Raw genomic sequence first — 65,120 nt, forward strand, 5'->3', positions numbered from 1 at the left:
ATCTAGAAGAAGGAGAAATCCCAGACAATGAAGTCTTTGCTAATGAACTTGCATATCACAATGACATCTTCCCTCCTGAAGAGTATGAAATTGCAAATCCTCAAGATATTGCTGATGTCTCTAGAGATTTTGCTGAGCTAAGGAGAGCGAGGGAGAAGTTAGAAAATCAAAGACGGATTCGTAGGGAAAGGAGACTTGCTAACTTGCATAAAGATGGAGATGAATGGGATATTGCCAGGGCTGTGTTTGATTTCCCAGAGGTCATTCAAGAAAACAATGATGATGAAGTGAAAGATATCTTTGACTCCTTTAGGAACAACTACAAGGATCTTCATGACTACCACGAGGTGTTAAATGATATCATTCCTACTGTATCAGTTGTTGTTCTTCCAAGAAGAGGATGGATGGTGAATATATCATTCGAGCTAAAGAAGGAAGGCCATGGACTCAAACATGTGTCAAGTCAATTTCTCAGAGATCTCTCTCTAACTGAGTTGTTTGTAGTAAGGAATAAGATCATCTCAACAGGCAAGAAGCATAATGAAGTATTCAGAGATATGGTGGAAGAATGGATCACTGATATTGGACTAGAAATTCATGACAAGCCTTTAGTTATCAAGTATTTCAAGGATGGTATGATTCAGAGTATTGGACTCACTGATGAAGCATTATCAACTTACTCTCCTCGTATATTGAAGTATCTGGAAGCTCAAGTCAAAGAAAAGTGCTCAAGGACAAGCAAGGGAAGACTAACTGCTGAATTGCTATATGCTTATCGTCTGAACTTTGCTGCTGTTAGAGACTTGGACTTATCAGCAATCAATCGTCAACCACCATATCCACTACCTCCACTCAACCCTGAAGTTCCTGAGAATCCCAATGCTCCTGTTGTCACTTACAATCCAACATCCATCATATTCAAAAAGAAGAAAAACTCTGAGGCCACTGCCATACCACTTACAGAGATTGGAAAATTCTCCTCTAAAAGAATTGCTCGTGCAGTTGGTGCTGTTAAGTGGTCAGTAGTAAAAGAAGACAAAGGTGTGCTCAAAGATTTGATTGATCTTCTGGAAATAAGGAAAGCTGTAGAGACTGTTCACAACAATTCAAGGGTTCGTGCTCATCCATCAAGAGTCATCATGAAAATTGAAGGAATGGAGCTGAATATCACATTCAAGAAACTGAAGAATATGGTCCATCTACAAACTTTAGAAAAGATGAAGAAAAATCTGGAGCAACCACCACCTGAGAATACACTGGAGCAAGTGGCACTGAGTACCATAACAGCAAGGATTGAAGAGATTGAGAATAAACTCACTCAGAAGAGAGAAGAGGAAGCTGCAAAGAGGAGAGCTGAGCTCAATCTGATTAATGCAAGAGCCAAGAAACCAAGGAAAGATTAGTTCAGGCTAGAGGAACAATGGCTGCTTGTATTTACTTTTGAATTCTGTAAAATGTAAGATATAATCCAGACTGTACTTATTATTTCCTGTTTAAATTAGTGTGCTTTTTCATTGTGTCAGTTGAGTTATCCTCTTAAAGGATTTGCTTGTCGAACTCTAACAAACAAATCGGGGGGAGATTGTAAAGCATAATGTCACGTAAATGTAATTCTGATAACTCAACACAACAAAAGACAGGAAACAATACGTAAGTATAATACAGGAATCTACAGGTTGGAGATTCGATACGAACAGACAAAGACAATCAAGATATCTGAGACGAGCATCAGTCCACTGGAAGAAGTTCATTTATATGTTCAAGCCTCAGTGAAGAATAAAGCACAATCAGTTTCTGTTATCAAGATTGCCTGAAGATCAAGTATCAAAGATCAGAAGATTCCAGTATATTTATTTTGATTATTTATAATCAAATTTATCGAAGCAACATCTAACCCGGAATGACTGATCAAGCATGTTATCAAGCAAAAGGATTCAAGGAATTATTTCAGTTCGAGTCGTTCATGAACCAGACCAGTGCACAGGACGTCTGGACATTCGAAAGTATTCAGTGGATTCGATCAACGAATTATTGATCAAGTCAATTAAAAGGATCAAAAGAAGTCATCAAGGGATTTAAGTGATATATATATATATATATATATATATACACACACATATATTATTAATTGTGAATTACTTGAATACAAATAAATTCAAGTAATTAACTTAACACAATTAATCATATATATATATATATATATATGCATATATGAGGCGCAAGTATAACTCTTATGAAATTCTCTAAGTCATATAGAGCATCACTGTGTCAAAGGCGCAACCTTTGACTTGTCAAACTTGGTGCTAACAATTCACTTGAATTGTTTTTCTAAGTAAAAAACTCCACAGGGCACAGAAGGAGGTCTCCTGGAGCGCAAACTTTGACTAAGTCAAAGTTTGCGCCTCCAAATCATTATCTCTAGGCGCAACTTTGAATGGCTGAGTATTCTCCAAGGAAATCATCTCTATACTCAAGTGGAAGGCGCAACTTCACTTGGAGCGCAATCTTTGACCAAGTCAAAGATTGCGACTCCAAGCCAATCTCTCAGTAGTTTAGAATTTAACTTAGAATTAATTCTAAGTGATACATACACTACTGTGAAGCAAGTCTAGCGCAACCTTTGACTGAGAAACCTAAGCGCAGACTTTGACTTTCAAAGATGGCACAACAAATGACTTATCACTCTCCAAGCGCAACTTTGGAGTTAGATTTATTTTGATAAATCAAATCCGTCCCGAACGAACTCAAGTCGTCCAGGACGAACTCGTTAACCATGGTTAGATTTTGAAAGCCTATAAATAGAGCTTTGTAGTTTCATTTGAAACTAACTACACACTTTGTAAGTGCACACACTATACACATTCTCGAGAGTTAAATTAGAATATCGTTTTTATCGAGAGTTTGTATTAGAGTGATTGTAGTCTCTGCAGCCGACACTTGTGTTGGAATTTGTAGCACCCGAGGATTATTTCTAATACAAAGAATATTCCCCGACTTGCTGGAGTTGTTTATTTACGATTGATTTAACATGGACTGAAATAGAATTATCCGCAATTAAATTAAATCGAAGAAATTGGTATAGACGTATTCAACCCCCCCCCCCCTCTACGTCTGATTGGACCTAACAAAATGGAGTGCGGTTAGCAATTATGGAGTGCTCATAGTAAAAATGGGAGTGTACTTAGTGGTTTTTAGGTTTTTAGACTAACTTGGTTTGTATTAGAATAAGACCATATATGTGTGTGTGTGTGTGTGTGTCTATATATATATATATATATATATATATATATATATATATATATATATGAATAAGAGATATGTTATATATAAGATATTGATTTTGATGTACAAAGGGGTGATTCCTGTGGTGAAAAATAGTGATTAAAAATTGTTTTAGGACCGATTTGTAGTTTGTAGCATAATTTGGTTGTAAGCAGAGCCGGAGTCAGTGAATAGCAGGTTCAAACAGCCCCTCAGCACAGGGTCTTGAAATTTGAAGAACCCCAATTTTCAAGCCCATAATAATATAATCCTTATAGTTGGCCGATTTCTCGCGGTATTATCACTATATACAAACTAATATTATATAATTTTATGTTTGAGTTTTATTTTAAATTTAATTATTATTCATAATATATTTTTTGTGCCTTATGTAATAATTCACTATATATTATTAGTGGATAATTAATATATAATTTTTATTTTTTGATCTCAGTTATAGATTATAATTATTATTTATATTTTATATATTATAAATATTAATGTAATTAAAATTAATTATTTAATTTTGCACAGGGCCTACCAAATTATTGATCTAGGCTTGGTTGTAAGACTCCATATATATAACATACAATACAACTAACAAATTTGTAGATAAATGTAAGTAAATATAAATATTTAATATGTATTGATATCAAGATATCAAAATATAAATGAAGTAACACGAAAAGTACACGATACGTTTCAAAATGGATATGAATTTGATATTATGTACATGAATTCTTAACAGATGGGATACGGTATGACCTTCAAATATTCGATACACGAAAATAGACGACACGATTGACAGGCCACATGATCATTAAATTCAAAATGAATATGAATTTGATATTATGTAAATGAATTCTTAACAAATAGGATACGGTATGACCTTCAAATATACGATACACGAAAATAGAACGACGTGATTGACAACCAGCAGGATCATTAAATTGTATGATCATTTAAATAATTATTGCATAAGTTTATTTAAAATAATTTAAAAAATAATAAATTTAAGTAAAAAGTCAAAAATGATTCGGGTGGTACCGGGTGCCCTCTGCTCAAGTATCAGATTATATAATTTTTAGCTTATCCAAATTTGGGTCCGGGATCATTTTATTCAGATATAAATCGATCCGGGTATTTGAGGTCCGGATCTGAACCGAATATGATCTAGTATCGTATTTTCTATGTTTAATCGGATAGCTTATGATCCACCGAATATGAGCCGGATATGATTCAACAACATTAGATTTATTATTTCAATTATTCTAATAATTATCATTTAGTATGAATAAACATAATATTATAAAAATATAAAATTTTAAATTAAAACTTACAATTATATACGGGTATATATAATTTATAAAATATATATAAAGATAATAAGCATGATCACAATTAATAAATCATATTTTATAAAGATTAAAACCTAAATAAGATAGTAATTTTTAAGAAAATGATGACTATTTTCTTACAAATGTAATGGATTAAAAATATAATTTGTATATGAGTTTGAATCGAATATGAACCGTGGATCATATTATGAAAATTTATATGAAACCTAATGAGTGTGTATAACAGTGCTCATATCCAAGATCATATATTATTCAGCTTAATTTTTCAGTCAAATTTGGATCATTTTTAAAAGCGATATTATAAATGTATGATATTTTCGAGTCAGATAAAGTCGAGGCAGCCTTGGACCTATCCCGAAAAACGCAGGCAGTAGTACATTCATCAAACGGGTTCTGTATTGGGTCGGGTCAAAGTATAAAAAATAAAATCCCAATTGTTTATATACATTGCCTGCATTGCCTAATTCTAAACCCCTTCCCCTCCGCTCCTTTTGTTTTGCGATCGAATCCGGCTGCCGGGAATCTTATAACCGGAGGTATTGTAAGCAAGAGGTTGTGATAATCCCATATTTCTCAAATTTTCTCGTGGTTATATATTTATATGTGTGTGATTGCAGTTCGCAAATTTTAAGATATTATGTTGTCATTTTATGAATCTTTGTGTTATAGGTTAACATAACTTGGAGGTAATCTTTGGCATTATTGCCTAGTTGCCTGTGTTTCTCTATATATAATTTATGTGAGGTGAAACTTCAACTAGTTTTTTGCAAGCAAATGACTTTTCCGCAGGAGCTTATTGTTTGCATTTTATTGAAAATGTATCATGGTTGGGCTGTTAGATACTTACGATTATGCTGATATTATGTTATTAGTTACAAGGGTCCAAATCTTTCCATGTAGCTAGTCACTCAGAGTCGAGTTTGTTATATGATTAGGAAATATCTGATGTGTATAGAATTGATGCTAGTATCAGTACAAGATACAGCTATTAACTAAACAATTCTACTGTAAATTTCCTAGGCATAACTTTCCGCCATTTTAATGCTATTCTCCACCTGATTTCGTCAAACTTATTGTGGAATCCTATCTACCTGCTTTTACTTAATCGTTGCTGGAAGCTTCTTAAACCATCATCATAAAGAAAGAGCGTGTTGAGCTTGTATTCTTTTTACTTTAAGCGGGGGGCACTAGAGAGAGTGAGGGAAATCTGGAATATGTTGATTGAAGTCTCATAGAGCCGCCTTCTTATTGCCCCCACAGTTGCAAATATTGGAATTCAATCAGAAAGAATACGTGCCACCAAAAGATACCCACAAGTTCCAGGGAAGATATTAGGGAAGATACCCACAAGTATCTTGGGAGGGGTCTATTTGGTTTCAGATTTTAGAGTTCGTTTTTGTTTTGCGGAAATTGATGAGATGAGTGAAGTTTTGAGTATACTCAATTCTGTTAGTCCTAATCAATGCTCTTTTTCTTCCTTTTCCAATCACTGATAACTTTAGTGCCTAAAATATCTCTGATATTTGACACTGTTTACTTTTTATAATGTAAATCAGTCGAGGGATGCAAAATAAGGTTTGTTTTCAATGCAAGTTACCAAGTTGCTGGGTTTTATAGGTGGTCTACAGAATATATTTTGTGATATGTTGGGGATGCCAACTGTAATCTACTCCTAATGTTTGTAGATTGGATTTTTTTAGTAATAAGCAGTACAGGGATTCCTGGTATCATACTGTATTACAAGTCCTTTCATCTGTGTTGACCATTTCGTAAGATTGTTATTGACATTATTCCCGAGTAAACAGTCGATAATAATGTTCTGTCTGAAGTGCATTCTGATTATTAGTCTGACACCCTTCTGTCATGTGTTCTGTAGATCTTTCTTGGAATAATCTATCAATTTCATGTCCCGAACCCGCAATATTGTTGTTGCCTCGAGCTTGTTGGTATTTGCAGGTGGTGGTTTAGCATTTCCCTTTTATATGGCGTAAGTAAATTTTTCTAGGTGTAGTAGTGCTTTTTATTCAAGTAAATGAGTAATTCATGTGATAATGACAATTTCTGTAATTGCTTTACTTGCAGAACCAGGTCATCAAAGACCCCTGTGATTGACTCATCAAAACCACTACCTCCTCAGGCAACTTTTCGAGGACCTTATATCAACACTGGATCACGTGATGTTGGACCTGATCATCAAACTTATTCGAAAAAGTAGTTTTACAATCCTCCCTGCAGTAGAAGGCAAGCAAACTTCTGTAATGAAGATCTATGACAGACATCTGATGCCAAATCTAAACTAAAAATAATTTGCAGCTCAAGTTTTTGAAATTCATCTTGAATATAAATGTTGAATTGCGTGGTTCTATAGCTCTTGTGTTCATGAAAAGAGCACATTGATGCTAGGTAGTTTGATTGTATGGCAGTTTACAACACAAGGAAGCTTTTGTTGCAACTTTATTATGAGAAAGTTTATATTTTGAGTATGCTGGTTGCTTACTTTTATGGTTCTTCTGTGTCTCTCGATATGAAACAGTATGTAAGCTTGATACAAAAATCAACAGATTGACAAACATGTATATACAGAATCAGGTTTTTTTGCCGATGCTAATATATATACATGTGTGTGTGTTTTGTTTGTGATATATAAATATTTGATAATATTAAATTGATTCCGATTAATGGTCCGAGTATTAATCATTCCGATTAATCGCTGATTATCTGGTTAATCCCTTGGCAGTGCTTCCACCGACTAAATTCGATTTTCGCTTTTTATAACATTGACTACAACAGAACTCCAACATATGAAGAGCTGGAGTGTGTATATTTCGACTTTTTATTATTACTAGCCTCAAAAACATGGGCTAATTTGGTTTGTATTGGAGCCTACAAACTAAACAACCAATTTCTTATCACTACTTTTAACCGAAGAAATCAGTATTTCATACATCACAGATCAATATTTTGTATATAACATATCTCTCAAATATAATATATAGATACTAAATAGAAACCAATGTGATTAAGTAAAATGATGCGAATTTTGGGACCGTGGATGGACCCCGAGATGTGCTTAGACGGGGTTTAAGTGGGGCCTAATAAGGCCGGGTCGGGGCCTAGTGAGATCATGGTGGGGTCAAGGTTTGGCTCTTTAAGACTGTCTGGAGCTTATCCAGGGCCCAGGGTGGATTGAGTGGGGGTGAGGGTGGGCCCTAGGTGGGTGATGACATATAGGGGTGGGTGATGACATATAGGGGGTGGGTGAGGTCATTTAGGTATAGTTTCTCTTGGTTTCCATTTTATTTTCCATTCTAGTGGTTTCTATTTGAGCAATTGCTATATATATATATATATATATATATATATATATATATATATATATATATATATATATATATATATATATATATATATATATATAGAGAGAGAGAGAGAGAGAGACACACACATACATATATATGCAACGTATATGATCATCATCTTCACCCGAACCGTAATAATGGACCTCTTATGACTATTACCAATCGTTTTCATGACTTGCCACCATCACCTATCATCATCATCAATAGTCACGGACACAAGACACTTGCCATCATAAGTTACGAAGTAACTACTGACTACTTACCACCATCATACACTCTTACGGCTTGTTACTGTCAAGAACCTTCCTAAGATTAAAATTCATCATTTATAACCAATCATCAATAGTTTTGGTAAATAGATTTTCTCAATTTTGAATAATAAAAATAATTGTTTAGATACAGTATAAAATAGTGATCAGTACAATATAAATTAGTGATACCATTAGTTATAAATAGTGGTAAGGAAACTGGTTTTAGTTTGTATTTAAGAGTTGGTTTGTATTTGATCTCTTGTCAAGATATATATGCCATTGTTGCTTGGAGAACCATCTTACATAGAGTCCCATGGAGAGCCATTTGATTCTACTTTAAACTATCATTAATTATTTTTAAATTAGTCATACATATAGATAAAATTTGATTCTAATGTAGAATATTAATCATATATAACATGCTCGAACAATTTCACACATACAATCTAAGCAAAAAATTAGATTTATATTTATTTTTTTTAACGTAGGAACCCGCAGCCGCTACCCTTTGGGTGCGTGGGTAAACCCACGAGCTCACACAATAGCCTGCAAACCACGTGAACCAAGGTAAACCGCACTTAAGCGACATGCTCTGGTGAGGAGTCATAACCACAAATTTTCCTCTCTTCGATATTTGAACCTGTGACCAAGAGGATATAAGTCCCTCTTTAATCACTTTTTACGAATATGATTTTACAGTAGAACAAGTTTGTATATTATAATTAATTTTCAACGTTTTTTAAGAAAAAATGACAAAATTTTATTTTGTTTGATTTAACAGTCTGTATTTTGTGTGTGTGTATAGAGGTGTTACTTTACTAGACTCTATATAAAGTGAATTTTTCCTACAAAGTGACTCGTATATATACATACATAGTCAGGTATAGTCAGGTTTCACATATAACTATATGATTTTTAGAACTTGGCCTTATTAATTACCATTAATTTAAGTAGATCTTATGGTTAAATTATGAAAATTGAGAACTGATGTATTTAACATATATGCAATAATGATAAGATAAAAATAATTCAATGTTAATATGTAATATACCCGACTAATGAATATTTCAAATTCGTAAAAATAATAATATAAATGAAAATATTTTAGCAATAAATTTAAATTTATATGTGTTTTACAATAAGCATAAGTTATTTCTTAATTGAACAACAAAGTAAGATTGCAGAAGAAAGGTTAAATACAATCTTTGAGATTTTTAATTTTTTTTCTCTTTCTAACAAAAAAAAAAGAACAAGTAGAATTTAAAATTTTGGAATCAAGAGAATGCATAACTTTAAAATAGAGATGGTTCGATCCTCTTATTTTGATTTCTCGAACCAAGAGATCCACGAATCAGGATCCTGATGCATATAGATACAAATGGTCCAACGGGAGCAATAATCTCAAGGAACATTTGGACCATTTCATTTCTGAGCGGGAGAGCCGCTTTCGAGTAGTGTTTGATCGATTACATATTAATCAATATTCGATTAATTGGTCTGAGGTTATCGCAAGCAGACATAATTTCATTGTCTAATTGGGGTTAGGATTTAGAATTTTGCAATCAAGAGAATGTATAACTTTAAAATCTAGTGAGTATTGTTTTTCCAACCGAGATAATATCTATTAAAAGAATATGTTATATATTTACAAATACACAGCTGCATATTTTTTAGCACTATTTGCTTTCAAGAAATCTAAAAATACTAGAATTTTAAAAAATTGTCACAACTTGATTATGTACTCCAAGTTTTACCTAACCTCCTAGAAAATAAAATATTATTATTTTTCTAGGTCTAATATCTTGTTTCTTCATTTATGATCTTATACAAGTCTTGTATATTGTGTTTATCTTTGACTGAGTTCTTTATTTTGATCCGATCTATTTACATAAAATTAAAGTGTTTTATTTTTTTAAATTTCAAAATCGACTTCCATATCCAAAAATATATAATAAACTCATTTGATTTGTTAGTTATTATGTTAAACTTATAATGAATAAGTTAAACATATAAACCTGCTGTCGGGTCGTTAATCTCCATCATAATTATTATGTTCATTTTGATTTTCGAGTAATCAAATTGACCAATTTTTGACTAAACATTACAAATTATCTATTTATTATTTTTTAAATCTGAAAGTTGCATATTAAAATAGACAAAATATAATTTCCAATGATATAATTTTTAATATATTTTTTTAATTATATGATACATGTAAATTTGAGTCGACCGGGTAAAAGCTAAAATGTACAAGAGGACCGTAGGAGCATAAGGGGTGGCAGTTTCGGGTAACGGGTCGTGTTCGTGTCAGCAATCGGGTCAATTTCGAGTCGATTTCGGGTTAAGCTAAAATCACTTAAAATTGAATAAAACTGAAAATTGAAGTTAATAAAAACGAAATTAAAATTTCGGGTCATGTCGGGTCCGTTTCGTGTCAAAACGGATGATTTTCGGGTTACTTTCGGGTTTTGTCTCAGTAAATCGGATTATGGATTTGGGTCGGGTTCGGGTCGTATCTGATATTGCCAAATTTTGGGAAAAACGTGTTATTTAACGACAAAGATTCAGAAGCATACGTGGCAAAACACAGGGGGTCCGAAATAGGCGATGCTTCCACACTGACCAATAAATCAGCTAAAGACTTGCACGCAACCTACAATCGATATGTATACACAGCTACCCTGAGCTATACAGACTCTCAACTCATTCATGGCATCATCACCATTGTCGATATCATCACTCTTCTCAACCCCATCTTCCTCTTCAATCTCCCAGCCAAATCCCTCTTGTCTGCCAACTTTCTCGAACAAAAAGGCTCAAACAAAATCCATCTCCACCCCACTTAGAGTAGCTTCTCCTACAACATCTTCATCTTCGTCTTCATCAACAACAAATCCCCCCCAAGACACTAAAGAAGAAGCTCAAACAGCTGATACTAAATTTTCCTGGAGAGATCATTGGTACCCTGTTTCACTCATTGAAGATCTAGATCCTTCTAGAGCTACCCCTTTTCAGCTGCTCAACCGTGATCTTGTTATTTGGTTTGATAATTCGGCTTCTCAGTGGGTTGTTTTCGATGACAAGTGTCCTCATCGCCTTGCCCCTTTATCTGTATGTTGCAATTTTTACTAAAATTCAATCTTACAATATATATATATATTTTATATTTTATATTTAAGTGTATTTCCTCAAAGTTAATTGATGGTCTTGCAAGTTTAAGTAAAGATTCAATCTTGTATCCACTGCAGAGTCATGTTTATATTGCTTATGGGATTTGATTTGTTTCCGTAATTTTGGGGTATTGTGTAGGAAGGAAGGATAGATGAGAATGGTGATCTGCAATGTTCATACCATGGTTGGTCTTTTAATGGTTCCGGGTCTTGTACGAGGATCCCTCAGGCATCTTCTGAGGGACCGGAAGCTCGAGCTGTTGGGTCACCCAAGGCTTGTGCCACCAGGTTTCCAACCATGGTATCTCAAGGTTTGCTCTTTGTGTGGCCTGATGAAAAAGGGTGGGAAAGAGCTAATGCCACCAAACCTCCATTGTAAGCATTCTAGTGATTTTTGTTTTGTATTTTATTCAATAATGATATGTTTGGTTAAAGTATGGTATACTGCATTTTATTCATGTGCTGTTGGCTGCATTGGAATTGTTTATTAGGTTGCCTGCTGACTTTGATAAACCAGAGTTCTCAACTGTCACAATCCAGCGTGATTTGTTTTATGGCTATGATACCCTCATGGAGAATGTTTCAGATCCTTCCCACATCGATTTTGCTCATCACAAGGTCAACAAATTATATGATTCTATTTTCAAGTGTGAATATACTTGTTGAGAGATCAGATTTATTTAATATTATTACATTAATGCATGGAGAGTGGGGACAAATATGCATTACTTAATTGGTGTTATGCTTTAACTTGAATAGTTTAAAGCAAGTAATGAATAAAAACATAAATCATAACTGTCAAACAGGTAACTATCTCTTCACTATTATTATATGATATGCACCCACCCAGTAACCAGATATTAGAGAATGGACTTTTAGTTCACATGCATTAATTATTTGCAATATTCACAATTACACTCTCAAAACATGATGGCAAGTGTTGTATTGTTGTGTGTGCCATTCACACATAATAATGCCTATATACTGATAGCAGACAGCCTAATACTGAGGTCCCTCTGTTCATGTAGTAGAGCTTAATTAATTAAATTTTTATACAGGTTTAGTTTTAGGTGTTGGAGATCCTTGAAACCATACCAAATGCACTAAAATACATGTTTGTGCCTTAACTTGACCTATAAGTTATAGCAATCAGGTTTTGGGGCATATAAATTGTTATCTAATTTCTTTAACTGGGAGTGCTTCATTAACCTGCGTATATCAACATCATATCATAGAAAGTCACTGGCCATAGTAGGACAAAGTAAAAAGTAGGCTATTTTCTTGAAATTTTGTTTGGTGAGCCAAATTAGTGATAAATGATACCTTTAAATCACAATGAGGAGGAAAGTTTAGTGTAAATTCGCAGGGTGAACAAGTATTCTGGTGCTTTTTGTATATCCTGTTTTAGGAAACTTCTATGGGGTCTCTGAAGTATTGCACCTCTGTTATGTGCATCCATGCAAACTTTGATAATAATTTCTTGTAATGTCCTGGTAAATGCTGTAAAAGATAAATGCCTATATGTACTTAAACTTGGCTGTGTATCTTACTTATTACTTGCTGCATCCAACATTCTTACTTGTATACTAGTTTCATGATTTGACTTGAGTTGAGAAAACTCAGGTAAGCATGATCTCAGTGAAAGTTCTATATGTGCTACCCTGTTTTACATTTTGTTGTATGATTATTCCATCATTTCTAATTCATACACCTTCCTTTTGATAAATTGAATCCAATCTAATTTTGTATTTTACACCTAGGAAAAGAATGCAGTACAAGACTGAATGTACCTGTGTGGATACTTTTACCCTATAAATAAAATGAACTTTATGTTATATCAGTTTGAGGTTTTTGAAAGCTCATAATTCAGAGGTTAACTCGAGGCAATTATGGTATATACCACAATGTACCTCCCATACGAGCAAAATTTATATTCTAATGGAATTGATTAATGATTTGTTTTGTTGAATTGCTGTTGAAAGGCTTTTGCTATGCCAAGTATTTAAAAGATCTCTTTTATTGACAACAGGTTACGGGAAGGAGGGATAGAGCCAAACCATTGCCATTTAAAATGGATTCCTCTGGTCACTGGGGCTTTGCCGGAGCAAATGATGGGAATCCACGAATCAGTGCGGAATTTATCGCCCCTTGTTATTATATAAATAAGTATGCTCTTATCTTTTTAGTACTTCAACCTTTGTAGATTTTAGTCTTCTTCCAGATAAATTATATTTCACGGTTACTAGTGTACTTCATTAAGCATCTGATGGGGTAGTTATCACTGTTTTCCAGATGCATTTGATAGCATGCCCATTTGGCTTACCTTAAAAAATTTAATTCTTACTTAAATTTGTTTTGTAATTCACAAGAGTAATTCTTTTTAGGTATACGCCATTATCTGTCACGGTATTTTACTTGACAATATTGATAGATAACTGTCGGATAATGTTTGTGTACGCTTCTTTAATTTGTGCGAACATGAAGTTAATTATTATTCACTAAATCAGAGCCTCATTCTAAACATTTTTTTCTTATAGAATTGAGATCGACACTAAACTTCCTATTGTTGGTGATCAAAAATGGGTAATATGGATTTGCTCCTTCAATGTACCAATGGCGCCTGGGAAGACCCGTTCCATAGTGTGCAGTGCTCGAAACTTCTTTCAGTTAACAATGCCCGGGCCTGCCTGGTGGCAGGTACAGTATCTTTCTTCTTTATCCATATCTCGAGCTAAATTTTATATATATTCCATTGGGATGTACCTGGCATATTGCATGTTATAAGTTGCTAGTTTGGATGAAGTTTTTAGGGAAAAAGAATATATAAAGTACTGGAGAAAGGGACATCAATATATTCAACACCTAAGCAACAAGATCATATAAAATAAGATGAACTTGTTTTTTGTAATTTATACTTTTTTTGTTTTATGGCTTGAAACCAGTGAACTCCTAATAATAATTCAAAAGTGGGATGACAAACTCACAAAGTTTAACTGGGGTCAATTATTTAATTGCTGAACTTGGTAATCCAGACATCCATTAATAGCTATTAGATAAATGATGCCTGATGAAAGTACATGACTACGCCTCAATTTCAGGAGGACAAACTAGATACCGCATGGACATTACAAGACATTTACACCTGGAAAATTTTCACATTAAAATCCATAAAAGAAGCCCTCTTTTCTTATATTTCACATTCCTAATGTAGACATACATTTGTTTTTTAAATTAATCTCTGAAACCTTACTTTGATCAGCCTTTAGTTTGTTAGAGCTTGTTTGACTGAGTTTAAAAGTGTAACTAATGACTTAACCTGACTTCATGTGATAAGCTGGGAGCTTAAAATGTCTGTTTGGGTAATTTTGACTTATTAATGACTTATGAGTTATTAAAAATTAAAAATATATATTCTGGAAAAATAAATAAATTAAAAATATAGTAATAAAAATAAGAGTGGTTTAATGGGTAACTTATAACTTATGGATAATTTTTATCAAAAATAATATAAAATAACTCACTGAAAAAAGTACCTCAAACTAACTTCTCGCTTTAAGTCAGTTTCTGGCTTATTTCTAACTTTAAGCCAACTTTTGGCTTATTACACAATTATATCGAGTTAGGTTTAGGAGTTGGCATCTATCTCCCCCACCCTCCAAACAGTATGGGAACCCGACTCTAAAAACCTGTGGAAAACACTGCACTTTAGTCGTAGGGGCACAGTCAGGTAGTTGTAACGATTTTTAGAAGCTTAATGGTAACACAAAAATAGAAGTGGAAATTGGTAATGTGAAAGAAACCAAGAAACTCGTTATTAATAATTTAGGGTAAGATGAGGCTTTAATATATTCCTGTAGGAGCAAACCAACAGAACTACATTGCCGAGTTGTAGCTTCATCATGAAAATGTTATAAACAGAACATGTAAGTGTCAATTTTAAATACCTACACTATACAAATAAACAAAGCATCAAATAGATGTGAACATTCCACCTATATCACATAAATAATTTTGTTCAATATATAGCTCACAGAAAATGAAAAATATATCACCAGAGATGTGAGAGAAGCATGATGGTGCTATACAATATTTTATCAAAATTAAAGATGTATTAATAGTTGACCTTTTAGCAGTCATTCATCTAATGTCAAGTATATCCTTCCACGGGTTACAGGGTTGAAAATCTAGGCAAGTGAAATCAGATGAATATTTGGGATTATGTTATACGAACGAGATCTCTAGACTATTCGGCATCATGCTTTATTCGTAAAGAAAATTAAGGAACCTTACAGATTATAGAACTTAAGCTAACAATATTAACATTTTTTCACATTTAATAGGTTGTTCCTAGATGGCATGAGCATTGGACATCGAACAAGGTATACGACGGGGACATGATTGTGCTTCAGGGTCAAGAGAAAGTGTTCCTTTCAAAGTCAATGGAGAGTTCTACTGATGTCAACAAGGAGTACACAAGTATTACTTTTACACCAACGCAAGCTGATCGTTTGGTCCTGGCATTCAGAAATTGGCTTAGACGGCATGGCAACAGCCAACCCGAATGGTTTGGTGTTCCCAATCTTCAGTCCTTGCCATCTACAGTTTTGTCCAAACGACAGGTACTACATCTAAATTATTTGACATGGGTTAAACTTGATTTCTTGAGCACTTAGAAGCACAAACTTGTTGCTTTTATGTGGACTTTAAAAGTACAAGGATTTGTAATCAAAACAAAGAGAAGAAGAAAAACTGATGTGCGTGTGACTTGGTTGAGATCAGCATGAATGTGTGGAAGGGAGGGAAGGGTACGATAGATGAGCATGAATGTGTGTGTGACTTGGTTGAGATGAGTATTAGGAATTTAGGAATCTGTTTAGCCACCAGGGATACTTGATATTTATTATCTAATGATTTGTGTTCATCCTATGGGAGAGCCAGTAAAATTTTGAACTATGCCTTGTACAGAAATGTTTGCTTAATCTATCAATGTATTTGTGTTTTACAGATGTTGGATAGGTTGGAGCAGCACACATTGAAATGTGAATCATGTAGAAAAGCATACACAAGTTTCCAGACACTGCAGAAGTTCCTAATTGGTGCATCTGTCGCCTTTGCTGCCACTGCGGGTGTTCCATCAGACATGAAGTTCCGAATCATATTGGCTGGAAGTGCGATTATCAGCACCATTCTAGCTTACATAATAAATGATCTCCAAAAGAATTTTGTATATGTGGACTACGTCCACGCTGAAATTGATTGAATCTGAGAAGGGTGGCAGTAAGAGAGAGTATATATCTGGCAGCTTTAGAATACAGCAACTAGAAGACAGATATCACAAGGGTTCTGTAACTTGACATCTTGCATGCTAACCAAACACAAAGCAGAAACTTGTATATGTACCATATAGGAATTCTATTTATTATTTGTATACAGTTGGCAGATAGTTGCATCCGTTGATAATAATATTTACTCAAGGAACCAAAAATCTAAAGTAGAAACTTCAATCCATACAATAGTCTGATTTATTAAATAAGATTGTTATAAGATGCTGAGGCAAGGCTGATTGCTTAACTTGAATATATATATATAGAGTTTTACTCCAATAGAAACCTCCCTATCCTAGAAACTAAAAACCAATCTGAAATATCACTAAATCCTAAAGCGCATACCACTAAATTCTTAAACAACCCCATCTCCACCTCCATCTTCACCAAACCCACCTCCATCTTCACCAACCCCACCTCCACTACCACCACCTCCGTCGTCGCCTCCTTCATGACCACTACCATCTCTATGCCGCCCGCCCCCTCCATAACCACCACCTCCATCTCCACCTCCACCTCCATTATTTCTCTAACAACACAACCTCCACACCTCCATCTTCACCAGCCCCATCTTAATCGCTGCTTCAACCTCCTTCAACCACGTTCATACATCTTTCTCCACTCGACTCAACTTCAAACGCGGAGCCGCCACTATTCCGGCAATGCTCCAACCCCCACTTCAAGCCGCTCAAACCTCCGCTACAATCATCCTTCCTCCATCTCCACCTTCACCTCCACCATCTCCACCACTATCACCACCATCTGAATCGAAAATATGAACAGATCTAAAGATTTTAAGCTGGAACATATCTGGAGATTAAATTTTCACTAATTCCTGCAACACAGATCACTAAATCCTAAAGAGAATATCACTAAATTGCACTGAGAGTATCACTAACTTGTATTGTGTTGGGTCCTATAAACTCACTATATAAGTTGATATAGTGATCACAATCAATAACACAGTATGACAATATAAGAGATTGAAAGCAGTAAACTCTTATTCACAAAGCTTGAATGGTTACAAAAACTCTCTCAGTGATTTATATATTATCACTAAGAGCTGCTAGGGTTCTGTAAAATATACTCGATAACTCGACTCCTATAGAGTAACCCTAATCTGTGTTTATATAGACACAGTTACAAAATCAATCTCTGATTTGATATCCTATAAATCAGCTATGTATTCTATCAATCAAAGATTGCTACTGTTTTCTGTTTAGTTTCCATAGTCAGCAAATCACTCCTCCGCTTCTATCCTTCCTTGAAGTATATCCGCTTCTGAGCTCTTTCCACGTGTAAACTCTGACGAGTCTTGACTATGTAAACTCTGATCAGACTTTATCAAACTCTGATCAGACTCCAGCTTAAACTCTGATCACTCCTGTTCTAAAACAAACTTTAAGAACATTAGTAATCATCAATTATATCTAACAATCTCCCCCAACTTGTGCATAAATATGTTATGTGCAAGTTAACAGATAATTGATGATGTCAAAACAAATAAGTCAAATGCAACAAAGTTTAGCTACATAACAGAAAACTTTTAAACCTTACAGATAGTTTTACTCCTTAGCTTCATAGACACCATTGGCTGTCTTTAAGTACTCTCTGAGGAGTTCCCTTTCAGCTTCTGTAAGTGCTGTGATCATCTGTCTCTTGATCTCCCTTAGTTCTGGATCTGAAACTCCAGTTTGATAAATTGCAGCTCTGAGATCATAGATCTTGTTTCTTCTCATGTCTTTATCCAGCCTGATGTAATAACCTTTATCAGACTCTTCATTGAAACTCAGAGTACTGATTCCAGCTATTGTTTCTATTTTTGCTGAATTCTTCTTCATCTCAACTAGCTGTCCTTGATGATTGAAGTACTTAGGAACAAAAGGTCCAGCATTCTTGTTTCCTGTTATACCCATCTTTCTTCTGATTTGATCTTTGAGCAGATTTGAGATGTGTTGACATGACTTGTTCTTCACTGGAAATATGTGTGAGACATATCTCAATTCCTCCCAGTGTTTAGCATAGAGATCAGCTTCAATAACCCTAAACACTGTTCCATCAGACATGAAGTAGATAAGAATGTTATCACCTCTGTCATTTTTCACCAGTTGGACTGAATCCAGTTTGTCCATTCTTTCTTGCAATGCTCCAGTCTTGGGTGCACAGAGAGATGAGGGGTCTGTTGACATTGATCCTATACTCTGATCAAATTTTTCATATTTAGATCCTAGTCCTCCTTTATCTCTTCCTGCTTTTCGATGAGAGATTGGTTGAATTGAGCCCTTGTCAAAATTTATCTCAGTCATCAGACTTGGTTTTGCAAATCCTGGCAATGGAGTTGTTGTTGGTTTGAACACAGCTTGAGCCTTGTCAGATGTTGTGTCTTTCTTTGTTTCCTTATTAACTTGAGCTGTGTCAGAGGTTAATTTTTCTTGTTGTGATTCTGCAACATGAGCTTTGTCAGAGATTGCAGCTTCTGATTTCTTTCCCTTTACAACTTGATCTTTGTCAGAGGTTGTAGGCTTCTTCTGAGTCAACCCTTTTTCTAGGTGTTCATCTACTTTGCTTTTTCCCTTGGATGTATACTCATCTTCAGAGTATATCTTTTTGACTGGTAAACTCTGATCAGCAACAGTAGCTTCCTTGATCAGTATCCCTTTTTCCTTTGGTCTGGCAGTTGATTTTGCAGGTTTCTGGATTTTTCCTGAGGTTATAGCTTCAACATGTTCTTTCTTCAGTTCTGCTTCCTCTGCAGCAATCAACTCCAAATCCAATTTGGCTTCTGGATTTTCTTGTTCAAATAACAATCTAGCATACTCTTCATCAGTCATTGGTTTATCTGATCCAGCCACTGGTCTTTGCTTTGATCCAGATGTGACATTGTGAGTTGGAACTGGAGCAGACTTTGAGCTTTGCTTAGACTATTTTTGACTGTCAGAGTTTGAAACTCTTCCACCAGTGGCAGCTTGAAATCTTTTGTTCTTTGTGAAGTCATCCACATCATCATCATCATCATTTTTCTTTCTCTTCAGAGTTTGAGAAGTAGTCTTGCATTTGACATTAGCTACTCTCTCCCCCTTTTTGACATCATCCTTATCAGGAATCAGTATTGAAGTTATCAGAGAAAGTGAAGATTGGATGGCTTCAAGCTGTTTGGACATTGCCTCTTGAGTAGACTCCATGTTTGACATCCTCTGTTCCAGAGATTGATTGGCAGACACCAGCTTCTTCATGTCTTCCTTCAGAGGTAGCAAGTGCCTTTTCTTGTCCATATTCTGAGTTTCTTTAAAATTGGCTACCTCTGTTCTGAGACCATCTACTGACTTAGATGTCTGAGCATGAGCAGTATGAAATGTCTTTAGATATAGAACTGTAGCTTTGAGGCTTGACATAACATCAGAGTTTGTAATCTTATTCTCTGCCATGGATAAGAATTCTTCAGCCTTTGCTGGCTCCAGAGAATGCTGGTGGCTCAGCCAGAGTTTATCCCATACTTCATTTGGTGGATCAACCTGAAGATCCCTGGGAAGAGGCTCAGAGTTTGGCTTCAGAGTTTGCAGCCTGGCATTATATTGGCTGGTAGACTCCCATTTCTGTTGTTGAAGAGACATGGGGACTTCATCCTCATTGTCATCATCATCACTTTCATCATCCTCATCATCATCAGATGCAGGATCAACAGCATTTTTAACAAAATCTGGAACAGATTTTTCTTGATCTTCAGATTTTGATTTGCTAGGCTCTTCACCATCCTTAGCTAGGGACTGCAATGCTTCCAATGCTACTTTGTCAGATTCTTCAATTACAGCATCTGACTTGTAGTTTTCTGGAGCTGTATCATGAATAATGGCACCCTCAGGAAACTTCAATGGAGAGTGAGGAATTGGAGTGGAGGGTCCATGATCAGATATTGGAATGTGAGAATCAGACACTGCTGTCTCAGCTTCAGCTGTAGCTTGTTCCTTGCAAATTATTTCCTCATCTACTTCAGATGAAGTAGAAGATGCTGTAGCAGTTGAGAGTGGAACAGCTTGAAGAGGATGCACCATCAGAGCTTGAGATAGATCAGTAAGTGAAGTGGATGGTGCTTGCTCTTCCTCAAGAGTGAAATATGTGATTTCAGTAATTGGAACCTTTGCCCTCTTAGGCTTGTTTGCCCTTGCTTTAAATCTGACTGTTTTGGACTTTGGGCTAGCCTGAATAGGTTCAGAGTTTGTTGCAGGAGAGGGTTCAAGATCATCATATTCATAAGCTGCAACAAGTCTCCTTCTTTTCTGCTTTGGTGGAGAAGCAGCTTCAGTGTTTAAAGTCTTAGAGACTGTCTCAGAGTTTACAGTAGGAACTGTATCAGAGTTTGTTGGCCTATCAGAGTTTGTTGACTTTGTCTTCAGAACTTGTGTAGCAACAGAGGTTCTGGTCTTCATAGTAGAAGGGGCTGCATCAGACTTTGTAGCCCTTGATGTTTTTGGTGTTGATGATCTGGGTTGTCTGGTGGCTGTAGGAGAGACTGGATGTTGTGGTTGGGGTAGATTCAGCCTAGCTCTTAATGGAGCTGGAATTTGTAGAGGCCTGAGAACTGGTCTCTTCTCATCTTTAGATATGAGATCTTTGAAAACCCTTTTATGAAGTTTAAAAGGTTTGATCTCATCTGCAGCATCAAAAGCCACTTCTCCAACAGTGGCATTAAACAGCAATTGGCAAAAGCGTGAAAAATATATAATCTGACGATTTTCATACATTCTTTCACCAATATTTCTAATAACTAATCTACCAAAATCGAAATTAGTACAATAGATCAGAGAATACCCAATTTGCAGCATATCCATGGGTATGGCATCCCAGTTGGTGCTTTTCTTCTGGAAAGCCCTGGTAATGCAGTCGAAGAAAAAGCTCCACTCCTTCCTGAGTCCTGGACGCTTTAATTGACCCAATTTATCAAGAGAATCGTAGTAGCCCAAATCAGTCATCATGGTTCTGAGGTTGGCATCTCCATTTGTAATGTAAGCAGCACTCTCTGGGAGGTTGAGTGCTGCTCGGACGGTGGCTGGAGTGACAGCATATTCCGCTCCATCATATTCAAATACAATGGATGGTGATCCAGATGCACCACCATTGTCATAATGCCCTGTTCTCCAGAAAGTGATGATTTGGCTTCCAGAGAGTCTGGCAGGAGCTGTAAGGGCAGTGGCCAGGGCACTCTGTGCCAAGAATTGCTGGATGGGATGATAGTCCCTTGGAACATCAGTGGTGTCAAGAATGGCTGCGTGGTTGTTTGGTACAAATTCCACACCTGCATAGGTAAACGCTGTAGTGGCCATTAGAGCAGAGTTTGTGAAGGAAGGTGTTTGAGAAGGTGTGTAAGAGAAGATTTGAATTGCAGAGAGAAAAGCGTAAGAGTTTGTTGAGAGAGTATGTGTAAAGATGAAGTGTATAAGTGAATAATAAGCAATAAAATCTGATGTGATAAACTCTTCAGATTTTGTTTAGCTGTACACGCTTGGGCTTTTTGTTCAGCTGGATACCTGTCAGATTTTAACTGGTAGATGAATGTTAGTGGCATGGAGAAAAGAAAATAGTAATCATGAGCGCAGTAAAACTTGTGCAGTTATAAATGCTGATTACACGTTCTCCTATTAAAATGTTTTTCATGTAAACCCACTAACAATGCAGCCGTTTGGTACACTCTCTTCACATTCTCTGAATATTTAACTCCTGAAATGTACAAGATTTTAACAATCAAGATCAAATCCCTCGAATTTTAAAGTCTGAGATTTAAAAGAAAGAAAATAAATTTCTAAGTACCTCAGAATAAGACATAATGTTTAGAAAATTCATCAAAAAATCAGAGTTTGTCATAAAATCCATAGCTCAATAATGTGCTTGTGAAATAATGTGTGTGATTTAACATATTAAATCAGAGACTAAAGAATTTCACAATTTCGTAATTATAAGGTAGACAAAAATAATTTATTTAAACTCTCAAGATATAGACAACAGACATACTCTGATGAAGAAATATATAAAATAAACTAAACCCCCTCTGATTTTAAATATTCAGAGAGTCCTTTAAATAATCAGAGACATCCTGCTGTATAAGTCTCTGATTTTTTTTTTTTTTTTTCAGCAGGACGCTTTTCAGTGTAAATGAATCACGACCTTTAAATATAATTTTGCAACAGTATTTCTCCAGTAATCAGAGATTGTGACTGGTCACCATAGATTATAAAATCTTAGCAATTACTTAATACCAGCAAATGTTTGGGTCTTCCCAGTCACTGTCATATAGACATCTAAGATCTCAAAGGAGTACCATGCTTATTTTCAGGGGTGTGTATAGCATCAGAGTTTATAATCACTGTCTAATTTACTGAGAGAAAATGCAAATTAATCAGTCTCACTTATAATTAAGATATGTGAAGTAATAGAGTCTCAATGATGTCAACATGCATATAGTGTAAAATAGTAGCACAAAATTGAGATCAAGATTAAGGAACTTAACTGAGATTCATGATTACTGATTCATATCATGCTTCATAGTATCTTCACAGGTTATTTGTCTCAGAGAAATAAAATGAGATTATTTATCAAGATTCAGAGTTTACAAACATCAGAGAATATTGTCAGAGAATGACAATCAGAGTATAACAAACAGAGTATATCATCAAAGAATGTCATCAGAGTTTAACAATCAGAGTTTATCATGGCAAGTTTGTGAGCAATTCATATGGTAATATGACAATTTAAACTTGAAAGATCTGACCATTATGTTTACTCAGTTCCTGATATCATTCCTAGCTCATTCACCAGCCTAGTAAAGGTTGATTCACTTAGTGGTTTGGTGAATATGTCTGCTAGCTGCTGTTCTGTGGGAAAAAGTGAAGTTCAATGGTTCCTTCCAGCACATGCTCCCTTATAAAATGATATCTTATACTGATGTGCTTTGTCAGAGAATGTTGAACTGGGTTTCCTGTCATAGCAATAGCACTTTGGTTATCACAATAAATAGGAATTTTAGAAAAGGATAACCCATAGTCCAACAATTGATTTTTCATCCAAAGAATTTGAGCACAGCAGCTGCCTGCAGCTATATACTCTGACTCTGCTGTTGATGTTGAAATTGACTTTTGCTTCTTGCTGTACCAAGAAACAAGTCTTCCACCCAGAAATTGACAACTCCCACTTGTGCTTTTCCTGTCAATTTTGCAACCTGCAAAATCTGCATCAGAGTATCCAATTAGACTAAAATCTGATTCTCTAGGATACCATAATCCCAATGATGTGGTTCCAATGAGATATCTGAATATCCTCTTTACTGCAATCAGATGAGGCTCTCTTGGATCTGCCTGAAATCTTGCACATAGACATGTGGCATACATTATGTCTGGTCTACTTGCAGTCAGATAAAGCAAAGATCCAATCATTCCTCTATAGTTTGTGATATCCACTGATGCACCAGCATCTTTGTCTAGCTTGGTTGCAGTTGCCATAGGAGTAGTTGCAGCTGAACTGTCTTGCATACCAAATTTCTTCAAGAGATTTCTGGTATACTTGGCTTGATTGATAAAGATCCCATCTTCAGTCTGTTTAACTTGTAAACCCAGAAAATAACTGAGTTCCCCCATCATGCTCATTTGGTACCTAGACTGCATGAGCTTGGCAAATCTTTGACAGAGTTTAGCATTAGTGGAACCAAAAATGATATCATCAACATAGATTTGAACTAAAAGCAGATTATTACCATGATTCAAATAAAACAGGGTTTTATCTATGGTACCTCTAGTAAATCCACTTTCAAGAAGAAATTGAGCCAGAGTTTCATACCATGCCCTTGGAGCCTGCTTTAGTCCATAAAGTGCTTTGTCCAATCTATAAACATAGTCTGGATGCTTTGGATCCACAAAGCCTGGAGGTTGTTCAACATATACCTCTTCATCCAGTTTCCCATTAAGAAAAGCACTTTTGACATCCATCTGAAATACCTTGAATTTCTTGTGTGCAGCATAGGCTAGGAAGATTCTAATTGCCTCCAATCTTGCAACTGGAGCAAATGTCTCATCATAATCAATACCTTCCTGTTGTGAGTACCCTTTTGCCACAAGTCTTGCTTTATTCCTTGTAATGACACCTTCACTATCTGTTTTGTTTCTGAAAACCCATTTTGTACCAACTATGGATCTATCTTTTGGTCTTGGTACTAGGGTCCAGACTTTATTTCTCTCAAACTCATTTAGTTCTTCTTGCATTGCTTGAATCCAGTCAGCATCTTGAAGAGCTTCCTCCACCTTTTTAGGTTCTGTTTGTGACAGAAAGCAATGATGTAAACACTCATTTGCTGTAGCTGTCCTTGTTTGCACACCTGCTTCTGGATTTCCAATTATCAAATCAGGTGTATGAGATTTTGTCCACTTCCTAGCATGTGGAAGTTGGCCATTTTCATCATTGGATCCTCCCCCTTGATCCATGCTCTCTTGATTCTGTTGATCATTCTCTGTAGCTCCCCCTAAATTTGTGCTATCAGAGTTTGAAGCAGTATTCTCTGATGAGTTTGAGTCAGCATTCTCTGATGAGTTTGAGTCTTGGGTAGAGTCTGAAACATTCTGTTGCTCCCCCTCAACATTTGCTTCATCATTATGAACTTGTAAATTTTCACCAGAGTTTGCAGTATTTTGCTCACAGTCAGAGTTTGACTGTTCATCAGAGTTTGTCGAATCAGAGAATATTTCTTCATTTTCAAAATGCAGTTCTTCATGATCATCCATGTCTGCTAAACCCATAATTCTCTTGTCATCAAATGACACATGTATGGATTCCATGATCACTTTGGTTCTTAGATTATAAACTCTGAAGGCCTTTGTTGTCAGAGGATAACCTACAAAAATGCCTTCATCAGCTTTTAAATCAAACTTGGTAAGCTGTTCTGGATGAGTCTTCAATACAAAGCATTTGCACCCAAATATATGGAAGTACTTCAGATTTGGCTTCTTTTTCTTCACCATCTCATATGGGGTTTTGCCATGCTTATTAATCAGTTTTGCATTTTGAGTGAAACAAGCTGTTTGAACAGCTTCTGCCCAGAAATAAGTAGGTAATTTATCCTCATCAAGCATAGTTCTGGCAGCTTCTACTAGAGTCCTGTTTTTCCTTTCAACTACACCATTTTGCTGTGGTGTTCCAGGTGCAGAAAATTGTTGCACTACACCTCTTTCTTTGAAGAACTCTTCCATTGTTGAATTTCTGAACTCAGTTCCATTATCACTTCTAATGATCTTTACTTTGTCTTCAGATCCATGGTCCAGTTGCTTCACATGATCCATTAGATGCAAAGCTGTTTCATCTTTGGAGTGAAGAAAATATACCCAAGTGTATCTGGTATACTCATCAACAATGACAAGAGCATATTTCTTCCTTGCAATGGATGGTACATTAACTGGTCCAAATAGATCAACATGTAGAAGATAATATTGCTTCTTTATTGAGAATTCAGTCTTACTCTTGAAGGATGTTTTTCTCTGCTTGGCCTTTTGACATGAATCACATAGACCATCTGAAGTGAGTAGTGATTCAGGGAGTCCTCTCACAAGCTTTTTCTTTATAAGCTCATTTATGGAGTTGAAATTGAGATGTGAGAGCTTCTTATGCCACTTCCAACTTTCTTCTGCAGAGATTCTTGTAGATAAGCAAATTGCTTTTCCTTCAGAGTTTGTAGGCAAATTGATTTCATAAATGTTTCCATGTCTGTGAGCAACCACTGCCACCTTGCCTGTTGACTTGCTTAATATCTCACTGTGTTCTTCATAGAAATCAACATGATATCCTCTGTCACAGATCTGACTGACAGAGAGTAAATTGTGTTTTAGCCCTTGAACAAGAGCTACATTTGATATGATGACATTTCCAAGATTGATGTTGCCATATCCCAGAGTCCTTCCTATGTTGCCATCTCCATAAGAAACACTTGGGCCAGCTTTCTCCACAAACTCTGACAGGAGGGCCTTATTTCCAGTCATGTGTCCTGAACATCCACTGTCTAAGACTAGGATATTCTTCCTGTTGCCCTGCAATCACAAAGACCACTAATTGTTAGTTTTAAGGACCCAGACTTGCTTGGATCCCTTGGCCTTATTAAGTTTGTTAGCTTTTGCAGCGGAATTATTATTATCAGAGTTTGAGCTAACAGACTTTGGAACAGAGTTTGTACTAGAAACAGATTTTGTACTTGCAGAATTTTTATTAACCTTTTTCAAAGAAGGTTTCAATTGATAATAATCATAATACAAACTATGATATTCTTTGCAAGTATAAATAGAATGCCATAAACTACCACAATGAAAACATGGATCTTGTGGTTTATATCTAATACTACTTTTTCTAACTCCAGACTTTGTAGGTAAGGAGTTAATGTCCTTGTTCTTCCTGCAAAAATTAGCAAGATGATTAGTATTTCCACAGTTATGGCATGTCTTCCTAGGTGCATTTGGAATAGGCATGTAGTTATTACTCTTGTCTATTCCAACCTTGCCATTTCTATTTTTCCTAGGCTCCTTGTCTTTGTTATCAGACTTTACCTCTTTAAGCTTATGTTTAAGCTGTTTCTGAGTCATCAGTCCTATGTTAACCTGTTTGGGCTTATCAGATTTTAAATTGTTGTTAATCTCTGATTTTGGTCTACTCTGTTTAGACTTAGAGGATTCAGCAACAAATTTAACAGGTTTAACCTTAGGTTTTTGAGTTTTAACAAACTCTGTTTTTGATGACTCAGCTTCTGAGTTATCAGTGTAACCTAGTCCCTTTTTCCAGTTTCCACTACCTAAGATATCCTGAGTAGTTTTGCCTGAATTAGTCCATGTCTTAATAATGTCTCTTTCCTTAGCAAGTTCTGATTGAAGAGATGCATACCTCTTTAATAGTTCATCTTTGACAATGACAGCATCATCTCTTTCTTTCTGAACTTCTAACATCTGAACTAATTCTTTTTCTAGATAATCATTCCTTTTCTTTACACTTAGAGTTTCAGATTTTAATCTTTCATTCTCTAAAGTCTGATCTCTAAAGCTGATATGCAAAGTTTTAAGAAACAATCTTAACTCAGTTATATCTTCAGTATCAAAGGCAAGAGTAGAATGAGGTACCTTAGCAGTAGATTCAGAGTTGTTGTCAGTGTTTGCCATCAGAGCATAATTGACTTCTTCCTCTGAATCAGATGTATCTGTCCAGTTTCCTTTCTTGGTGATAAAGGCTTTTTCCTTTTCTTTCTTGGCTTTCTTGCATTCAGATGCAAAGTGACCCTTTTCACCACAGTTGAAACAGGTATACTCGTCAGCTTTTCCAGCTTTTCCTTCCTTGCCCTCATTCTTCCTGAAGTTCTTCTTATCATAAACTCTGTCAGAGTTTCTGTCTTTCCTTGAAATTTTTTTGCCTTTGTTGAACTTTTTGTAAGCCAACTTCTTGAAGCTTTTCACCATTAATGCTGCTAACTGCATCATCTCATCATCACTTTCTTCAGAGTCTGAGGGAACATCAGAGTTTGAGTCATCAGAGTTTTATGACTCAATGTCAGACTTTATGACATGAGCTTTTCCCTTGCTTTTAGCAGCTTCCTCTTGAACTTTTAGAGCAACAGACTTTGATTTGCCTCCATGACGTTTGCTCCTCTGCTCCATCTCAAGTTCATGAGTCTTCAGTCTTCCAAAAACATCATCAAGAGACATTTCTCCAAGATCAAGATTGTCTCTTATTGTAGTGACTTTCAAATCCCATTTTTCAGGAAGAGCCAGAAGGAATTTGAGGTTTGAGTCTTCAAGATCATATTCCTTGTTCACCAGAGATAAGTCATTCAAGAGTTTGACAAATCTGTCATACAGATCTGTCAAGGACTCACCAGATTTTGAGTCAAAATGCTCATACTCCTGTGTAAGGATGGTTTTTCTGTTCTTCTTGATGGCTTGAGTTCCTTGACATCTGGTTTCCAGAGCATCCCAGATTTGTTTAGCAGTTTTGCACCCAATCACCCTATTTGACATTGCATTATCAAGGGCACTGTGCAGAAGGTGTTTCACCTTTGAGTCTTTACCAATTGACAAGATATCCTCAGGGGTATAATCTTTCTTGTCTTTTGGAACCATCTTCTGAGGCTCATCTGCAATCCCAACAGAGAGCTTGGTGGGCATGTGTGGTCCATCATAGATCCTGTCAAGGTATTCTGGATCAACAGAGTCTAGAAATATAATCATTCTCTCTTTCCAGACTGGATATTCAGATGCCTTAAGGACTGGAACTCTAAAAGATGAAGCTTGTGATTTTTCAGACATGATTGTTATTAAGATCTCACTGTAGTTATCTTAACAGAGCTGGCTCTGATACCACTTGTTGGGTCCTATAAACTCACTATATAAGTTGATATAGTGATCACAATCAATAACACAGTATGACAATATAAGAGATTGAAAGCAGTAAACTCTTATTCACAAAGCTTGAATGGTTACAAAAACTCTCTCAGTGATTTATATATTATCACTAAGAGCTGCTAGGGTTCTGTAAAATATACTCGATAACTCGACTCCTATATAGTAACCCTAATCTGTGTTTATATAGACACAGTTACAAAATCAATCTCTGATTTGATATCCTATGAATCATCTATGTATTCTATCAATCAAAGATTGCTACTGTTTTCTGTTTAGTTTCCATAGTTAGCAAATCACTCCTCCGCTTCTATCCTTCCTTGAAGTATATCCGCTTCTGAGCTCTTTCCACGTGTAAACTCTGACGAGTCTTGACTATGTAAACTCTGATCAGACTTTATCAAACTCTGATCAGACTTCAGCTTAAACTCTGATCACTCCTGTTCTAAAACAAACTTTAAGAACATTAGTAATCATCAATTATATCTAACATATTGGTTTCTAGTTTTTATTTTAAGATTAGTTTCTATTTGATCATGAGCCTATATATATATATATATATATATATATATATATATATATATATATAGGTAGCACTCCATAGCATACCCTCTTATATGGAGTTACGTAGCACACCATTATAAATATATTAATAATATATATTTTATTATATTTTTTATGAAATATAATTACAAATTTTGATTATTAAACCGAAAACGAAGTTATACAATTTTTTTTATTCCAAAGATCATCTAAAATTATGCAATATCTCAACATGATTCTATAACAGAATAATAATCATCCAGAATTATTCTGTTGTAGAATCAGTTTCAAAAATATACTTTTTTTGATCAAATTTTAAGTGTTAAATTACTTAAAATAGATTTATTTTATAGTATTCTACATTAGAATCACGTTTTATATGTATTCTATAACAGAATTTATAATAAATTTGATGATTTATAGTGGCGCATTATGTAACTCCATATAAGGAGTCCCTCTCTAGAATGTTGACCTATATATATATATATACTAGCTTATAACCAGTGCAAAGCACAGGCGGGTATAATATTTGTTATTTTATCGTATATATTTTAAATTTAATTTATTGTGAAAATAAAATTATGATAAAATAATGTGGTTAAATAAATTTTTCATTTAACGGCTGAATGAATTTTTAATAGTTTTTTTTTGGCAAATTGAATTCTTAATAGTTAGGTTCGTCAAATGACTAATTAACAATTAGTTCGAACATTTATATTTAATGAAAATGTTAAAAATTAATAATTTAATATAAAATATTTTGTAAGTTAAAGAGACACGTATATCCAAATACCGACACATTGTACTAACCTAATTTTTAATGGTTTGGTTTGATAGATAATGAGAAGTATATCGTAACATGTTATAAATTAAGGAGGTCTGTGGGTCGAATATCAACCGGATCACCAAACTCGATCGAGCTTTAATAGTATAATAATAATATACAGTATAGTATAGATTTATAATATTACTTTTAAACTGAGACCATTAGAGTATCACCGGTTTATTATTAATTATATATAATAATATTATATTTTTATAAACATGTCGTCCGCTCTGTTTAAAAACTCGGTGATTAATAACGATTAATCATCGATTAATCCTTATTCCGTAGCTCGCCGAACTGATTAAATATCTGATTATTCTATTAATTCCCGATCAATAAAATTAATCCTCGATTAATCCTTGTTCGGTGTATTTACCGATTAAATCTGATTCCCACTTTTTACAACACTGGTCACCCGTGTTAATTGTATAAGATCGGTTTTTTTAGTTTGAAAATCTAAAAGATATAGTGTGTTGTAGTTAAAAAGGTAATTATTATGTTGCTTGATGTTATTTCACAAGATTGAGTTTTTTAGTATAAAACATAAAAGAGAAAGTATATTTTAGTTAAAAAGAATAATTAGTTATATAGATAGGCACATATTTAGGCCCAATACCGAGCGATAAAATTTCTGATTTCCGACTTTAATAGTATAATATAAATTATAATTATTTTTTTTACATGTATGTTGCATGTGTTATTTTTAAGAAAATCGGTTTTTTAATTAAATATCTGAAAAAGATAACGTGTTTTAGTTAAAAAAGGTAGTTGCTATGCTGTCTAATATTATTTTTAGAATTTTTAAGTTTTTTTAGTTAGAAATTATAAAAAAGATAATTGTTTTAGTTAAAAAGGATAATGGATTATATAAAAAAGCTCATAATTCGGCCCAAGTACCGACTCACCAAACTTTAAATATCTCGGCTTTAATAGTATTCGTTTTTTTAGTTAGAACTCTGAAAGAGATAACATGTTTTAGCTAAAAAGGATAGGTGTTATGTTGTCCAATGTTATTTTTTACATTTTGAATTTTTTAATTGAAAAATATAAAAAAGATAATAATTTTAGTTAAAAAAGATAATTGATTATATAAAAAGCCCATAATTCGGCCCAAGTACCGACCGACCAAACTTTTAATAATTGATTATATAAAAGGCCCACCTCAGCCAAGTATCGACCGACCAAACTTTTAATATTTCGGCTTTAATAGTATAGTGTGTGTGTGTATATATATATATATATATATATATATATATATATATATATATATATATATATATATATATATATATATATAAATAGGGGGTGTTTCAATGGGTAACTCATTTATATGAGTAACCGGGTAACTCATGCTCAACCCTACGATTATTGATGAGATAATGCAGTATACTCTATACAAGTACTTGGGCATAAACTCTGTGTTTATTTAATTTTAGTTATTTGTTTTTTCAAGGGATAATTTTTAAAATTTTATGTTTATACGTTATTTTAATTTTACTCAATGCAATATAATTTTTCATGTATAATTATATATCTAAGATCATTTTCGTACAGTAAATTTATTATATTATGTTTTGTATTTTGTGTAATATTAGTCTTGTTTGGTATTTTTATTATATTATGTAAACTTACTCTATATATTTATGATTATGTTTTTTAATTAAAATAAAAGTATGTATTTATTATAATTTTATGAAAAGGTGGGAATCTTTAATGTTCATGTTCTTTATTTTTATAACTAAGTTTTATATAATTTAATATATTTTGAAGATTATTTGCTATAATTTTATTAAAATATTATGTCTAGATGTTCTGTATTTATATAATTATGTTCAATATTAATTTAAGCATGTTCTGTATTTAATATATATATATATATATATATATGTATGTATGTATATATAAAATGTACTGTAATTCTATATTAAGATTATGTCCTGTAATTCTGTATGTTCTGTATTTTTACAATTAAGTTCTGGAAATTATATATGTTATGTATTTTTCTAAATATATTCTATAATTCAACTATGTACTGTAGTAAAAATAAAAATATATGTATATGTTCTGTAATTAAAAATAATATATATCTAAACAATGTAACACCTATTCATATACAAAACATATGATATTAAAAAAATTTCTGAACATATTTTCTAGTTTAAATATATAAAATTGTTTCACGATTTTTTTTATTAATATCAATTTTATAAAATACATAATATATTTGTAGAATACATAACATTAAAATACCCTCTTTACAAAATACATAACATATTTATATTTGAGTTAAGTTCCATGTAGTCCACATATTTACTGTAGTAACGTAGACCATGTATGTTCTGCAACTATAGAATGATATAAAAACATTGCAAAATATATGAAACTTGTTATTTTGTGAAATACATTCTATAAATATCACTATTTCATGAAAAAATATTGAAAATCATTTATGTTCGACAAGTAGAACACATATGTTCTGTAATATGTAAATATGTTCTGCAAACTTAACATGTTTTGCAGAATAATGTGTTATTCACTATTTAAATTGTAGAATGTTTAGGATTGTCAAAATTTTTAACAAAATAATGATGTTTATAGAACATGATTTGCAAAATAACACATTTTGCAATGTTTTTATGCCATTCCATAGTTGCAGAATATACGTGGTCTACGGTACTACAGTAAAAATGTGGACTACATGGAACTTTGTTCTTATAAAATAATATAGTTACAAAATACATAACATGTTGATACAAAATAAACATAAACATAAACTGGATCACAATAAAATATGAAAAAACAAGTGATAATTGTGTGTGCACATGTGGAAAAAGCACATATGAAAAGCATAACTGTTATGATCCAGTACTATAGGCAACACATAACTCATGTGGATATAATAATCTAATGGTTAAAATTAGAAGTTACCTGGTTACTATTTAGGTTGGTTACCCGCTGAGAAGGCCCATATATATATATATATATATATATATATATATATATATATGGTTGCACTCCACACAGAACACTTTAAAAAAAAGAACAACACAGAACACTGTCATAACACTTCATTTTTCACAAATAATTATTTGTTAAAGTTATAACTACATAGCTAAACACTAATTAAACTTAATATATGAAATTTAACATCTAAACTCATCCAAATTATTGATATGAAATATGATAGAATCCAGAACAGAATCCATAATAGAATCCAGAATAGAATCATATAAATATATTTTTTGCACGATTATTTTACATAGAATCATATTATTTTTAATAAATATTTATTATTAAACATGGTGGATACTATTGTCATTCATAATAAAACGTTATTCAGCTTAAAATTTGAATTTAATTCAAGTTTTAGATGAGATTCTATATGTGATTCTAAAGTGTTCTGTGTTGTTCTTTTTTTAACAGTGTTCTGTTTTGAGCAATGACCTATATATATATATATATATATATATATATATATATATATATATATATATATATATATATATATATATATATATATATACGAGTTAATTGCAAAACGCACCCCTTAGGTAATCCGAAAAGGCATTTTAGACCAATACTTTAAATAATTGCACTATGCACCCCGTTGGTTAATTTGGCGCGTCACTTTGCACCCTTTCCGTTAATTTTGACCGTTAAGGTTAAAAGTCTTAGGGGTAGTTTGGGAAATTCAAATAAATTAATTTTAACTAGATCTTTATTTAATTTTTTTGACCCTCTAAATGATATTTTTTGAAAAATCTTAAAAAACGAAAGTTGTAGAGAACGAAAAGATCCTTTTAAAACAATAAAATTCAAAATTATTGAAATCTTTTTTGTAAAATTATTTAAAATTCTCAAATTTTTGTAATTTATTAAACAATAACAAAAAGGATTTCAATAATTTTGAATTTTATTGTTTTAAAAGGATCTTCTCGTTTTCTACAACTTTCGTTTTTTAAGATTTTTCAAAAAATATCGTTTATAGGGTCAAAAAAGTTAATAAAGATCTGGTTAAAATTAATTTATTTGAATTTCCCAAACTACCTTTGAGACTTTTAACCTTAACGGTCAAAATTAACGAAAAGGGTGTAAAGTGACGCGCCAAATTAACCAACAGGATGCATAATGCAATTATTTAAAGCATTGGTCTAAAATGCATTTTCGGATATCCTGGGGGGTGCGTTTTGAAATTAACTCTCTCTCTCTCTCTCTCTCTCTCTCTCTCTCTCTCTCTCTATATATATATATATATATATATATATATATATATATATATATAGGCTCCTGATCAAATAGAAACCACTCTTAAAATAAAAATTAAAAACCAGTTTCACTATTTATAATTACGGGTATCACTAATTTATACTGCACTAATCACTGTTTTTATACAGTATGTAAACAACGATTTTTATTATCAAAATTGAGAAAATCTACTTATATAAATTATTGATAATCGATTATACATGATTAATTTCATCCGTAGGAAGGTTCTTGGTGGTAGGATGCAACAAGAGAAGTAGTATGATGATGGTAAGTAGTCGTTCATTTTGTAAGTTATGATGGAAAGTGTATGTGACTATTGGTGATAATAGACAATGGTGGCAAGTCATAGAAACGTTAGGTAATGGTGGTAAGAGGTCCATTATTACGATTTGGGTGAAGATGATGGTCATATACGTTCCATATACGTGTGTGTATATATATATATATATATATATATATATATATATATATATATATATTGATGAGATATGCTATATATAAATTAGTGATATGTTATGTACAAATTAGTGATTTCTGTGAGTGTTACAGAAATCGGGAATCGGACCTAATCGGTTGAGCTACCGATTCAAGGATTAATCGGAAATCGGGGATTAATCGGAGTTAAAATCGGGTTTATTTTAATATTAAAATATTATTTAATATTTAGTTATTATTATATTAGCTATTTAGTAACTAATATATTTACTATATTCATAAACTCTATAATTATTCATATTTAAAGTAATATAGTATTTTAATTTTAATAATTTATCACATATACTTCGATTATGAAATATATATAAGGATTAATCGGATTTCAAAAATCGGATCGGTGGCCGACCTTGCAGGGGATTAATCGGGAATTTATCGGTTAAATCGGGGATTTTTAGAACACTAATTTCTGTAGTTAAAAATAGTGATAAAAAACTGTCCGGAAACTGATTTTTAGTTTTTAGGCTAATTTGGTTTCTATTGGAGTAGGACTCTCTCTCTCTCTCTATCTATATATATATATATATATATATATATATATATATATATATATATATCCATATATATCCATATATAGGGGTGGGTTCTGGTACAAACTTACAAACTTACAAACTTTATGCGTTCAACACATATATAATCTGAGTTCAACATTTTTTTAACATATTTTGTTGAACATCGATTACAATTGTGTTGGAAAAGTACACATACTACTTTTTCAATGAGAGAACTAAGTTAAACGTATTATATAACTAATATTTATGATTCTAGAGCCTACCCAAACCCCAGAGGTATAGTTTAAGCATCTTTATAGATATATTCAACATAATGATAATTAGTGTTCAACACCCGATGTTGAACCCCAGTTACAAATGTGTTGAATGCACGATTTATTTACGCGTTTTTTTTTAAAAATTGTGATGATTTTTCAAGAATTTTCAACATGGATATATTCTATAACTAAGGATTAACACGATGAGAGAATAAAAAAAAGTTTGTAAGTTTGTAACTTAAAAAAGTTTTTATTTGATCCTATCCATATACATATATATATATATATATATATATACATATATATATATATATACATATATATATATATATATATATATATATATATAGGGGAGGGTTCTGGTACAAACTTACAAACTTTTTTTGTTCAACACATATATAACTTGAGTTCAACATTTTTTTAACATATTTTGTTGAACATCGATTAAAATAGTGGTGGAGAAGTACGTAAACCAATTTTGAAATGTAAGAACTAAGGTAAACATGTTTTATAACTAATATTTATGTTTCTAGACCCTACCCAAACCCTAGAGGTATAGTTTAAACCTCTTTTTAGATATATTCAACACAATGATAATTAGTGTTCAACACCCGATGTTGAACCCGAGTTATAAATGTGTTGAAAACGCGATTTATTTATGCGTTATTTTTAAAAATTGTGATGTTTTTTGAAGAATTTTCAACATGGATACTTTATATAACTAAGGATTAACACGATGCGAGAATAAAAAAAAGTTTGTAAGTTTGTAACTTAAAAAAGTTTTTATTTGATCCTATCCCTATATATATATATATATATATATATATATATATATATATATATATATATATATATATATATATATATATATATATAGGATCCTACTCTGACAGAAACTATTAGAATAGAAACTAAATAGGAACCAATGCGATTAAGTAGAATGATGTGGGTTTTGGGACCGGGGATGGACCCCGAGATGGGGCTAGACGGGGTCTAAGTGAAGCCTAATAGGGCCAGGTCGGGACCTAGTGGGACCATGATGAAGGTTTGGCTTTTTAAGACTGTCTAGAGCCTGTCTAGGGCCTGCGAGGAGCCTTGGCGAGGCCCTAGCGGACCCGGGGTGGATTGAGTGGGGGTGAGGGTGGGCCCTAGGTATGATGACATATAGGGGGTGGGTGAGGTCATTTAGCTGTAGTTTCTCTTGGTTTCCATTTTAGTTTCTATTTTAGTAGTTTTTATTTATATATAGGCAATTACTCAAATTAAAACCACTAAAATAGAAACTAAAATGGAAACCAAGAGAAACTATACCTAAATGACCTCACCCACCCCCTATATGTCATCACCCACCTAGGGCCCACCCTCACCCCCACTCAATCTATCCCGGGCCCGCTAGGGCCTCGCCAAGGCTCCTCACACGCCCTGGATAGGCTCCGGACAGTCTTAAAGAGCCAAACCTTGGCCCCACCAAGGTCCCACTAGGCCCCGACCCAGCCCTATTACGCCTCACTTAGAACCCGTTTAGACCCATCTCGGGGTCCAACCCCGGTCCCAGAACCCGCATCATTCTACTTAATGACATCGCTTTCTATTTAGTTTCCGTTCTAATAGTTTCTATTGGAGTAGGACCCTATATATATATATATATATATATATATATATATAATTGGGTAACACAAGAAGAAGATTTAGAACCCATTCATTTCTAGAACACTAATGAAACTACATAATATCCTTGACAAGTTAAACTAAAGAGAAGAAAGATGAGTGGCAAGGCTAGGCACTAGTGAACCTGGTGACCGCCTTGGTCCCATCAGAAACAGCATGCTTAGCCAACTCTCCAGCCAACATCAATCTCACAGCAGTCTGAATTTCCCTGGATGTAATCATCGGCTTCTTGTTATACCTTGGCCAATTTCAACGCCAATTTCTCGAATATGTCATTGATGAAACTGTTCATTATAATAAGAATGGGCACGAGGCACTTCGGGGAGTGCTATCTCCGCCCTCGATCCCCGAACCCCAAACATGGATCCTTTTCCTCCCTGATCCCCGCCTCTAACGGGGAACGGGGATCCCCACGGATATTTGGGAAATTTTATTTTTAATAAACCATGATACCATGATAGGCATGATACCGCTGAATGTATACACTGAAGGACCATATTTAGGACTTTAACAGGGATGAATACCTAGCAGAGTTCGTAGCACAAGAGGCCAAGAAGTACAAGGATCGAAAGGCTGAAAAGGCGAATGACCGAAACACGGTACGAAATACCAACGCTGGCAGTGTACGAACCATCATTGGAAGACCCTTTATGGGATGCACAGGAAGGAGTGCTATGAGGAGATACGTGGGGGAGCCCAAGGGGAACCCCTAACTAATGTGTATCCCCTGGGCCCCCAAAGATGTTCAAGGGGGAAATCATAAATATAACTTTTACAGAGGAGGATGCACGCATAGTTCACCACCTGCACAATGATGCCTTGGTGATAATAGTTGGGAACATCAATGTACATAGGCAGCATGGATAACAGGATTTCTGTTAATATTCTGGCCTATAACACGTATCAGAAGATGAAGCTTTCAAATAAGGACATGAGGGCATGCTATAACGAATTATATGGGTTCATTGAAAATTATGTTCAGAATGTTGGAACAGTGAAGCTACCTATCACCCTAGGGAAGAACCCCTAGCTACGACCCAAGTTGCGGAGTTTACGATAGTTAACGAGGACATCTTCTATAATGAGATTCTGGGCAGAACTATTCTGAAGAAAATGCAGGTTGTCACCTCAATTTATCACTTGTCCATGAAATTAACGATGCCAAAAGGGGTTGATGTGTACGTGGATGTCAGGTTGACTCCCGAGAATGCTATAGTAGAGCCTTGAATTCAGCTAAAAAGGCCTGCAGGGAAACCCAACTGATTGATGGGGATAGCATTGAAAGTTGTTACAAGCAAGTGGAACCTGAGAAGAAGCCTGAGGAGAAGCCCAAAGATCAACCCCAGGGAAGGTCACAAATAAAGTTTGTAAGAGAAACTCGTAATGCAATCAGGGTTGTGCGACACCCGAGTGAGGAACTGTATGTGGAGGCTTCTCCAGCAAATGACGGAAGGGTTACACTGTTGAATGAACCCTAGGAAGGAGAAGTCCAGACAGTTGAACCCATAGTTGAGGGGATTTTGGAAGATATCAGTGACAGTGATTCTGATGAGGCAAGGCAAGAACAACCTCAAAATGGGAGTCAAGAGGGCGTTGATGAGATGCCCTACGGTTTGAACAATGATGTGGTTACATATCAGCTGGAAGACAAGGAATAGCAGCACATCCCGAAAGTCTGGAATGTTCAACCCCAGGATTGCAATAACCGGGGGGGGGGGGGTCCAGTTGAGATTGATCAGGACCTAAGGATGCCAGAGACCCAAGTTAAAATAGAGGCAGTTGAGGACATGTTTTCCATTCTAGTGGATGAGTCTGATCCATCGAAAAAGCAACCTCAAAACGAAAATTAAGGGGGTGTCAGAAGGATGCTCTCTAGATTAATTAATGCGAGGGATACATACCAACGACTGGTCAATAAAATGTTTAAGGATCACATTAGAAAGACTCCTTATCATTAAAACTATTTGTGGGAAGGTACATATTACCTCACTGACATGGACGAAAGGCTCAAATCACAGACATGAAAAATTTCCAATTGATTTCTTATTGAGAGTTCATTTGCCAAGCAGTGCCAATCCATTCATTATAACCTGAATCTTCCTTGGCCTTCCATGATCATTTCATTTTCTTTCATTTTAAAACCACCGTAATCATCCATCAGCTGACCAAGTTTAACATTCCACAATGACTTTGATCCCCCATGATATTTCTCTAGAATGTTCCATATTGTTTGAGTAGTTGTGCATGAGGAGAGTTTATCATTTTTTGAAGTAGAGAGACATGTCATGATAGTATTCATAGCCCTGTTGTTGTAGCTGAGTTTGAGCAGTTCTGCATCAGTGAGATCATCAACATCTTTCGGCTTGCAATCATCAGTAGTGAAAGTATAAGGACCTTTATATGCTACTATCCACTCCTTTGGTTGTTAGGACAAGTGCATCTTTCTTCTTCCTTTCCACTAGTTGTAGTTGTGAGTGCCAAGCAGTAGAGGAGCTCGTGGGCAGATGAGCCACAAGGATATTCCTCATTAATGTTTTCATCCATTTTGATGGTTATTTATCCAACTACAGAAATGTTAATATACCAAATCTCCAACTATAGATTAGCCACGAGGATATTCCTCATTAAAGTTGTCAACCTTTAAAAATGTTTTAGCCAGGTTCGACCCTTAGTTTTAATGGTCTACGTCATGGTCCCTTATCAACTTGGTAAGAGAATATATTATTAATAAAAATTCAAATTTTTGTAGAATAATAATATATGTCCCCTTTCTCAGTCACTAAAAGTAGATTGATGTTATCTTAAGCTGATTGCAAATAGCTCGACACTAGCTTGCCCTTTGCAATCTGTTCCTGAACTTCCGAATTCCTTGACTTAGATTATACTATTCCTTGAACCCTATGCAACTCAAAACTAGTGTAACTAATATACCTAGTTCCCTTGTTCAGATCCAAGAAACCCCCCCTTTCATTAACTAATAAATACACTTTTTGATTAAAAGATATAAAAATATTTACAACTAAAAATATATTTTCAAAATAAATATGTAATACAGTATGAAATCAAGCTCAGTATAGAAAGTATATTTTTGAATATAGTGAGTTGTGTCTTTTTCTTGATAACCCTTTAGCCAATTATATACTAAAACATATAACGGCCCTTATGAGTTTAAACTCCATAAATATTATTCAGAACGTGTAACTCAACTTTTAGAAAGCATATTGATAGGAGACCGAGTTTTACAAACCGTTTAATATGACTACTCTTATAAATGTGGGATAAAACAGTTGATGGAAAGAATTTTAAAACGACTCGGATAAATCTTTAACATCTTCCTTATTTTTAGGAATATCCTTTTATTGTTTAAAAACATTGAGCTTGAACGTACATATAGATTCCTAACCCATGTAGAATTCGAACTGGTGAGTTTTGGATAAAGTTTTACAATTGATAGGAGTTGGTCACAGCTTGCTATTTTTGAGTAACAACTTGTAATTCTGATAATGTAAATTCCTGCAAGACTAGCTTAGTACAAATAAAGCAGCAGGCTACTATCACCAAAAATAAAAATAGTAAGCTAAAATATAAAGATAGCTTGCTGAGGTGTGATCATCAAAACTTGGGATTACCGATTTTAACGAGGCATTCAATCTTTGTAATAACTTATATTTGACAATTTAAGGAGAGTGTTATGGAGAGATGATTGTGACTATCAAATTGCGAAGTATATCTATAAACATATTTGATATTGAAACTGCTATAATAAAAGTGTACACAACTATTATGTCTTTCATACATTCTCGATACTCATTAAGAGGTTTATATGCACATTGTATCAAGTTCAAAAAAATGGCTACGAATAAAACTCTGTAACATTCAACTAGACATACAGAAAGAAAGGAGAAAATTTACTTATAATATCTTTCACATCTTTTTGTCAAGTATTTTTTGGCTTGTTAATTTTTAAACTTAAACTTTATGATAATTATTTATTTCTAGTATCTTTTTCGTTTAGAATATATGATTTTAATATCTTAAAACATGTATGACCTATGCGAATTGAGATTAGTTTTGAGTTTTATCTATTATGAAGCTTGAAAGACGTTATAATTTATTCCGAGTTAACATTAAGATTGATTAGAGCCACTACAAGAAAAGCGGCTATTTTCGACCGTCAAAAACTGGTCGAAAATGACTATTTTAGAACGTACACAAATCGAAAATAACCTTTTCCGACTACACTGATACTGTTCGAAGTTAAGCTAGTCGAAATTAGAGTTCTGGTCGAAAATATTTAAATTCGAACGCTATTTTCGACTTTCCTTTTAAACCCAAAATTTGTTTTCGTTGAAGATTTGAACTTCCCGCTCAAGTTTTAAAGAAATCCCAAAAAAATGAATTTCCCGCCACATGTATTAATTTCGACCAATAAGAGTCGAAAAATGTAGTCGAAGTTAATTGAGATTTCTTTGTTGGTGGTCGAATTTAGTATGCAATGAAATTAAAATGTCGTCGAAATTAATATATCATTTTTCGATGTGATCGAATTTAATAGGCCATAATATAAAATTTGTTGTTCTAATAGCTTCTGCTTACCTATTCAAACCCAAATACCCAACTACATTCAAAATAACCGCAAAGAAATACATAATTATTTAAAGCTAGATACCAAACTACATTCAAAATAACCATTGAAAAATACATGAATATTTAGACCAAATACCAACATAAACGAGTTGATAATTTCATCACTAATGTAATGTACAAATCCATCGACCAAAAGAGAGGTGATAATTCATTCACTGGCCTACCAACCCATTAACTAAAAATAAGTAAATTTCAAATTCACAAACACAGTTACCACTAGTACTGTTGCCTAATCTAAAGGGGGAATAAATACACATCTAGATGATAATCGTCTTCACTATGAGTTTTCCCTGCGATGGCAACCTCCTTCCCTTTCCCCGCTAGCTGCTGATGACTGACCTGAGAATGAACACAAGAATGATTGTAGGATCAAGATTCATGGTGGTGTGTGCAAAAGAGAATATGCAGGAGAAAAGAAAGGAATAAAGGAAGGTTTATCAAAATATATTAAAAATAATACTAGTATCACCAAAACTTGAGGTTTTTAAATAAGTAATCTGGTAGGAATCAATCAGTGGTCTAAGATAAACATACAAATCTTTTGTCATATCCTTAGTCCCGGGAATAAGAGGAGGCATAAACATTTATGAAACCTTCGTGCACGTAGATGGGGGAAGGTTGTAAACAACCATCACCAAAGGCCATACTGTATAATCTCTCGTGTGTGCATCACGAAAGGGATAAAGTCCATCAGTTAAAAAAACCGAGTCTCACATTTCGAATCTCTTTTGAAAATTTTGGAAACCTGCAGTCAAATTGTTTCCCCTCATCTCCATCCGGCGGGTGACTTAATTCACCTTCAACTACATTTCTAACACGATGCCATCTCATACATTTCGAGTCTTCCCAGCCATGAACTAACGTTGCAGTCTCGGGATGAGAGGAAAATAGCGGAAGACCTTCCATGGGATCTTTTTTTTTGTTAAGATCTTTTGGTTCTTTGTATCGACTTTCATTGCATATATCACAACGCTTCTTCTCGTTATTTTATTTGAAGAATAACATACAGTCATTCTCACAAGCATCAATCTTTTCATATGCCAAATTCAATCCCTTAAGCATATTTTTCACAGCATAGTAGATTTCGGGCAGTTTATGATTGTCACGCAAGATTTATCCAATGAGCTTAAGCAACTCATCAAAGTCATTGTTACTACAGTTATGTTTGTTCTTGAAATGAACTCGTTCACGAATTCAAAGGTTGTATAGTTGAAATTACTTAGATAAATTGGCTTTGAAGCACTCTGCACCATCTAGTGAAATTCTTTTGCCGCTGAATTCGGTTCATCCTCCATATTCTCACAATGCCTATTTGCCTCCCCAAAATCTCTTAACATAAGATCGGCGTCATAATACATATCATTAGGGGTGTCAAACGGATAAAACGCATACGGATTTGCCCATATCCGTATCCGTATCCGCCAACTAAAAGTCGGATCCGGATCCGCAAATTTTTGAATAAAAATAACCGATATGATATCATCATCCCTATCACCAACACTTTTAGTAATCGTCTCGATATTTTCTTCCGGCATTTTCTACCCATGTGCAGTCCATCTAGTATACCATTGCAGCATACCATACCGAAACAAATCAAGTTTAACGGCAATAGGAACCTTGTAATGCTTATTTTTACAATTTCCACACGGACACCTAATAAGCCCATCATTTCTTCCACAAAGATTTTCACAAGCAAATTTAATAAAATCATCAACACCATTTTTGTATTCGTCCGTTAAATATCTTGACTCATGACGACTAATCCAACTATGATCGGATGCCATCTACAATAAATACATACATTGAATTTATATTAGTCCATTTCAACACAAATACACTAATTAAAATATGCTACAACTATGTGTAAATATATCACAACTATAGAAACATGAAAAAAGTAATAAATCTACGGGGGCAAAAATCCTACTATTACAATAATGAACAAAGACAAGCATATATAGATTTTCAAGAGAATTACTTACTTGACGGTTTATGAAGATTTCATATGACATGCATGAGCTTGGAGAGCAAAAGAAGAGAGAAAATGGGGGTAAAAGGAGAAAGATTATTAAGGAAACAACTACTAGAGACTGAGGAGGGGCAGGCATATTTCTTTTGTGCGGCTAATTTCGACCAGAATTGGCCGAATATATTTTTTTCCAACCCGAAACGGATGAATATATTTTTTTCCGACTATATTCGGTCGAAACTACATTAGTCCATGAAAATTTAATATATTAGTCCAGAAATATTCGACAGGTAGCGGTCGAATATATATTTTCGACCAGAATCCATGAAAATTTCTAAATTCCAAAGTATGGGAAATTTCCCGCCACATAGATATTTTCAATTGGGTGTTATTTTCGACCGAGTCCATGGGAAAAACTGGATGTTTATATTCGACCGGTTTTATTTTCGACCAAAAACGGTAACTTATAATATTTTTTACCGTTTATTTTTGATCGCTTTTTATTTTCAACCATAAACGGTCGAAATTAAGCGCTAGTCAAATTAGCGGTCGAAAAATAACCGCTTTTCTTGTAGTGAGCCTTTGCGACAGAAATCTCTTATTGCCACAAATTCATAGTTTATATTTCATATATAAACACTCAGGCACCTATAAATAATACCCTTGACCAGTTCAACTCCAACTTCAATGTCGAAACTTATATCTATAAACTTGAGAATTCAAAGCTTGTAAGCTTCATTGTTTAAGGAGACATTTATATCCGGGTAACTCTTTTTTTTGCCAGCTTCTGACTTATAAGTTAGAATCAGTTTATTCGTACTATTTGTACTCTTTGTATAAAGAAATTATAAGCCCATTTTTGACTTATGAGTCATAATATGATAAGTTGAAAATCTTAAGTTTTTTAAGCCAACTTTTAACTTACCAGTCGGAAACTAAGAAGTTGATATTCCTTTTTTTTAGTGACTTATTTATTTTTGAAATTTGACTTTACAAAAATGTTTGAGAGCACTTTAAAAGATTATTTTTAAAACATTAAATATTATATTAATAATTTTTTTTATCTCTAATAAGTTGTAAATATCAAAACTGAAAGGCATATGTTCAGCCTATTTGTATTTAAAGAGGTACAACTCAACTCAGATAAGAAAGCTCAGTAAATAGCAAGTCATCGGAATCCGTACGAAGAACGTCAAATGATTTATGGGAATTATATGTCAAATAAATTCCAGGATGCTGTTGCACACCACTGAAAGAAGTTCATTAATATGTTCAAGCCTCAGTGCACAAATAATCTTTTGTGGCACGTCCAGGAGTTCAGAAGATATAAAGTTTCTGTACTTTATTTTATCATAAGATTCCATTTTTTGAAGAATTACTTACAAGACGAAGACTCGACGAACAAACCAAATTCTTATTGTTATTTTGACGAAGAATATTTGATTTGACTAGATACAGATGAACCAGACAGTACATCTGTGTATCAGTTATTCAAATTAAATATTTGAAGTCATTCAGAAGTGGTAGTTCGTTCATTCGACAAATCAAGAAGAAGTTATTAAAGTTTAAAGAAGACGGGAAGCAGTTCTACTGAAGAATGGGTGATTAAATATTTAATAGATTATTATTTCACTTCACAAATAATTATATTAATTATGTAAATTATTTATTAAATTAATTAACTCTCGAATTAATTTAATTTATGAATTTATATGATTAACTTAATTAAGTGGATAATTTTCTATTTAAAATATATGTCAAATTACATTTAAATCACCTACTCAATGGCAGCAAGACAATCTGATCTGTCTTACTAATTAGTAAAGGAATCAGCAAGACAGTCTCTTTAGATTGTCCTACCGAATGTTATGTAGCTTGCAAGACAATTGTTACAAATTGTCTTACTGGGTTCCTGAAACAACTGCCAAGACAATCTTCTGTGATTGTCTGACCGAGTGTTCTTTGCCAAGACAATATCTTTGTCTTACCGAAGGAGATGACATCTGCCAAGACAATCCTGGATTGTCTGACCGAATCAAAAATTCCTGTAAGACAATTGATTGTCTGGCCGAATGATTTCTGCCAAGACAAATAATTGTCCTACCGAAATTCTTAATGGTGGACAAGACAATCTGATTGTCTTACTGCCGTATAAATGGCTTTGTAAGACATTTAAATTGTCTTTCCTTGCTTATGAATTGTCTTGCCCTTGTTAGATTGTCTTTTCTACTTGTATTTGTCTTGTCTTTCCATTGTCTTACAAGTACCAAGCTTTGCCTATATATATGGCTTAGCATTCTTCATTTCAAGTGTTCATCACTTTGTAAATCAAAGCATTTGTAAAGCTTTCAAGTTGTTCGTAACTTGCTTGATCGTTATATCCACAGTTTTCTGTGCTTTGATAATCCGGTTGTTTTAATCACTAAATCTAGAATATACCCTGTCGAATTTATTCTATGAACTTTAGTGGACATTAAAACTGAACCATATATCGGGATATTAAACAAGGGTGTTTCTACTCGGATGAAGCTTATAATAGCCCACGAAGAGGATGGTGTGTTAATGCCTCATAAAACTGTTCTGAAAGAACTTTCTGAGTACACAGATGAAGAGAGTGAACAGATGAACCTAGATGATACTCTCCAACTGATATTAGTTGAATCCCTAGATCCTGTCATGTACAATGTTGTTGTTAATTGTACGAATGCGAAGCAAATCTGGGATACGCTAGAGATCATCAAAGAAGGCTCAGAAGAAGTAAGAGAGAACAAGAAAGAAATACTGATGGCTCAGTATGAACAGTTTGGTTCCAATCCCGGAGAAGGGATTTCAGATGTATTCATCAGACTTAATAATCTGATTAACAACTTAAATCTGAATGGGAAATACTACGACAATAAAGAAGTCAACATGAAGTTTCTCTTAACCCTTCCTGAACATCTGGAACACAGAGTCACTGCAATCAGGGAAAGCAGAGATCTGAATGAGATATCTCTGGAAAGACTCTACGGAGTTCTGAAAACTTATGAACTGGAACAGGTTCAGACAAAGCAGAGATATGGATGGGGTAAAACACAGAACCACTCAAGAGCTCTAGTTGTTGAATCACCTACACCGGAAGAAAATTAAGAAGGATGTTGTTGTTCCTTCTAAAACCACTCAGGATTTTGTTGTACCTGAGATGGGTCAGACTGCTTCTTCCAGTGGTGATGATGAGTTCTATACAATGGAAGAGCTAGAACTGTTAGAAGATCAATCTCTATCACTGTTTGCCAAGAAGTTTGGAAACATGAGATTCCGGAAGAACCCTTCCTACAAATACAAACCTACTGCTAGTAAGTTTCAGAAGGGAGGTTATTCATCTTCTACAAGCAAAGGAGGATACAAGACTGGGATGGTGGATATAAGTAAATTTAAATATTTCAACTGTGGTGAACTGGGACACTTTGCAACTAAGTGCAAGCAGCCCAAGGTTCAATGAAAGAGAAAGGATTCGTACGATGAGCTGAAACAGAAGTATGATGACTTAGTGAGAAAGCATCAGGGTACTTCTGTAGGTCAAAGCTTCAAAAGCAAATCTTATCTGGCAGAAGGCAAAAGCTGGGATGATACAGAGAGTGATGAAGAGGAGCAGCTAGGGAATGTTGCTTTCATGGCTAATACTGGATCATCTTCACCTCCTCCTGCTGGAAGCTTTCAGGTAGATCCTACATGCCCTAAACTGTTTATGCAATTAGGACTTGAAAGAGATGATGCTATTAAAAAATTGAAAGCTGCCAATCTTAAAATTGATACGTTAGTCTTAGATATTCATGCTTATAAGATGAATGAGATGAACGTATTAAAACCTAAAATTGAACAACGGACTATGGATTTAGGATTACAAGTTGCTAAAGTCAGAGTTCTAGAAAAAGGTGAGATTGCTTTAAAACTTCAGCTAGATGAAGAAAAAGTGAAATGTAAAGCCTTTAAGGATGCCTCCACTATTGTTAAAGAACTTAATGATAAACAAGAGATCAAGAGAACTGTTGGAATAGGCTTTGACTATAACAAATCTGTAGGTAAGGCTAGTAACATTACTCCCTTTTGGAAGAGTGCTGAGGAGAGAGGAATTCCTTTTGTTTTGAAGGATTCCCCTCATCCTTTGTTTAAATCATCAGTAGCTGAACCTCTTTTAGAAACTCCTGTTGTCATTAAATATGAACTTAAACAGGAAGACCTTAAAATGAAAGAGAGTAATGAGAAGAGAGATGAGATTCTGACAAACCTGAAACCAATCAAAGTGAAAGGCAATGTTAGGTTGCCTAAAGCTGGTTTAGGTGTCAACTCAGAAAGAACTAAGTTCAACAAGCCTAATAACTTTGTGAATAGTAAGAACAGAAACCATAGATGCCATTCTACTGAGAACTTCAAATCTGTTAATAATGTTAGAGTAGAATCTGTTGATGTTCCTACTATTGTGACTGATATTCCTATTGCTCCTATATTTGATGCATGCCATAAATTTTGTGGTGTTGATAATTGTATGCTCTGTGCTTTCAATACTATGTCTGCTTATTTTAAGAATTTGCATGCTAAAAATGAAAACACGTCACCAAGACAACACACAAACAAAAAGTATGCTAGGGCAAAGACTGCTAGTCCTCCTCGTGTTAGGAAGGAGACTTATGTTCCAAAGCCTAAAACTAAGGTTTATAAGGCTGTTGTTAAGGAAGTAAGTTCAGTCAAGTCTGAACCAAGTATCAGTCCAAGAGGCTCTGTTGTTACACCTGATAGAAATCAGTTCTTTAAGTTTGCTGGACCCAATCAAGTGTGGGTCCCAAAGAATGTTTAATCAAGTTGTCTTTTGCAGGGTGCCAGTGGAGTTGTTCGAGTTGTTTGGGTGCTTGACAGTGGAGCGTCAAGGCACATGACTGGCAATAGATCCCTGCTGACAGAAGTTAGAGAAACAACTGGACCTACAGTTACTTTTTCTGATAATAGCAAGGGTCGTACTGTTGGATATGGCAAGTACAAAGTTGGAAGGATCATCATAGAAGAAATTGACTAGTTGAAGGACTACAACATAATCTCCTTAGTGTCAGCCAGTTTTGTGACAAGGGTTATTATGTTCATTTTGAAAAGGAAATATGTATAATCAAACATACCAAGGATAAACGTCCTTCACAATGTGGCATCAGGAAAGGCAACATATTCGTAGCTGATTTATCTACTGGACCAGGAAATGAATATCACTGTTTCTATGCAAAAACATCTTCTGAAGATAGTCAGTTATGGCATAAGAAACTCTCACACCTCAACTTCAAAACTATAAACTCTCTGGTCAAGAGAGATTTGCCTTCCCTGGAATTTACATCTGATGATCTCTGTGAAGCTTGTCAGAAAGGAAAAGCGAAGAGAGCATCTCACAAAAGCAAGACCATCAATAGTATCACTGAACCATTGCACCTATTGCACATGGATTTATTTGGCCCAGTGAATATTACGTCAATTGATGGAGGAATATATGCTTTGGTCATTGTGGATGACTTCTCAAAGTTTACTTGGGTTTACTTCCTAGCTTCCAAGGATGAAACTCCCCTGACAGTAATTGATCATATCAAGCAAGTTGAATTGGAAAAGGGTGTTCCTGTAAAAGCTGTAAGATCAGATAATGGAACTGAGTTCAAGAATCAAACCTTAATCAACTTTTACTCTGACAAGGGAATCAACAGACAGTACTCAACACCAAGGACTCCACAACAGAATGGAGTCGTCGAAAGAAAGAATCGTACACTGATTGAAGCTGCTAGAACAATGATTGCTGAAGCAAAGCTTCCTCTGTACTTTTGGGCTGAAGCTGTGAGCACTGCCTGCTACACCCAGAATAGAAATTTGATCAATAAAGATCACATGAAAACTCCCTTTCAACTGTATAACAACAAGAAACCATATGTCAAACATCTTCATGTCTTTGGGGCTAAATGCTTTGTTCTTAAAGATGGTGAAGAGAATTTAAGTAAGTTTGAGCCAAAGGCATATGAAGCAATCTTTGTTGGTTATACCAAAATTGCTTATAGAGTTTTTGTGATTGACACTCTGTCAGTGAAAGTTAGTGTCAATGTTACATTTGATGACACTAAACTTCCAAGTCTATAATCTGCTGATCCATCTGAGTCTCTGAAGTTTGACAACTATTCAGATTCTGATTCAGATGATGATATGCCACCTGAGGTTGCAACAGGAGATGACAACAATGATCGTAATGATCCAGGCAATGGTGGAGGAAATGGTGGAAACACTGGAGATTCCACTAATGCTAGTGGTGGATCATCAAGTCAACCTGGCAACAACTTAGGGGGAGCTGGTGGATCAACTAGTCACACATTTCAGCTTAATGATAATACCGCTGAATCATCAAGGACACATCTTCCAAAGGAAAGGATTTGGAGCAGAGATCATCCCTTTGATTTAATTATTGGTGATCCTGATGCTGGTGTCAAGACTAGAAGTGCTACGACAAATGAATGCCTATTCTCTGGGTTTCTATCTCAACTAGAACCAAAGAAAATAGAAGAAGCACTTGCTGATCCTGATTGGGTTCTTGCCATGCAAGAAGAACTCAATCAATTTGAGAGACAAGAAGTTTGGGCCCTGGTTCCAAGACCAAAAGGAAAATCTACCATTGGAGCTAGATGGGTCTTCCGTAACAAGTTAGATGGTGATGGCATTGTTGTAAGAAACAAAGCCAGACTGGTCGCAAAAGGTTATTCACAAGAAGAGGGAATTGATTACGATGAAACCTATGCTCCAGTTACTCATCTTGAAGCCATCAGAATATTTCTTGCATTTGCTGCTCACTCCAACTTCAAGGTTTATCAAATGGATGTGAAAAGTGCATTTCTGAATGGAAAGCTGGAAGAAGAAGTAAATCTGGAACAGCCCCCTGGCTTTGAAAATCCAGAGTTTGCTGATTTTGTATACTTCCTTGTTAGGTCCAGATACGATTGTAGAAGGGGGGGTTGAATACAATCGATACAAAATAATCGCGGAAGTGAATCTGATTGAATATAACTTGTTAATCAGATTATAATTAATTAATATAACAATGTTTGAAGTCGTTATATAATTAATATGGTTCAGTTTTAATGTCCACTAAAGTTCGTAGAATAAATTCGACAGGGTATATTCTAGATTTAGTGATTAAAACAACCGGGTTATCAAAGCACAGAAAACTGTGGATATAACGATCAAGCAAGTTACGAACAACTTGAAAGCTTTACAAATGCTTTGAATATCAAAGTGATGAACACTAAAAATGAAGAATGCAATGCCATATTTATAGGCAAAGCATTGTACTTGTAAGACAATGCAAAGACAAGACAATTTAGAAAGGAAAGACAATTACAATTGTCTTGCAAGCATAAATCACAGCAGTAAGACAATCCATTCATTCAATAGGACAATTTAAATTGTCTTGGCAAGCTAGTTTCATTCGGTAAGACAATTTAATTGTCTAAAGGCATCCACTTGACATTGTCTTGCAGCAACACCAAGCTAGTTTCAGATTTGACTGAACTTACTTCCTTAACAACAGCTTTATAAACCTTGGTTTTAGGCTTTGGAACATAAGTCTCCTTCCTAACTCGAGGAGGACTAGCAGTCTTTGATCTAGCATGCTTGTTGTTTGTGTGTTGTCTAGGTGATGTGTTTTCATTTTTAGCATGCAAATTTTTAAAATAAGCAGACATCAAATTGAAAGCACAAGTCATACAATTATCAACACTACAGGATTTATGACATGCATCAAAAGCAGGAACAATAGGAGTATCAGTCATAGTAGCAGGAACATCAATAGATTCTACTCTAACCTTGTTATCAGATTTGAAGTTTTCAGTAGAATGACATCTATTGTTCTTGTTCTTACTATTCACAAAATTATTAGGCTTGTTGAATTTAGTTCTCTCAGAGTTGACACCTAAACCAGCTTTAGGCAACCTAACATTGCCTTTCACTTTGATTGGTTTCAGTGATGTCAGGATCTCATCTCTCTTCTCATTACTCTCTTTCAATTTAAGGTCTTCCTGTTTGAGTTCATATCTAATGACCACAGGAGTCTCTAAAAGAGGTTCAGCCTCTGAGGTTTTAAACAAAGGTTTAGGGGAATCTTTCAAAACAAAAGGAATCCCTCTCTCCTCAGCACTCTTTTTAAAAGGAGTAATGTTACTAGCCTTACCTACAGATTTGTTATAGTCAAAACCTATTCCAACAGTTCTCTTGATCTCTTGTTTATCATTAAGTTCTTTGACTATCATGGAGGCATCCTTAAAGGCTTTACATTTCACTTTCTCTTCGTCTAGCTGAAGTCTTAAAGCAATCTCACCTTTTTCTAGAACTCTGACTTTAGCAACTTCTAATCCTAAATCCATAGTTAGTTGTTCAATTTTAGGTTTCAATACATTCATCTCATTCATCTTATAAGCATGAATATCTAAGACTAACGTATCATTTTTAAGATTGGCAGCTTTCAACTTTTTAATAGCATCATCTCTTTCAAGTCCTAATTGCATAAACAGTTTAGGGCATGTGGGATCTACCTGAAAGCTTCCAGCAGGAGGAGGTGAAGATGATCCAGTATTAGCCATGAAAGCAACATTCCCTAGCTGCTCCTCTTCATCACTATCTGTATCATCCCAGCTTTTGCCTTCTGCCAGATAAGATTTGCTTTTGAAGTTATGACCTCCAGAAGTTCCCTGATGCTTTCTCACTAAGGCATCATACTTCTGCTTCAGCTCGTCATACGAATCCTTTCTCTTTCCTTGAACCTTGGGCTGCTTGCACTCAGTTGCAAAGTGTCCAGGTTCACCACAGTTGAAACATTTAAATTTACTTCTATCCACCATCCCAGTCTTGTATCCTCCTTTGCTTGTAGAAGATGAATAACCTCCCTTCTGAAACTTACTAACAGTAGGTTTGTATTTGTAGGAAGGGTTCTTCCGGAATCTCATGTTTCCAAACTTCTTGGAAAACAGTGACAGAGATTGATCTTCTAACAGTTCTAGCTCTTCCATTGTATAGAACTCATCATCACCACTGGAAGAAGCAGTCTGACCCATCTCAGGTACAACAAACTCCTGAGTGGTTTTAGAAGGAACAACAACATCCTTCTTTTCTTCCGGTGTAGGTGATTCAACAACTAGAGCTCTTGAATGGTTCTGTGTTTTACCCCATCCATATCTCTGCTTTGTCTGAGCTTGTTCCAGTTCATAAGTCTTCAGAACTCCGTAGAGTCTTTCCAGAGATATCTCATTCAGATCTCTGCTTTCCCTGATTGCAGTGATCCTGTGTTCCAGATGTTCAGAAAGGGTTAAGAGAAACTTCATGTTGACCTCTTTATTGTCATAGTATTTTCCATTCAGATTTAAGTTGTTAATCAGATTATTAAGTCTGATAAATACATCTGAAATGCCTTCACCGGAATTGGAACCAAACTGTTCATACTGAGCCATCAGTATTTCTTTCTTGGTCTCTCTTACTTCTTCTGAGCCTTCATTGATGATTTCTGGCGTATCCCAGATTTGCTTCGCATTCGTACAATTAACAACAGCATTGTACATGACAGGATCTAGGGATTCAACTAAGATTAGCTGTAGAGTGTCATCAAGGTTCATCTGTTCACTCTCTTCATCCGTGTACTCAGAAAGTTCTTTCAGAACAGTTTTATGAGGCATTAACACACCATCCTCTTCGTGTGCTATTATAAGCTTCATCGGAGTTGAAACACCCTTGTTCAAAATCCCGATTTATTTCCTGTTCGCAGTGCGGAGGAATAGTAACATGTGCCTCTTCCATAGGCCGAAGTGTTCTTTGCTGAACGGTGGGATTTTAATGCTACTAATCTTTTGTGTACTCATTTTTAAAGGTTTAAAGTGAATAGTGTTTGGATGAGATTTGGATTACTGAAAGAAAAATATTTTAAATCAAAATTAATTTTAAAAAAAAATTAATTCGAATTAAAATATTTAGATTTGAAGTGAGTAGTGTTTGGATGAGATTTGGATTTTTGAATGAAAAATATTTTTAATCAAAATTAATTTTTGGAATAAAATTAATTCGAATAAAAAATATTTAAACGTTACAGAGTGTGTATAGGATCTGATACGGAAAAATGGTATCAACCGCTCTGATGCCAATTGTTAGGTCCAGATACGATTGTAGAAGGGGGCGGGGGGGGGGGTTGAATACAATCGATAAAAAATAATCGCGGAAGTGAATCTGATTGAATATAACTTGTTAATCAGATTATAATTAATTAATATAACAATGTTTGAAGTCGTTATATAATTAATATGGTTCAATTTTAATGTCCACTAAAGTTCGTAGAATAAATTCGACAGGGTATAATCTAGATTTAGTGATTAAAACAACCGGGTTATCAAAGCACAGAAAACTGTGGATATAACGATCAAGCAAGTTACGAACAACTTGAAAGCTTTACAAATGCTTTGAATATCAAAGTGATGAACACTAAAAATGAAGAATGCAATGCCATATTTATAGGCAAAGCATTGTACTTGTAAGACAATGCAAAGACAAGACAATTTAGAAAGGAAAGACAATTACAATTGTCTTGCAAGCATAAATCACAGCAGTAAGACAATCCATTCATTCGGTAGGACAATTTAAATTGTCTTGGCAAGCTAGTTTCATTCGGTAAGACAATTTAATTGTCTAAAGGCATCCACTTGACATTGTCTTGCAGCAACACCAAGTAATCGGTAGGACAATTTACATTGTCTTGCAGACCTCTGTTTTTCTTCGGTAAGACAATCCATAAGGGATTGTCTTGGCAGGATGTCATGTCCTTCGGTAAGACAAAGATATTGTCTTGGCAAAGAACACTCGGTCAGACAATCACAGAAGATTGTCTTGGCAGTTGTTTCAGGAACCCAGTAAGACAATTTGTGACCATTGTCTTGCAAGCTACATAACATTCGGTAGGACAATCTAAAGAGATTGTCTTGGTGATTCCTTTACTAATTAGTAAGACAAATCAGATTGTCTTGCTGCCATTGTGTAGGTGATTGAAATGTAATTTGACATATATTTTAAATAGAAAATTATCCACTTAATTAAGTTAATCATATAAATTCATAAATTAAATTAATTCGAGAGTGAATTAATTTAATAAATAAATTACATAATTAATATAATTATTTGTGAAGTGAAATAATAATCTATTAAATATTTAATCACCCATTCTTCAGTAGAACTGCTTCCCGTCTTCTTTAAACTTTAATAACTTCTTCTTGAATTGTCTGGTTCATCTGTATCTAGTTAAATCAAATATTCTTTGTCAAATAAACAAATAAGAATTAGGTTTGTTCGTCGAGTCTTTGTCTTGTAAGTACATCTTCATTAAATGGAATCTTCTGATAAAATAAAGTATAGAAACTTTATATCTTCTGAACTCCTGGACGTGCCACAAAAGATTATTTGTGCACTGAGGCTTGAACATATTAATGAACTTCTCTCAGTGGTGTGCAACAGCATCGTGGAATTTATCTGACATATAATTCCCATAAATCATTTGACGTTCTTCGTACGGATTCCGATGACTTGCTATTTACTGAGCTTTCTTATCTGGATTGAGTTGTACCTCTTTAAATACAAATAGGCTGAACATATGCCTTTCAATCTCCCCCTATTTGTTTGTTATCATAACATGCAAATTTCCTAGAGGATAACTCAACTAACAGATAAGACAAAGATTTAAACAATGGAATGTAAATAGCAAAAGTTTATGGCTTGCATTAAACATTAAACCATGATCATAAATAGATTACAAAAGGATGTTCCTTGAACATATCTAACAAATATCCTAATCAATCTATTCACTCAGAACGAGTGACTTCTCCTTCTTCAGCATCTGAACAGTGAATAATTGGAGTAGAAGGCTCATTGTGAGTAGGCTCTTCAGCTGCAGTGGATTCTCCACGCTTCTTTCTTACACGAGCCAATGAAAGATGATATTGAACTTCTATGTCCACAGGGTCTTCGATGAAATCTGCTGGCTGAGATTGGTTGATATACTTCATCTTTCTGAAGTATTGTTGAATGTTCTTCCTTGTGCAGTAGTTCACAATCTCAGTATCAGCATCAGCATTGGCCTTAGAAGCGAAGCCCTTGGTACGTAGAATTGTTGAAACAAGAACCATCTGACTAACATCATACTTAAGAAGATGTTGGTGGTCCAGGTAGAAGGTTCCAAACTTTCCCTCGTGAATAAACTTAACACAGTAGGGATTTCTGACAACTTGTGGACTGTTATGAATTGCACAATCCATAAGTCTGTCACGTAGGAGTTCATTCAGATTTGAGCTGCGTCTGATCTTGTTACGAATCACCCAGATTTCAGTTAGAGATAGAAACTTGAATAAATCAATTGAAACCCTGAATGTTCCGTTTCTCTGAGAAGAAATAATGATCTCCCATTCATTGAGAAGATTCTTGACACCAATAGTTATGTATTCTAACTCTAGAGCAAGAGCACGCATAAACATATCCTCATTAGGGTTAGCCTCTCTCAGGTCATAAATGAAGGATTTGAACTTACCATCATTGAAAGGTTCCCTTTGAGGTCCAGAGAGGATTTGCCTAGCAATATCCCAGCTTTCACCAACTTTCCTGGAGATATCCTCTCTCTTTTCCTTGCACTTTGCATCCCATATTTTCTGTTTCTCCAGCTTGACCAACTCATCAGTTGTCCTCTTCTCATCCACCAGTTTCTGTAGTTCCTGAAGCTTTGCTTTGCTAGCTTCATGTTGAGCTTTAAACATTCTGACCTTTTCCATGTGCTCAGGGTCCACAGACTGATCTTCATTGAAAAGAAAGCCTTCCTCGAAACGACCTTCTTCTTCAGCTTCAAAATAAGCAGAATCAAATGCATCATCATCATCAACATCTTCAGGAATGTTGTCATAATCCTGATTAGTGAAGATGTTCTCAGATTCAGGCATTTTGCCTTTAGACTTGTCAGCTGCAGAAGAATCCTTTTCACTTGCTCCATCTCCACCCTTATCACTCCTATCAGTATCTCCACCCTTATTACTCCTATCAGCAGCATCAGCATTGCTGTGATCATCTTTGTCATCCTTATCATCCTTATCCTTCTCCCCCTTAGTTGAGGGATCCTCTGGAGCAGACTGAGATGTCGACGGATTAATCTTTAAGTGTTGAACAACTTGAGCCAGAGTTTGCTCCAAGTTGTCAAGCTTTGTCAGACAGAGCTCCTGATTCTTATCAAATTTGTCCATCCTAGAGTGAATGCCCTGTACATGATCATCTAATTCCTTTTTCAGAGAAGTAAAGGAAGGATCAACAACCTTCTCTTGCAGAGTCACCAGCTCTCCACTTCTGAATCTGGCATTCTCAGCATTCAATCTTTCAATCTCAGTTTTCAGAGCAGCCATTTGTTCCTGTAGCAGATCTGTGTTGGTGTGTGCACTCACCTCACGAACACTCAAAGATTTTTCACTATCCTCTCGTGCATGTGTTTCGCTCGGTGTTTGCCTGATTTCACTCGTAGTTTTCACACCGTCACCAGAACCTGTATATACAACCATAGTTCCCTGAGATGGAACTGTAGGAAGTGAAGGAACAAATTGTCCTTCAGATGCCTGTGAAGGCTGATGTACTTGCAGGTTGCCAAGTAGATCCTGATCCAAAAAGAAAGAGTGATCAGAAAATTTTTCATATAACAGGTTTTGAAATTCTGTGCTCTCTCTAAGTGAAGAATCAAAAGACACAGGTTCAGTGTTTACTAGCGTGAGTGCTAGTTGTGTGCTTGACTCTTTACAGGATACCGCGGTCGGACGGCCAATTTCAATAAATGCATTCTGTAGAGAGAATGAATCTAGAGACTGTATATTTACCGTTTCAGTGTCCAAATCCTTTTGGGAGGAAATGGATGCAGCTGCAGTTGTCTCTGGTTCTGCCACCCTTTGCTTCTTATGAGACAGAGCTGCGGGATCTCTTAAAAGTGCACTCCCACTCCGTTTCCGGGCTACCTTTCTAACAACTGGGGTTGTAGTAGTGTTGTTTGAAGTGTTTGAGGAAGAATCAGTTGTTGAAATGGAAACGTCAGCTTGGATATGAACCTGGGTGTTTTCAGGTTCAATGCTGGGAGTCTGGAAATCAAATCCAATATCACAATCAAAATCTGCAATATCAATATTAAAGGTATAAGTGAGATTAGAAAGTACCTGAGCTACCTGTAAATCAGCCCTGAAGTCCTGTAGGCCTGGATTGATAGCAGAATCAGCAGGCAGTGGCTGAGAGGTCGATTGTGGTTGAGGAATGGTATGTGTATGTGTAGGTGAAGGTGTTGGTTCAGATTGAGAGGGAAGAATGGAGGCTTGTTGGTCTGGGAAGAAGTTGTAATGTGGAGGGGATTGGTGTTGAGATTGGTGAGGAGAATTATATGATGATTGGTGAGGTGATTGATGTGGTGAGTTGTAAGGAGGGTTGTAGGGAGAGTAATGTGATGATTGGCTGGATGATTGATAGTCTTGCAGAAGTTGAAGTGGTTGAGGGTTTTATGGAGGTGATTGTTGTTGCAGTTGTTCTTGTTGAGCTTGTTGTTGTTGTTGAGATTGATATTGTTGCTGTTGTAGTGGTGCAGGAACTTGAACAGGTTGAAATGGAGCACTGAATTGCTCTAGCATGAAAGGAGTCACCACCAGTGGCACATTGTCATGCTTTTTCTTGTTTACCAGTCGGGTCTGGATCTTGGCACAAGTCCTCTGAATAGGAACAACAGGAGAATCGATGTACATGTTCCTATCAGCATCATTCATTTTATCATTCATAAATAAAATCAGAAACCTTGGATAGAAGCATTCAACTTTCTCATTCTGATGAATTGATCTCTGTGTAACAGACCCCATCTTTCTTATAATCTCCCTCAGCAATATCTTCCCAAAGTTGATTCGACGGTTATAAGCTATGCTGAATCCAAAGATTTGCAGCATCGAAGATATATTCCCAAAATTCTTTCGATTAGTGGGAGCAAACACCTTTGCAAGGGTGTCAAAGAACACATCCCATTCAGCCTTCAGATTTCCCTTTGACATCTTAGGGAGAAAAATCTGAGCTTGATAGTTAATATCTTGAAAGAATTGTCTGAGTTCATCATCTGAGGGATCTTGTTCAAAATTGTCCCTTGGAAATCCTAGGATCCTGTTCACATCATCGACAGTGATGACAATCCTTTTCCTGTTAGGTAGATCCCCTATAATCTTGTAGTTCTCCAGGGTCGTAGAATTGACAGCATTTGAGTAGAAGTCAAAAAGAGGTTGCACTTTAATCGGAATATCTGCTGTAAGTGCAGTACTGACTAGACTCTGTCTCGAAAGAAATCTGACCCAAGTCTGGAATCTATCTGAGCAGTCATCGGGGTTAAGGCTGGCACAGTAGTTAGTCTCAGCAATCACAAACTCTCCGGCCATTTTTAATAATTAAAAATTGAATTAAGCGAGAATTTTTCAAATAAAATGTGAATTCTCAAATGTCTCGCAAATTTCAACTAATAATTAAAATTTGATTAATTAATTAATAATTCGAAATATTAGAATAATATCGAATTAAAAGTTAATTAATTTAAATGGCTCCAATCAATCCAAACACGCCCTTAGATTTAAATCCCCAAATAACCAATTATAAGCTAGCCAAACGAGTCCTTAAATCCAATTACCCCCAAAACACTCCAATCAAGAACCCTAAAATCTTAATATTCAAAATCAAACAATCGGTACTAATTTGAGCCAACGATCTTCACAACAGCAACCCAGACGAAGTACAAATCCAATTCTAGGTCAAACCACGAGCATAAACACCACCAGTTGGGTCGATTTCTCACAAAAATCGGGCAGAGGGTCGGTATAAAAACTCGAAATAATCGAAACCCAGCAAGCAACAAAGGCCTGAAATACGATCACAGCAAGTTTTTGTGGTACAAACTTGAAAACCGAGCAGAAATTGAGTGTGTGTAAACTCGATCGTGTGTGTATGTGCTCAGTGTAGAAGATGAAGCTACGGGCAAGACAAATGAGATTGTCTTGATCAATTGTCTGAGTGAGATATATACGCATAAGGCAGGTGAGTCTCGGTAAGACAATTTGAAATTGTCTTGCCGAGACTTGCGAAGGAAGGGTAGAAGGAAAAACCAGTAAGACAAATGAATGGTCTTACCGATATACACGTAGGAACATATCAGACTCGGTAAGACAAATGAATTGTCTTGCCGAGCTTCTTAACGGATTCTTCCAGGTAAGACAAAGTGATTGTCTTACCGAACCGAAAACAAAAAAATTAATATATATATATGATTTTTGATTAACTTTTAAAAGATGAAACATTTTGCAAATAAAATCAAAAATCTATAATAAAAAGACATATTAAATTACACAAATATTTTGTAAATTTCAACTTTAATTAAATATAAATATTTATGAATTTAACATTAATTCAATAAAATGAATTAACTTAAACTCAAATATTTATGCTTAATTAATTTTGAAAAATATAAAATAATTAAAAATAATTGTCTAAATGCCTAGAGAATATTACAGGGGAGTACGAGAGCACTTAGAAAATTACAGATTTAATGTACAAGCATGCATAATTACTCAGAATATTATCAGATAATATACAAAATATCATATAAAATCTAATAATAAAGATATAATTACACAGAAAATAAAAAAATATATAAAAACATATAATGCATATGAAAAATATATACAAGAGAACTATGTCATATTTAACATCCCTAATTCACAAACCAGCTTAGAGAAAGTGGATTCATCCAGTGGTTTAGTGAAGATGTCAGCAATTTGCTCAGTCGTGGGTACAAAATGTAACACCACTGTACCATTCATGACATGTTCTCGTATGAAATGATACCTGATATCAATGTGCTTGGTTCTTGAATGTTGAACCGGATTGTTGGAAATGGCTATGGCACTTGTATTATCACAAAATATAGGAATTTTGTTTACTACAACACCATAATCATTCAGTTGATTCTTGATCCACAAGATCTGAGCACAGCAGCTTCCAGCAGCTATATACTCAGCTTCAGCAGTAGAAGTAGACACGGAGTGCTGCTTCTTGCTATACCAGGAAACCAACCGACGTCCTAGAAATTGACAGCTTCCAGACGTACTCTTCCTATCAATCCTGCATCCTGCATAATCAGAATCTGTATAGCCGGTTAAGTCAAAACCAGTATTCTTAGGGTACCAAATACCTAATCCAGGTGTACCCTTAAGATATCTAAAGATTCTTTTGACGGCTATAAGATGTGATTCCTTAGGATCAGCTTGGAACCTAGCACACAGACATGTTGCAAACATGATATCTGGTCTACTTGCAGTGAGATAAAGTAAAGAGCCAATCATACCTCGATAGCTTGTGATATCAACTTTCTTACCAGATTTATCCTGGTCAAGCTTTGTGGCAGTGGCCATGGGTGTCTTTGCCGGTGAAGAGTCTTCTAGATTGTACTTTCGAAGAAGATCTTTGACATATTTAGATTGGCAAATGAATATTCCATCTTCCTTTTGGCTTACTTGAAGACCAAGGAAGTAAGACAGCTCACCCATCATACTCATCTCATAGTTACTCTGCATCAACTTAGCAAATCTCTTGCACAAGTTATCGTTAGTAGAACCAAATATAATATCATCAACATATATATGTACAAATATCATATCCTTATCATGCAATTTGTAAAAGAGAGTTTTGTCTATGACACCTCTAGTAAAATTGTTTTCAATTAAAAACTCAGAGAGAGTGTCATACCATGTCCTTGGTGACTGCTTGAGTCCATAGACAGCTTTGAATAGGAAGTATACAAAATCAGCAAACTCTGGATTTTCAAAGCCAAGGGGCTGTTCCAGATATACTTCTTCTTCCAGCTTTCCATTCAGAAATGCACTTTTCACATCCATTTGATAAACCTTGAAGTTGGAGTGTGCAGCAAATGCAAGAAATATTCTGATGGCTTCAAGACGAGCAACTGGAGCATAGGTTTCATCATAATCAATTCCTTCTTCTTGTGAATAACCTTTTGCAACCAGTCTGGCTTTGTTCCTCACAACAATGCCATCACCATCTAACTTGTTACGGAAGACCCATCTAGCTCCAATGGTAGATTTTCCATTTGGTCTTGGAACCAGGGCCCAGACTTCTTGTCTCTCAAATTGATTGAGTTCTTCTTGCATGGCAAGAACCCAATCAGGATCAGCAAGTGCTTCTTCTATTTTCTTTGGTTCTAGTTGAGATAGAAACCCAGAGAATAGGCATTCATTTGTCGTAGCACTTCTAGTCTTGACACCACCATCAGGATCACCAATAATTAAATCAAAGGGATGATCTCTGCTCCAAATCCTTTCCCTTGGAAGATGTGTCCTTGATGATTCAGCAGTATTATCATTGAGCTGAAATGTGTGACTAGTTGATCCATCAGCTCCCCCTGAGTTGTTGCCAGGTTGACTTGATGATCCACCACTAGCATCAGTGGAATCTCCAGCATTATTGCCATTTCCTCCACCATTGCCTGGATCATTATCATTGTTGTCATCTCCTGTTGCAACCTCAGGTGGTAAATCATCATCTGAATCAGAGTCTGGATAGTTGTCAAACTTCAGAGACTCAGATGGATCAGCAGATTGTAGACTTGGAAGTTTAGTGTCATCAAATGTAACATTGACACTAACTTTCACTGACAGAGTGTCAATCACAAAAACTCTATAAGCAATTTTGGTATAACCAACAAAGATTGCTTCATATGCCTTTGGCTCAAACTTACTTAAGTTCTCTTCACCATCTTTAAGAACAAAGCACTTGGCTCCAAAGACATGAAGATGTTTGACATATGGTTTCTTGTTGTTATACAGATGAAAGGGAGTTTTCATGTGATCCTTATTGATCAAGGTTCTGTTCTGGGTGTAGCAGGCAGTGCTTACAGCTTCAGCCCAAAAGTACAGAGGAAGCTTTGCTTCAGCAATCATTGTTCTAGCAGCTTCAATCAGTGTACGATTCTTTCTTTCGACGACTCCATTCTGTTGAGGAGTTCTTGGTGCTGAGTACTGTCTGTTAATTCCCCTGTCAGAGTAAAAGTTGATTAAGGTTTGATTCTTGAACTCAGTTCGATTATCTGATCTTATAGCTTTTACAGGAACACCTTTTTCCAACTCAACCAACTTGATATGATCAATTACTGTCAGGGGAGTTTCATCCTTGGAAGCTAGGAAGTAAACCCAAGTAAACTTTGAGAAGTCATCCACAATGACCAAAGCATATCTTCCTCCATCAATTGAAGCAATATTCACTGGGCCAAATAAATCCATGTGCAACAGGTGCAATGGTTCAGTGATACTATTGATGGTCTTGCTTTTGTGAGATGCTCTCTTTGCTTTTCCTTTCTGACAAGCTTCACAGAGATCATCAGATGTAAATTCCAGGGAAGGCAAACCTCTCACCAAATCTCTCTTGACCAGAGAGTTTATAGTTTTGAAATTGAGGTGTGAGAGTTTCTTATGCCATAACTGACTATCTTCAGAAGATGCTTTTGCATAGAAACAGTGATATTCATTTCCTGGTCCAGTAGATAGATCAGCTACAAATATGTTGCCTTTCCTGATGCCACATAGTGAAGGACGTTTATCCTTTGTATGTTTGATTATACATATTTCCTTTTCAAAGTGAACATAATAACCCTTGTCACAAAACTGGCTGACAGTAAGGAGATTATGTTGTAGTCCTTCAACTAGTGCAATTTCTTCTATGATGATCCTTCCAACTTTATACTTGCCATATCCAACAGTACGACCCTTGCTATTATCAGCAAAAGTTACTGTAGGTCCAGTTGCCTCTCTAACTTATGTCAGCAGGGATCTATTGCCAGTCATGTGCCTTGACGCTCCACTGTCAAGCACCCAAACAACTCGAACAACTCCACTGGCACCCTGCAAAAGACAACTTGATTAAACATTCTTTGGGACCCACACTTGATTGGGTCCAGTGATGAGTGCATATTTTTATATATTTTAAATGCCTAATTATTGCTTGTTCTCACTTATTTATTTGTTTATATGTCTTTTTTTAGGAAAAATTGCAAAAGCTTGAAGAAATAAAAGAATAAAGCAAAAAGAAGAAAAAGATGGAAGAAAAGGATCATAGGGGAATATTCTCAAGGAAGCATCTAGATGGGACACCTACCCCCCCTCTACCCTAATTTCCCCCTATAAATACTCATCTTCCCATCATGTTTTAACTACCTAGGATTTTCTCTTTTTAGTAGCCTCCTTTTTCTAGTCTAGATCTAGTTTTAATTTGTATGCTCTCTCCTCCTTTTGTAAACACCTTTTAATATTTTAATGCAAGATTTCATATTTGTTCTTACATTCTTGTTCTTTATGCTTTCTTTGGCTATGAAATCTTCCTCTAACTACAAAAGAATTCAAAGTTGTTTGTAGATTGGAAGGAGCCATTAATTAGTTGTAGCCTTTTTTATATTTAGATTTAATTTTTGGAAGAAGCTAAAACTCTAGCACAAAAGATGATTTGTGTTGGGGTTTAGACTTAAGAAATTCCAATATCATTCTGTTTTACTTTTATAAAATGCAAAATAGTAGTTTAATAAATATAATATTAGTGTTAAAGAGCTTTATTACAGCCCCCTGCCTAGTTTTATTAAAATAAACTACCTACTGTACTGTTATCTAAAAGCAAAAAAACCCTTTCCCCTGTTTCTTTTACCTGATTTCTTT

The 65,120-nt window shown here is 35.0% G+C and overlaps 3 protein-coding genes across 3 annotated transcripts; 2 read left to right on the forward strand and 1 right to left on the reverse strand.

The window, feature by feature from the left end:
• The first annotated feature begins 5,034 nt into the window (after window positions 1-5,034).
• LOC108225399 (uncharacterized) lies at window positions 5,035-6,982 on the forward strand. Its single transcript, XM_017400250.2, has 3 exons — window positions 5,035-5,171; window positions 6,496-6,606; window positions 6,702-6,982. Exons 2-3 carry the CDS (start codon window positions 6,524-6,526, stop codon window positions 6,832-6,834), a joined length of 216 nt encoding a protein of 71 aa, XP_017255739.1. The 5' UTR covers window positions 5,035-5,171; window positions 6,496-6,523; the 3' UTR covers window positions 6,835-6,982.
• Window positions 6,983-10,812: 3,830 nt separating this feature from the next.
• On the forward strand, window positions 10,813-16,827 carry LOC108192785 (pheophorbide a oxygenase, chloroplastic). The gene is made up of 7 exons (XM_017359270.2): window positions 10,813-11,340; window positions 11,539-11,774; window positions 11,891-12,017; window positions 13,429-13,565; window positions 13,937-14,096; window positions 15,740-16,018; window positions 16,405-16,827. Exons 1-7 carry the CDS (start codon window positions 10,939-10,941, stop codon window positions 16,657-16,659), a joined length of 1,596 nt encoding a protein of 531 aa, XP_017214759.1. The 5' UTR covers window positions 10,813-10,938; the 3' UTR covers window positions 16,660-16,827.
• A 166-nt stretch (window positions 16,828-16,993) lies between these two features.
• Window positions 16,994-57,755, reverse strand: LOC135147190 (uncharacterized). The gene is made up of 5 exons (XM_064080043.1): window positions 57,419-57,755; window positions 20,472-20,729; window positions 17,418-17,485; window positions 17,120-17,252; window positions 16,994-17,037 (listed from the first exon to the last, which is right to left on the reverse strand). The coding sequence occupies exons 1-5, from the start codon at window positions 57,753-57,755 to the stop codon at window positions 16,994-16,996; spliced, it is 840 nt and encodes a 279-aa protein (XP_063936113.1).
• Between the last annotated feature and the right edge of the window lie 7,365 nt (window positions 57,756-65,120).

Source organism: Daucus carota, chromosome 6 (assembly GCF_001625215.2).
Source record: "Daucus carota subsp. sativus chromosome 6, DH1 v3.0, whole genome shotgun sequence".
Lineage (NCBI taxonomy): Eukaryota > Viridiplantae > Streptophyta > Magnoliopsida > Apiales > Apiaceae > Daucus > Daucus carota.

Bases quoted from the DNA above. Each gene is read 5' to 3' on its own strand.
- LOC108225399 (XM_017400250.2), top strand. From the start codon at position 6,524: ATGTCCCGAACCCGCAATATTGTTGTTGCCTCGAGCTTGTTGGTATTT. The intron at 6,607-6,701 runs GTAAGTAAATTT...CTTTACTTGCAG, and splicing joins GCATTTCCCTTTTATATGGC to AACCAGGTCATCAAAGACCC.
- LOC108192785 (XM_017359270.2), top strand. From the start codon at position 10,939: ATGGCATCATCACCATTGTCGATATCATCACTCTTCTCAACCCCATCT. The intron at 13,566-13,936 runs GTATGCTCTTAT...TTTTTCTTATAG, and splicing joins CCTTGTTATTATATAAATAA to AATTGAGATCGACACTAAAC. The intron at 14,097-15,739 runs GTACAGTATCTT...CACATTTAATAG, and splicing joins CCGGGCCTGCCTGGTGGCAG to GTTGTTCCTAGATGGCATGA.
- LOC135147190 (XM_064080043.1), bottom strand. From the start codon at position 57,755: ATGGCTGCTCTGAAAACTGAGATTGAAAGATTGAATGCTGAGAATGCC. The intron at 20,730-57,418 runs GCAATGCTGATG...CAACTGCTACAG, and splicing joins GGATGACAAAGATGATCACA to CATCTTCTACTTCATCTGAA. The intron at 17,038-17,119 runs GTGGGTTTGGTG...GTGATATTTCAG, and splicing joins TGGGGTTGGTGAAGATGGAG to ATTGGTTTTTAGTTTCTAGG.